This window comes from Cimex lectularius, unplaced genomic scaffold, assembly GCF_000648675.2.
Source record: "Cimex lectularius strain Harlan isolate CLEC.00 unplaced genomic scaffold, Clec_2.1 scaffold98, whole genome shotgun sequence".
Classification (NCBI taxonomy): Eukaryota; Metazoa; Arthropoda; class Insecta; order Hemiptera; family Cimicidae; genus Cimex; species Cimex lectularius.
Window position 1 is genome coordinate 939,760 of NW_019392897.1, and position 72,089 is coordinate 1,011,848.

Below are 72,089 nucleotides of genomic sequence, written 5' to 3' on the forward strand. Positions count from 1 at the left end.
AATAAAATAAAATAATAATCTAAAATATATTCTTGCTTAAAAAGATAAATTTTCAGTATTTAAAAGAAGAGTGAAAATTCTTCCTTTTACATAAAGAAAATTCTTATTTTTCCTTCGGTTGTTCAATAACAGCACAAATGAATCTTTTGAGCTATGTGATCTGGAAGTTTTTGGAACAATTTTTTTTAAGCTGTCTTTTTAGGTTGCATTAATTAATTTTAACTAGTACAATAAGTATTTTATATTATAATATGGATAATGGAAGTGGTCATCACCTGTTGAGGAAGGTGAAGAAGAGGACTGCCCAGAGGCAGAAGGTTGCCACAAGAAGGTAGAAGACTCTCAACTTGAGCTTGTAGTCTGGGTCGAAGGCGATCCTCAGATCTTGCAATTCGTCCTGTCCAGAGTCTTCGCCGACTATAAACTTGATTTCTTGGGTTTCGTCCGCGTTGGACGACTCGCTGGAGCTTTTCTTCGTCTCCATTTTGATCTCGTTCCCGCCGTCAACTGGCATTGGGTCCGGTTGGTCTCGCTGGTGCGACGGAACTGGCCCGATGTGCGCCTCTTGGCCTGCTTCCGAGGCAATGCGAACCGGCCGAGTTGAGACCACGAGAATCAATTGTGATAACATATCGCCCAGAAGTTTTCCAACCTGCAGAGCGCTCTGAACTTCTAAGAGCCAAATTTCAAAATCACTAAGCTCAACTTGCCATTATTCGGCTAGATTTTTGTAAGACTCATACTTTTTTCCTTCTTCGAGCTCACTGGTGACCATAGTTCTTCCACTGCGACCTAAAAGATACCTCGAAGAGTATCGACCCTTAAGGCAGCACTTTATGGATTCCTCTTTACTTATTTCTCTAGGTGTTAGCATTACTTTTCCAAAGAAGCTGTCCTCTCTCCAGACCAATGCATTGCGATCAAAAAGTACTTGCTGAGATATTTCTGCCTCTTCTTGAATGTTGGCCTGTTTGTCTTGGTTGTTTGAATTTAAGCAATATTCTTCAAAGTTCTAACGGCCAAAAACAATGGGAAAGACCTCTTGAGAAATGATACGCTGATCTAGAAAGCAAGAAAGTTCAAGGCAGGAGTGTCTGGTCCTGGAACCAAATACTCAGAACCCATCGAAAAATTCACCAGTATCTTCCAGACTAAAGTGCCTGCAATTGAGAGATGTACTAAGTTCAATTTGAACTATGGTAAAAAAAAAACATGAATTCAGAAAGTCAAGCAGCCTTCAAAGTACTAAGCTCAAACATTATTAATTCCAAAATGGTGCTGAATTGCAGAATAACAACAAATTAGGTATGCAAAATCAGGTTGTTAGATTGTCAGGACTTTCAGGGGAATACATGCTGGTCTTTGTAGACAGCAATTTGTTTTGTGTTTCCTTGTTCGATGTTTTTTGGCCACCTTACTACACCTCTTTGTGAAAGGTCGGGCATATATGACCAGTTTTTGCTGCACAATCTCAAACCAGTGCTTAACAGTGCACCAGAATACTGATATAAATATGGTATCAGATTAATATGGTATTTCTGGTTAGGTGTAGGAGTAGTTGGAGTAGGATAGAGTGCCCTCACTACTGGAATAAGAAACAATTGATGAAAAATTCTGATGATGGTAAATTTAAGATAAGAAATCATAGTAACAATACTTATTAGTTATCTTAACCAATTTTTAGTATAACATAAAGAAGGTTGGGATGAAAAATTAGTGTCACGAGTGGGACACTTGAACTCACGTCATCCAGAGGGATTCAAGTCCCGCTCTTCACACTAATTTTTCATCTCAACCTTCTTTGCTCTGTATTAAAAACAGTAATATTCACTCATAAAAAAATCAGTAGTGATGTTTCAGTAATTTTTAAAAGCATATTTATCAGATATTCCAGTGCAATCTTAGATGAGAAGCAAAAAAAAAAAAAAAAAAAAAAAAATTACATGCATGCTTGTGGAATCTGAGGACAAAAACTGACCTTCTTTAAGTTGTTCAGAGCCAATTAAACTGATTTTCATAGGCACTTCAACTTATTGCTATATTGTTTGATATTAGTCATAATGAGAGGCTTGACTGTTTGGCCAGTTGTTTACTTGCCATGCTTCATGTTAAATACTTAGTTTACTCCACTACTTGCATTTTGCCTTCTATGGTGTTGTATGATGGTCGAAGTATAATTTCTGTTTCTATCTATTCTATTTTCTATCTTTCTATTTTTTGTTTGTTTTTCTGACCTTACTTTATGCATTGGCCAAAGAAATAACTATATGAAACTCGATGAGGCGGAGATGACCAAAGGGGCCAGGAGGAGGACCAAAGCTGCCCAAGACAAACCAGCGGGGACAAAAGGGCCTTATAAAAATCAAGCGCCCGACAATGATCCCCACCCTCCGCCCAACCACAACCGCCTCACCCAACCTAGCCTAATCCTCTAATTTAAATTTCAATGCTACTTGACACCAGAAAATCAAATATATGATTAGTACCAATTAAAGTGTCCAAATTGAAAGGTCGTTCAACACTTTTACACCCAGCAATATTCCGTAATAAGTTCGCTCTCTGAACTTCGTACTTGTTACAGATCAAAATTATGTGTTTGAGATCCTCGACCTCATTGCATAGCACAATTAGGGGTGAGTTTTAAATTTATTTTATACAAATATGCTCCACATATACCGTGCCCTGTCCTAAGGCGAGATATAGTAGAGTAGAACGCCTTACTCTTACCCCCAACTGTAAACCAGGGTTGCTTTTGAATGTTGGAAAATATAGCTCGATAATGTTTCCCAGCTTCCGTAGAATTGTACAAAATTTGCCATTTTTCTGAACATATTTTTTTAATGTGATTTTTAAGATCTCCTTTAGTGTAGCACATGTCAAGAGCAGTGCCACTTTCTTAGCTTATCCACTGCCTCGTTGTGGCAAACCCCTGAATGCCCTTTGATCCAGCATAACGTAATCTTTTTATTATATATTTGGAACAATTCCTGTAGTTTCTTAAGAATCTCGATAATGAGATATTCACATTTAGAGTTTAGACTGAAATTTTTAATTTTTTGAATGAAGCTTAGACTATCCGTAAAGATGCAGATTTTGTCTGACCGTTTATAGCAACAATTTCGGCTGAATAAATAGAAAAATTTTTTGGGAGAGAAACTTGTTCATGATGCTTATTTAGGGGATCGAAAAAAGCGCATCCTGTATTACCATCTATTAGAGAACCATCCATAAAAATTAGTTGAAAATCAGGAAATAACATACTCACATCAGCTAAAAAATCCTTCTGCGCTTGTAGAGGAGAAAACTCGGAATAATCCCTGAACGTGTAACCGTCGATTTCTCTTACAATTGTCTCGTATTCTAGGGTAAAAATTGGAGGTATAATGCTTTTGTATAGAGAGAATATAAGGGGAGTTAAAGAGAGAACAGAGGGGAGAACAGAGAACCAACAGAGGGGATTTCTTTTTTTGCCAAAACAAATTTGTGTGGTCATTGACTACCAACTGATTGATTTTAGAAAAGATGGGACTAACTTCTGAATATAGCTTAATTGCAAAATTACCCAACAACTTTTCTCTTCTGATCTCTAATGGAGGTTCACATACTTCTACAGATAATGCTGAAATGGGTATACTTGGTGAACAACCTAAAATTCTCCTAAGAAATTTATTGCAAACCGTATCCAATCGTTTCAGAGAGGTGTTAGAAGCCTGTGCGTACAAAATTGATCCAAAATCCAAAATCGCTCTAACAGTCGATCTATAAAAAAACATACCTATATGTGGTCCACTCCCCACTTTTTATTACTTATACACCGCAAAATATTGTACAGCTTCTCACATTTCATTACTACATAAGAGATATGTGTTCCACATTAATTTCCTATCAAGCTGTAAACGCAAAAATTTGACCTGAGAAACTACAGGAAAGTTATACCCTCCTAGATTTTCTCTACCGCGGAAATCAATGTTTCTTTTCCTAGTAAAAGGGCATAAGAGAGATTTACCTTCTGAGATTTTTGTCATTTTCAATCATGCTTTACTTTACTGTTTACACTGTGCCAAATTGTACTAGTCTCTTTAAGTAGGATGTAGGTAAGTCAACCTTTTCATGAACCGTAATGGACTGTCTGAAGAATGACCCAAAAATATGTGTTATATACATTAATCTTTATATCTTGATAGACATTTTCCCAGTTCTTTTCTCAAAAGAAAAAGTCACAGAATTGAATGAGGTGAAAACCAGCATCAACACAATTTTACTTTTGAAATTTCACCTGATTAAGAATAGGCCATGCGAGGTTGACCAAGGGACGCTTAACTTTGGGCCAAAGCCCATGTATGTGTCCGGCATGCAGAGAAAGGTTGTTCGATTTGTCCCACCTAATTGTAGGTGCAATTCCTTGGCTTCATACAGATAATGCAAGAATGCCACCCGATTTGATAATTGTGCTTGAGTATGGCAGCGACTATTTAGGAACAAACAGGGTTGTTCTATTGTATATCGTAATAATAGTTGTGTATACCTATTGTTGTTGAGAGTGAATGTATTTATTAGCATGAATGTGTGATGTGAGAGGTTTGATGGCGGAATACCAAATACCCCATCGACCCTCAATTAAGTTAGTTTTATGATATCTGTAAAGGGTGATGGAGGAATTTTGAATACTCACCCTAATTGATTGAATGGTACGTAAATAGCATTGAATGTATTTAAGAATGAATGTGAGTATGAATGGGTTTGGAACTGGCTGTGTTGGGTGCTGAATTGAGACCTGGCTGTTGACCCCCCCCCCAGGAGAACCTCGGTGGTTGGACGGATAAGACTAAGGTCTGCCCCCAGACTGCCAACACCCAGGGTAGATGATTCACGAGTCTGCCAGCCATTTTACTATAAATAGCAAAAGCTGAAATTGCCGGTGGAAGCCAATAGGCTCAACTTGGCACATGTTTGTATCTATGTACATAATACATGTGCAGATTTGAGCCTATACAAATCCAAATCCAATCCACTTTTAAAATCTGCTATATTTTTAAAAATTTGTAGAATTTGTTAAAATAAATAAATAAAAATTCAGGAAAACAATACAAAAACACACTATTTTTACACACATCAATTTAATGCAAAAATATTAAAATTATACTTATTTTTAACAACAGTATTAGTCAATTTATAAATAATATATACAAAAAAATAAAATTGACAATTAACATGCGCTTCTATAGGCCTGATAAGAGAGAGAAAAAATATATCTGACAATAAATTAATACATAAAGCTTTAACAATAATAACAATTGTGCTTTTACATTATTTAGCATTAGCTTTAATAGCATATATAAGAATAATAAATACAATTAGAGCCTAACTTTACCCACCTTCATGGGGTACCAGTAGAGTACCAACAATTATGATATAACACACGAGTGAATAACAATATTTAATATAATACTCTTAAAAATTAAATTTACTATATATTTATTTAATAAAAAGAAAATACTTAAAATTAATCGAAACAAAATACATTTAAATTGTACAAAAGCGCTAGAAAGTATACTTTCCAGGTAGTATCTGAAGCAATAAAATTACAAAATAATTATTTATTCAGTAATAATAATTAAAATGAGTAATTTAAATAATAATTTTTTTATGATGATAATCAATCCATAAAAACATTGAGTGTTAGTTCAAAACTTAAGATTTTTCATTTTATGTTAAAAAAGAGGTGTTTATAAATATATATATATTTTTTTAAATATACATTTGTTAAAATAAATTTTAACAGCAGTACTGTTTTTTTATATATGAACACATAAATTTTAAAAATTGAAATTGACAAGAGTAATGTAAGTATAAGCACACTTAAGGCATGTTTTATCCAAAAGGGCACCGTTTACAATCCTCTGTAATTACGATATGCAAAAACAGTGCTGACCAAGTAGAGCACTCCTAATATTAAACCCAGGATCTAAAACAAAAAAAATTTAACATCATAATTTATGTTACGTTAAAGAATAAAAAAATTACATATTTATGGGAAAAAAGTACTTACAGCGCATGTCATATATTGATTGTGGTAGTAATAGTTTTTGGAATGGTTCTCCACTTCGACGAAGAAGAGTATGGAGGAAATTAAAACGAGAACGCATAACACGACATGGTAGACCAATTCCTAAGAATAGAAAGTAGTCAATACAGGAAAAAAATAAATAAAGCATGTATTTAATCTATTCACTCACATAAATAGTCTTTGCGATTATTGATGCCGTAGAAAGGGATATAAGGCAGGCTAGTAAAAGGCAACTACTGGCCACAAATGCTGTAGTTACGATGCTAAAGAAAAACAGGTATGGGGTGCGCCTCAGGTAAACATCATACCAAGATACCAAGAACAGGCAAACTCCAGCAATTATCTTTAAAAAAAAATGGAAAACAAAATAATTAAAGCACATTTAAGTAGTATCAAAGTTTTAAAGAGAAGAAAATTTCTTAAAATTAAGTTCTTGAAAACAGTTTTCTATAAAAATTACAACTATGTAGGAGATAATTTATAAATGTACATATATGAAAACCTGACCAAGTTCTGGTAACTGTTTTCCTGGTTCCAGTTTCTTTAATAATTTACGAACACTGGATCAAGGTATGGTCTTGAAGAAGAAAGCAAATTTGGTCTCTATGATAGTCGTGAATATCGGCCAATCAGTTTAATGAGCCACGTCCTAAAAATAATCTTAAGGGTTTTGCATAGATGAATCAGTATTAAACTAGAAGATCAAATAAGGAAATCATAATTTGGATTTTGCAATGAACTAAGAACCAGAGAAGCATTTTGCACCAAAGTCCTAATACTGAAATGTAGGGATGAGGGGTGTCAACCATCCGGTCTGTATTTTATTGATTTTGAAAAGGGTTTTGATAAGATACCAACATAGGAAAATGATAGAAATTCTTAAAAACAACCAAATAGATGATAAAGATATCCGCACTATAGCACACCTTTACTGGAACCTAAAAGCAAATGTCAGGATAGAAGGATGTACATCGGATGACATCGAAATCAAGAGAAGTGTGATGCAAGGGTGCATCCTATTACTGCTACTATTCAGCATATACTCCAAAAACATTGAGGCTCTCATAAATTGAAGCTACCTCATGGGGAAGAGGTCCAAGCTTTTGACCTATTGTAAGGGCATCATCAGGGCAAAACAATTTTAAATGTGTCTACTGATTGACATATTTAAATTTTTTACAGGCGATCTCAAATTTCCTTGAAGACCGATTCAGTCCCAATATTGCCAAGATACCAGACCAGGCCTTGATCCAGTGTTCGTAAGTGAAAAAGTGGTCGGTAGTTCTAATAATGAAAACAGAAACTTCTTTAATAATGGTAGTTAACCATCCCTAAATAATGGTAGTTGCAGATAGTGAAAGACTTTTCTAGGTAGCCGAACCCAAAGTTATGTTGTTTTTTGTAATCTTTAACAATTAAATAAACAGATCTATCAGGAGTTTCAGTGTTTAAAACTTTATGTTTTTGCGATTTGTATGAAACTCACGTTTTGACATGTGCCACAATACAAGCCGTCGCGTTTTAGGCCAAGCTCCAGTCAACAATGGTTTATTTACAGCTTGGGATGGATGCTCTATAAAACGTCGTCAAAATATTTCCATTTCAAATAAACAAAACTGTCCCAAGTGGGTTAACAAACATTTTTGTTAAAAAATATTTCACAAGTGATGAAAAAATATATTTCGAACGCGAACGAGTTAAAATGTCGCCTTGCATGAGCCAGGATGGTTAGTGCCCTGGAAAAAAGTTCCACATTGACAGCAACACGTAAACAAACATAGCTATTTAAAGTGATTTTTATTTAGTCTGACCTAAATTAGCCATAGTAAATGTTCTTGTTGGATATTTTCAATTTATTCGGATTTTAAAAGGAAAAGATTTTGCATAAAATTCGGGATTTTCGATGAGAATCCGACGGAATAGAAATATCGCCCGTGGCAAGAAAGAAAAGGGATCGCACTATTGATCGGCGAACGACGCCAGAAACGCAGTCGGGACAATGTTAACACTACTTACATAGCATGCAATGCTGAAAACATCCCTTACATCAATTATAAAAAATTAACACATACATCAATTAAACCATAAGAAATGCCATATTGTTTAAGAATTTGGACTTTAAAACAAACATAATAATAATAATGTAAGTTTGCGATTAAAGATACAAAATACACGTTCGTGATTTCTTTCTTTTGAGATATTCAACGAGAATGCCCAAACAAAAATTTCACTAGTTACAACTAAGACGAACGTGTGTGGTGATTAGTGACCGTTAATCGATATTTATTTAGAAATCGTGAGATGCGGTCTGGTGTGATGTAGGTTTCAGAAAAACATTTTTTTTATCGTGCCAACGTTTCGATCTTTATTGAGATCATCTTCAGAGCCTGGGATTTACAAACATTGTTTACATATTACAATTACATTTTGGATGTGGAAAAGTGGCACTCTCGACACGACACGCAAGAATGACACAATTACACAGAAGACAAACACTTTGAGTGAGTAGAAATACTTTGATTGAATATATAAAATATATTTTGCATTGTATAAATTCACTTTTCCACATCCAAAATGTAATTGTAATATGTAAACAATGTTTGTAAATCCCAGGCCCTGAAGATGATCTCAATAAAGATCGAAACGTATCACGATAAAGAAAATGTTTTTCTGAAACCTACATCACACCAGCCCGCATCCCACGATTTCTAAATAAATAAAAAACTAAGACGAACGTTTTTCTCGACTTGGCGTACCCCAGATTCAATTTTAAAAAATCCCATACCAAGATTATAAAATATTGTTGAAAATATCTTGTGAAACCTTTAGAAACTTCATGCTACGTTTAACTTCCCACAGTGGCATTAAGAAAACTTCAAGAATTGTTTCCTTAAAAACTAAAAATATCAATTTTGTCAATTGAGGGCATTGATTTCTGAACAGTCTGAGTGTCTACCATTATAAACTTACTAACCTACTAACTAATAAGAGGAGGCTCAGGACGTGGGATCACTGATTTCAATAAATTCGATTCATAACTTTTTTAAACTTGAAATTAACCGTTTTTAAACTTAAAATTATCGCTTTAAAACTCAAAATTAACCTTTTTTAACTCCAAATTAACCTTATTTAATTTTCAATTAACCCTTCTGAAATTCATATAACCCTGTATTAATCCAAAGTAACTTTTTTAAATTTAAAATGAATCTTTCTAAACTTCAAATTAAACATTTTTTAAACTTAACATTAACCTTTTTTAACTCTAAATTAACGTTTTTAAATTCAAATGAACCCGTTAACTTGAAATTAACCCTTTGTAAGTCCAAATTAACCTTTTCTACTTAACATTAAACTTTTTAAACTCTAAATTAACTTTTTAAATTCAAATGAACCCGTTAACTTGAAATTAACACTTTGTAAGCCCAAATTAACCTTTTCTAAAGTTAATTAACCATTTTCAACTTCAAATTAATGCTTTATAACTCCAAATTAACCTTATTTAATTTTCAATTAAAACTTCTGAACTTCAAATTAATCCTGTATTAATCCAAAGCGACTTTTTAAATTTTAAATTAACCCTTTCTAATTCCAAACTTCAATTGAACTTTTTCAAATAAAAATTAACCACCGTTTTTAAATTCAAATTAAGCTTTTTTATACTTCAAATTAACCTTTTTCTAACTCCAAATTAACGCTTCATAACTTCAAATTAACTTTTTTTAAACTGCAAATTAACGCTTTATAACTTCAAATTAACCTTTTTTTATCTCTAAATTAACTTTTTTAATTTCAAATGAACACCAAATTAGCCTTTTATACTCCAAATTAACCTTACTTAATTTTCAATTAACACTTCTGTACTTCAAATTTACCCATTATTACAAAGCGACTTTTTAAATTTTATATTAACCCTTTATAACTCCAAATTAAATTTTTTCAATTGAAAATTGAATCTTTTTAATTTCAAATTAACTTTTTCTAACTCCAAATTAAACTTTTTCAATTGAAAATAACTCTTTTTAACTTCAAACCATTTTTAAAATTAACTCTTTTTAATTTAAAATGATCTCTTTTTGTTATCAAATTAAATCTTTTTTTAAGCATTACAAAAATTTAGAATTATTTTTACATAATCATTAATTAATGGTCACTAAATACTACACTTTAAATTTTAATTGTAATTAATTATCATATGGTATTGTAAGTTATATTTAAAAAATCGCTTTATACGGTTATTTTACTTTTCATGCTTATATTTCATACCATCTTATTTTTTAAAAATATTTTAAGAAATGATTAATTTGACATTTCCTCGCTGAGTTGGTCTGTCGATGCGTTTCAGCATTTACCCTTCTTCTAAGATATGTACATGGGTGTTTCGTTGCCTCAACCTGCTTATAACCCTGACCCACTACTGCCATTGAAATACAATTTATATTTTTTTATTGTAATTTTCTTCACAAAGGAAAATATAGTTAGATAAATATTGTATTAATGTTTAAACATCGTGAGTTCAACACTCACTGAAGATAGTTAAATGCCGAAACGCAACGAATTTTTTTGGCAATTTATGCAAAGAAAATCTAACTGAATTAGGACGAGTGTCAAAACGGATGAAATAGTCAGGCGGGATGTGGATAAAAGACTGTTGAAAAAGGAGAGGCCTTTGGGAGTCTTGCATCATCGTTGAGCAACGTTAGCCCTCGACCTTTTTCATTTCTAATTTTTGTCGGGCGCAGGTGTTGTGGAATTTCGACTCCTCGAACGACGCGGCGGTCTGTTTACTTTTCATCCATCCGATAGGAAAAAAGTCGAGGTCGGTGGTCACTTCCGTCCATTTTAGTATGTCTATTGTTCTTTTGGTATGTCTGTCAGACGCTTTTAGACTTATAGTGTAAATGGTGTGTGTAATGAGTTTTTTCGTGTTCAATGTATATTTTAAGGTTTTAGGTATGTCTATTTCGTATAGGTTGCTTAGCTTTAGTAACCACTTACCACTTCTAAAAGTTTGAGGATCCCTGGGACGGTTTTGAGGTAGCCGGTGTTGATGATGATGGCCGAGGTTGTCGACGTCGTCGTCGTTCTCGTCACTGTTACTGTGTGGGACATTCTGTCTACGTTGTTTCCTAAAATAAAAATTATTTAAAGAAACTCTTTTACTATTTCATGTAAATTCATTTGATACGTGCAAATCTATTTTCAAGAAATCAGTACGAAGGTCGATGTAATCTCAACGTCTTCGACTTATTCTTTGTGTAGTGGTTTAATCAGGCAAATGGGTCGACAAATGAAAAATTGAGTGGAGAGTCTTTGTCGGAACGGACATTTCCGGTGGAACTTGGTCTAAACATGCTATGCCAGTCATAATTTCCCAAGGTTTGACACCATTCCAAAAGCTTTTAAGCTAAAGCTTTTAATATTTATAATAGGTTTAAACTTTTTTAGTAGATTGCCTTCTTATAAAACTCCCAATAAAAAATAACTGTTATTTCTTTTAAATAATAATTGAGTATTTATTTAAAATCCTAACGGTCAAATTTGGCGCACAATTTAATTAATATGCTAATTACTACTAACTACACATTAAAAAATAAATTAGGTTTGGGTCGTACTAATATTTTTATTTGCAATACGGTCACACAATATTTAATGTTTTTTTTTAACAGATATACATGGTCGATAAGATATACGTAATTGTTATTTACACATGTACATAAATTATGAGATAGCCTTTTGAGGTCAGAGCATGTTGATGATCAGGAAATACACAATGGACGAGAAAGTAAAGACCGCAAATATAATAATATGTAATTTGATCGTTATATATCATTTTTGGTCGGTCTATCGTCGGCTGTTTCGGTCTGTCAAACGATTTTCGGCTTTTCATCATATTCACCAATTTGTCTGGGTTGTAAGCATTGTGAGGCAACATTCCGACTTCATCCAATTAGGATAACTTTGGACTTTGTCCGTTACTATATAATCTGCGCCTGCATTTCGGCTGTTCACCATAATCAGTATTTTTGTCAGGGATATAAGTAGGGTGGATCAAGATACCGACTTTTTCAACATTTGTTTCTGAAAGCTGACCTATAGTGAAAATATAGGTGGATTTCATCGGTAAGATAAATCCTATCTTCATGAGAATGTATACTACTTATATGAAATCTATATCTTGCTCTCACCATGCTTATAACTTATTATTTTTCCTTCTTGAAGGTGAGATAATAGGTCATCTCAAAAAAACCACAATCCGTTTTTATACACCCGTTTCGGATTTATTTTAATCCTTCCTCAGGTGAGTTAACCCAATGGTTAAAACAGTGGTCGTCAGTCATTAATATTTTATATCAGTTTACTTTAAAAAAGAACCAATGTGGTACATATTCAGACTCCGAACAAACGTTTTAATATTTTTGATACATATATATATTTTTTTAAAAATATATTTATTAAAATATTAAAAATTAGGCGCGCGTTTGCCATTACTAGGTTGTTACAGAGTTCTTTTACACGAAAACATATTTCTAAACCACAAATTATACTCTTCCTCAATGAGAATTTAAAAAAATTAAGTTGTAAAAGGTGATATTTATATTGCCCGTCTGGGTTATAAGCAGGGAGAGGTGTGACGTTCTCCGTCTGGTTGTGTTGCCCCTTCGGAACGACATGCAAAAGCATCTTTAATCTAAGTTTATTATTTTACTTTATTAACTCAAAATACTCAAGCCCATCTGTTTTCTATTAAACTAAGTGTCCGTTATATTTCAAAAAAATAAACTACGTATTTACTCTGTTGTTACTTCCATCTACAATGAGGATTAAAACTATCTTTCTGCTGATGAACACGAGGTCGTGTCGAAAGAAAAAAGTGAAATGCAATAGTCGTATTGTGCGACATGCGACATGCGACAAAAGGGTTATAAATAGGGAGAGGCAAATCACCAAACTCAGAATCCATGTCATTTACAAAAAAATCCAAATTTTACTCTTTAAACAGAATTTCATGCTTTCATTTCAGACTTATATTTTTCCTTCTTGAAGGTGGGATAATAGGTCATCTAAAAAAAAAAAGCAAAAAAAAAGTTTTTATCCGCTATGTTTCGGATTTATTTTAATCCTTCCTCAGAGAATTAACGCAATGGTTAAAACAGTGGTCGTCATTCATTAATATTTTATAGAGACTACCTAGTAGTCTGAATATCTACCATACTGGCTCTTTTTTAAAATAAACTGTTATAAAATATTAATGACAGACGACCACTGTTTTAACCATTAGGTTAACCCAGCTGAGGAAGGATTAAAATAAATCCGAAACGTTGTGGGTACAAACTGATTGTGGTTTTTTTGAGATGACCTATTATTCCACCTTCAAGAAGGAAAAATCCTAAGTTAAACTGTTGAGGTCGAAATATAAGAAAACATCATGTTTATAACCCTAACGAAATGGTGGATGTGGTGAAAAGCTGAAATTCGTCTGACAATACAAGGAAAATGTTAGGAAATGGCCCAACTACTTAATTATATTAATTGGATGGATTCCGTATCTTGACTCTCCCTGCTTATAACCCTGAGAAAATACTGAATATGGCCAAAAGCCGAAAATCGTCCGACAGGTCTTTACTTTCTTGTCCATTGTGGTCAAGGGTACTACTTAAATTATTACAGCTAATGCTTAAAGGAATGTCGAATGAGATAAAGCCCGTTGGGCAAAATATGCTGAATAGCACAAGATAAATCTAAAAATATGCTTCTTCATGATTAAATATACTATTAATTAAGGTTTTTAGTTGAGATAAAAAAGTCAATGGCACGAGCGGGATTCGAACCCACGATCTTCGGCTTAATACGCCGTTGCTCTACCACTTGAGCTATCTTGACTTTGATCCACTCGGACACCAACTTCCCATCTCAACCGTACCTTTTGAATTTTCCCTCCTTTTTGCCATTTTTCAAATGTCGTGTAATCGGATTTTTATCTCAACTAAAAACCTTAATTAATTGTAATATATTAATTGGTCAAGCGGACCACGAAATTAGTGAATTTAATGAATTAAATGAAGTACACTTCACTAAAGCTCTCCGTCATTTCATTTGTCGTCGAGAATCCAATGCACGACATTTGAAAAATGGCAAAAAGGAGGGAAAATTCAAAAGGTGGGGTTGAGATGGGAAGTTGGTGTCCGAGTGGATCGAAGTCAAGATAGCTCAAGTGGTAGAGCAGCGGCGTATCAAGCCGAAGATCGTGGGTTCGAATCCCGCTCGTACCATTGACTTTTTTATCTCAACTAAAAACCTTAATTAATTGTAATATATTAATTGGTCAAGCGGACCACGAAATTAGGGAATTAAATATACTAATCGTAGAAGTTGTGAGCAGTTCTTTGTTCTAACTTACCCATGTATGACAAATTACTCAGCCAATTTTGCACTTGCGAAAGATTTAGAAAAAAACGAATTTGGCGGAAAAAGAGAGGACAAGCGGACCAAAATGATTATCGAACAAACACAGACAAATCTTACTGATTTTAGTACATTGCACGACGCAAGGTCCCTCTATTTAGAATGACCACGATAAACAATTCTAGGTTGGTTTTTCAGGTTTATCGATTTGTTCAACAACTCGTAGACCAAAATTGACAACTGGACGGATTAAACCGCGAACCGCTAAAAATTGCTAATAATAATTTAGTGATGATTTCTGCACCCTTGGTCCTTTCCATCTTTGCTTTTTTATGTATCAAATTGCCAGCTATTGTTTAAATTTGACAAGTTATTTCGATTTTTGATCGATCGGAGTTTCTCATATGAAGTCCAGCTCTCAATATGTCATTGGACAATTTTGAAACAAAGGGTACAATTTTACTGACGAAGAAAATCAGAAAAAACTGGAAAAGTTCGAAAGTTGGTTGAAATCGAGAGAGAGAAAAAAAACTACTGGCCTGTTGGCTATTTAATATTGAATCTTTTGATGGCCTAATTTTTATTTGCGTATTATTTTAAATGTAATAATTTGTTCCTAGTTGTCTGCCAAGGGCTAAATGTACCCTATGCAACCTGCCAAAATGATTAATTTGACCTCTCATTTTTATACTGCCTAGCCAAAAATTAGAGATTTTATTTTTTATTTGACAAATTTTTTCACCAATAAGCACGAATTCTACGGTGTTAGGGATAATAAATCTGTTTTTCATTTAAAAAAATTAGGCCAAATAAATTTTACGATTAGTGCTGCTATTTTTATTTTATTCATAATATTTTGGCTACGTACGAGAGTTATTGCTTGTGATAGTTTCGATTTGTTCTTACTTTGTCTATGTATTTATTTGATAACACTATCTTTAGAATTAAACGCGGGGACATTCATGTTGTACCTGTTTTGCTGACTGTCGTCACTTTTTTCGTGTCACTATTGACATTTTTCATGCTTCTGCCGGTTTAGAGGCCGGTTCGGGACTGTTCGTCTGCTCAGGGCGATAACGCGACGCGGTGACGTCGTCCGCGTCCTTCTCGCGAAGAATCACACTTTTAGTCGACGGGCGCCTTTGTTTGTTTAAAACAAAACACTTGTTTCAGTCACAAATTCTACTTAGTTTAAAGTACTTTTGAACATTAGTGTTGGAGAACAAGTCTGTACAAACGTGCGAATTTAACTGAAGACGTAGTATATTCAGGGGCGAGTATACTCATGACCCTGAAGTGATTCTCCATTCTTTAAACGTTACGTAATTCATTGCTGTTATTTCACTACAAAAGATGTATTTAAGGCTATTTTTGCTATCACTATGATAATCGTATGCTTAAGGTAATCGATTTGATACTTAAAACCGGCCGACTTGCATCTTTTTAAACCTATACAAAGCAAGAAGATATTTAAAAGTTTGGCAAGTCAAAACTGTATGTCATTGACTATGGTCACCATAGTTTTCAACAGGGAGGTAAAAACATTGTACATCAAAAATCACTGACAAATGATAAAAACTGAATAATCAAAAACGAGATCTGTATACATTTACATATTAATTTTCAGTAGCTTGTCGAGACCACTAAAACTATATTATCTTAATTGGATAGTCTGGTATCTTTTCAAGCTCTCCTTATAACCTGACCAATACTGGATGTGTCCAAAGCCTCTGACAGGTCTATCCATAAAGCGAGCATAACCTGACGAAAATGAGAGGAAATGCCCAACTACAAAATTACCTTAATAGGAAATTATCGATATCTTGCTTCGCCCTACTTATACCCCTGACAAAATACTGAATATGGCGAAAAGACGAAACGGATCTGACAGAACAAAACCGTGTAACGGACAGACAAAAAATGATCTATAACGACCAAATTACAATATTATCTTAATAGGAAGTTTTCGATATCTTGCCTTACCCTGCTTATGTTCCTGACAAAGTGTGAATATGGCGAAAAGCCGAAATGCGAATGGCATGCCCATAAAGCGAGATAAGTTGACTAAAGCGATAGGAAATTGCCCAACTACAAAATTATCTTAATACGAAGTTGTCGGTATTTGCCTCACCCTGTTTATAACCCTGACAAAATACTGAATATGGCGAAAAGACGAAACGCCTCTGACAGAACAAAACCGCAAGTACGGACAGGCAAAAAACGATATATAACGACCAAATAACGAAATTATTTTAAAAGGAAGTTGTCGATATCTTGCCTTACCCCGCTTACTGATGGGTACGCATAACCTTGACAAAATACTGAACACGGCGAACAGCTGAAACGCCACTGACATGTCATAAAGTGAGCATAATCTGACGAAAATGACCGGATATGGCACAACTATAAAATTATCTTAATAGGAAATTGTCGATATCTTGCTTCACCCTGCTTATATCCCTGACAAAATAACGAATAGCAAAGACAAAACGCGTCTGACTGAACAAAACCGCGAGGATGGACAGACAACAACGATATACATATAACGACCAAATTACAAAATTATCTTTCTAGGAAATTGTCATATCTTGCCTCCCCCTGCTTACAAAATTATCTTAATACGAAGTTGTCGATATCTTGCCTCACCCTGCTTATAACCCTGACAAAATACTGAATATCGCGAAAAGGCGAAACGCGATTGACATCCCCTTAAAGTGAGCAAAAGCTGACTAAAATGATAATTAAGGGCCAAACTACAAAATTATTTTAAATAGATCGAGTTTGTGTCCATACGATACCTGCTCCAATCGGTTAAGATAATTACGTAGTTTAGACTTTTCGCCCATTTTGGTATATTCTCACTGTTTTCGCCTGTCAGACATCTTTTGGCTGACAGACATTTCAGTGGAGTTCGACAGAGATATAAGGAGGGCGAGGCAGCTAAGCACTGACTACATCTGATAACTTTATAGTTTGGTCGTTTCCGATCATTTTAAATATTAAAGCAAATTACATAACTTTTAAAACTAAAAAGACTAAAAATTGATAAGGCAACGATCGTGCAGTTTTCTTATACATAGGCAAAGCCAAATTAGCCAGCGTTTTACCACTCCCTGCTTATAACCCTAATGCTGGGAAATGTAAATATAACCTTACGTTGTTTAGCTTTTCTCGACCATTATGGTCTCACTGTTCAGTTCTGGCAGACGCGTTTCGGCTAACGTAAGGGATATAAGCAGGGTGAGGCAAGATGTCTCAGACTCATCCGCTTTGTAAATTCCGTCCCTGTCGAAGTCCGCCTTCAGAATTGGTCAATGTTCATTTGGCCCTCCTAATGATCATTGCCGAACCTTATTGTTACCGGATCCATTTATCTTCCCTCATCATTAATCAACATTTTAAATTACTCTTCAAAGTAATTAGCAAGATGGCAATTAATAGAAAAGTAGGGGGGAAAACTGATTACATAGAAGAAAACACATAAAATGCTGATATTTAAGAAATTATCGATGAATAATTAAAATTTAATCAATTAAACGTCTTTTCTTCTATTGAAAAATTACAACGGACAAACAATAAGCTGGTGAGAAATTTTTATTTAAAAAACATGTTGATTAAAATAGATACTGTACGACTGAGAAGACCAGTGGTAAAGGGAGCATCCAAAAATATTTGAAACGGTATTTCCAGCTAAGCATTGCACAAGATTTATTTTTAACCCTATTCCACCCAAGACGATATTTCGATTAAGAAAGACAAAAAATAAATTAGTATTTATTTTGATACAGTTTTTCTAAAGTTCAATAACCATTGATATTTATTGAACAATAAATCTGGCCAGATTGTATGTCAGAAAATGACGAAACGTCATACTCGCCTGACAAAACAAAGCACTGAGCTTCGCAACGTTAAGTTCTATTTTTAGATTTTAATATGTTCTTTTATTTTGCTGCCGACTGATTTAGATGGGCTTTCCCTATTTCGCAATAGGAAAACAATTTGCAAATAGTAACGCGTGTCGTCAAGAATTTAAAACTTGTAGTCCAGTGTCAAATTTAAAATGGAAAAAAATATACAAAATCAATTTAGAATTTCTTGAAAAAACTGCTACTAAATAAACGATAAAATTTCAAGAAGTTTCATACAAAAGGCTCGATTGAGTTTCATTGATTCATTTAGGAACCAATTGTAAACTTCTTGACATCAATAATTCATCTTTAATCGAAACCTCTTGTTTATATATTTTTTATATGAGATAAAGAGTAATGAACTTTGATGACAAACTGACTTTGTGTTTCATTTCTATAGCTACACCATCTTAAACGACTCAGTAGTCTAAGATACTAAATAACTCGAAAATGTAAGCTAGGATTTATATCTACCACTGTACTCAATATTGTACATCTTAAAAAGATTAAGAACGCTCCACGAGTTTGTTAAAAATATGAACACAATTATGGAGAAGAAGCCTGAGATAAAAGTAGTTGCTTCACCCTAACCTCGAACAATTAGTGCTTTGAGTATGCTCAACAGCTCAAATAGAGTTATCGTATTAAAGCAAATTGCACAACTTTGACTACAAATTGATAAGGCAACGATCGTGCAGTATTCTTATAGACAGCAAAGCCAGAAGGAGCCAGCGTTTCGCCACTCCCTGATGCTGGCCAATGAAAATATAACCTTATAGGCCAATGAAATTATAGTCAAATTCAACGCTAAAAAGAGTTAGGTAGTAGTTTCAAGAGTAAAATTCGTCTTTTTTGCGATTTGCCTCTCCCTGCTTACAACCCTAACGCCGCACAATATGACTTATGTTTTTACGACCATTCATTTTAAAGAACCTAATGTTCAATATCAGACAATATCAGAAATCTACTTTTAATACTAATTAAATGACATTTAGGAAATATATATATATATATATTTTTTTTTTTGCGAATTGCCTCACCCTGCTTACAACCCTGACGCCGCAGAATTCATTGTTTTTAACGGTCAATGTACCTTAATTTGAAAGGACCTCATGTGCAATATAAGAAAAACTGTTAAAACTCATTAGCTGAAATGTAGGCAAATATACATAGTTTGAATTTTTTGCGATTTGTCTCTCTCTCTCTCTCTCTCTCTCTCTCTCTCTCTCTCTCTCTCTCTCTCTCTCTCTCTCTCTCTCTCTCTCTCTCTGCTTTTATCCTTGACGTCGCACAATATGACTACTTGGCTTCTTCAGCCTATGTACCGTCATATATGGAGGCAAATATAGTTTGAAGACTAAAATTTCGTGGTTTATACTAATTGTTTGAAGATTGGTTCTTAATTTATTATTCAACATTTGGGATAGAGTATTTTGAGTTATTAAGGCAAAATACTAAACTTTGATTAAATAAGACGTGCTGCAAGACAATATTCACAAAGAGGAAACACAGCCAGAAAAAGAGCGTTCTGCCTCTACTCGCCTATCTTTAACCACCTTTTACCTATTTCGACCTCAACAGTTTAACTTATGATTTTTCTTTCTTGATTGTGGGATAGTAGGTCATCTAAAAAAAAATCCGCTACGTTTCGGATTTATTTTAATCCTTCCTCAGCTGAGTTAACCTAATGGTTAAAACAGTGGTCGTCATTCATAAATATTTTATAACAGTTTATTTTAAAAAAGAGCCAGTGTGGTAGATATTCAGATTACTAGGTAGTCTCTATAAAATATTAATGAATGACGACCACTGTTTTAACCATTGCGTTAACTCACCTGAGCAAGGATTAAAATAAATCCGAAACGTAGTGGATAAACTTTTTTTTTTTTTTTTTTGAGATGACCTATTATCCCACCTTCAAGAAGGAAAAATCATAAGTCTGACATGAAAGCATGAAATTCAGTTTGAAGAGTAAAATTTGGGTTTTTTTGTAAATGACATGGATTCTGAGTTTGATGATTTGCCTCTCCCTGTTTATAACCCTGATGTCGCATGTCGCACCACTATTGCATTTGACTTTTTTCTTTCGACACGACCTCGTGTTCATCAGCAGAAAGATAGCTTTAATCCTCATTGGAGATGAAAGTAACAACAGAGTAAATACGTAGTTTATTTTTTTGAAATATAATGGACACTTAGTTTAATAGAAAACAGTTGGGCTTGAGTATTTCGAGTTAATAAAGCAAAATAATAAACTTAGATTAAAGATGCTCTTGCATGTCGTTCCGAAGAGGCAACACAACCAGACGGAGAGCGTCACACCTCTCCCTGCTTATAACCCAGACGGGCAATATATTGGGTTGTCCGGAAAATAATGCAGGATTTTAAGTTTTCATTAAAAAAAATCTATATAAAATATTCTGTTTACGTTTACAGGATTACTCATTTGTATGAATGTCAACACTTATTAATCCTCTTCCAAATGATATTGTTTGTTTACCTCTGTAGCATTCCGCTACTTGGAAATAATTCAGTCATCCTTATAATGTCAAAGCGAGAATTTCGTACGATTTTCTTTTACGAGTTTAAACTCGGCCGAAGCGGAGCCCAAACGGCTAGAAACATTAACCAAGTCTGGGGCGAGGGTTGTGTTAATGAGTGCACTGTGCAAAGGTGGTTTAAAAAATTTCGGGAGGGAGATTTCAGCCTTGAAGATGAAGAAGGTCGTGGAAGGCCTTCCTCTCTTAATGATGATGTTCTGCGATCAGTGGTGGAAGAAAACCCCAAAACAACTGTTCGAGAACTTGCAGAGCAACTCAAAGTCAGTAAAACGACCGTCGCTGACCACCTCAAGGCGATTGGAAAAGTGAAAAAACTCGAAAATTGGGTTCCACACTCATTAAACGATCGCCAAAAAATCAGCGCTTTGATGTTTGTGCATCACTTCTTTGTCGAAACAAAAATGACCCATTTCTGGCCAGAATTGTTACATGTGACGAAAAGTGGATTCTCTACGATAACACTAGACGTTCTGGACAGTGGCTCGACAAAGGAGAAGCTCCAAAGCCCCCAACTCATCAAAAAAAGGTAATGGTTACGGTATGGTGGGCTTCATTTGGTTTAATACACTACAGCTTCTTAAATCCTGGCGAAACCATCAATGCTGAATCATACTGTAACCAAATTAATACCATGCATCAGAAATTGGCAGTAATGAAGCCCTCTTTGGTCAATCGGAAAGGGCCCATTTTGTTGCATGACAACGCTCGACCACATGTGTCACGTGTAACGTCACAAAAATTATTGGAGCTTGGCTATGAAACTTTGCCTCACCCACCCTACTCTCCGGACCTCTCGCCTACTGACTACCATTTTTTTAGACACCTGGACCACTACTTACAACACATAATATTCAAAAATCAAACGGAACTGGAAAATGCATTTATTGACTTTATCAATTCTAAAAATTCTGAATTCTACTCAGACGGAATTAATAAGTTACCAACACGTTGGGAGAAATGTATTGAGAGTATGGGAAATTATTTTGATTAAAGAACATTGCTTTAAAGTAACTAGTTTCTTTTTTTTTGTTTAATACCAAAATCCTGCATTATTTTCCGGACAACCCAATAACTATCACCTTTTACAACTTAATTTTTTTAAATTTTCATTCGGGAAGCGTATAATTTGTCGTTTAGAAAATGTTTTCGTGTAAAAGACTGTTACAGCCTACTAATGGCAAACTCGCGTCTAATTTTTATTTAATGTTTCATTATTATACTTTTAAAGGCATAGGGATAATCTTGCTAACGACAATTATGAAAACACGCGTTTCTTCAAATTCTACTTGGTATTTTATCATTAATGATAATAAGAACAAGCCGTGATGACAATTTCAGATTAATAAAGTTAAACCAAAAAGATTGAAATAAATGCGATTCTCGTATTAATTGTTTAATGATTTGAGCATATTATGGAATTAGCAGGAATTATGATGATTTACATGATAAATGACTATATTAGTATGAATGAATATTGTTTGTATTTAAAAAAAAAGTTTGTAATAAAAATAAGCAAAACCACTCCTTCTGAATAATATATGATTGATATAGATTATTGACTGTTATCGATCGTCTTCATTTCAACAACAAACACAACCAATAAACATTTCCATTTATGGTCGTACTTTGAGAATAAACTCGTAGAAAATCAGAAATATTTCGGTTTCGGGTATCGAATCCGGCCGGCCGTGGAGCTGCTGGCCATGGGCGCTTTGAAGCCATACAAGGTTTTGTTGAGCTAAAGGCCAAGCCAAAGGGGGTCAAAGTATGCCGGGTTGTTGACCTCAAAGGGCTAGGCTTATCTTTTTTTCCACCAGCCTTATCCCAATCAGATTTGTACCTTTCCGGAATTATTTGGTTTTTTTAAAGATTATTTGACTCCATTAGACCGACTGATGTGTGAATTATCGGATGAGACGATTACTTTTTCCGAGTAAGTTATCAATTTTCCTCAGATAGTAAAATAAAATATATTATATTTTTGTTCTAAGGAACTAACTGGAATGATTAATTAACGCAAAATAACACGCTTTATTTATAGCTTTAATAAAAGAAATATTAAGACTGTTTTCTTAACAGTAAGTGTTTATTATTTACTCATATAGATATTTTTTACCAATCAGAGGAGCGTTTAAAGGTCAAAAACTGAATAGTTTTAAAATCTGAATGATCCGCTCATGAGCAAAAATACACCCAAGGTCGATGAATTTCGTCACGTTTTTGAAATAAAACGAGAATAAATATTATGAGATTTCGTTTTAAGATCTGTAGCGTTTGATCGTTTAAGATCATAGCAGTCCGATTTTCAGACGTGATTCGAGTGGATTTGGGCCGTTGCATAACCAAGCTTATCCCTGACGACCTACTGAAGATGTAAAAATGCCGAATCGCGTCTGACAGGACAAACTCCCGTACTCTTTCGTTTGGTAGGTGGTTTGATTGATTCTGCAGTTCGGGCGTTTTCTACCGTCCTGGTCTTCCTCGCTGTTTTATGTCAGACGCATTTCTCGGGTGAAGCACCGACGCAAACAAACACACAGCCGTCCAATTAAGTTACAGATCTAGTTCAGTTTCCGATCTTGGTGTGCCTAACGTCGATTTTTGGTGTGATAGACGGAGTTGGGAGACAGGGTTGTAAGCAGGGTGAGATGTAGTCCAATTAAGTTGACCTCAGCAATGGTAAGGCTAATAGGAAGGAGTCAGTATTTTACCTCTCCCTGTTTATAGCCCTGACCAACCAAAGAAAGAATGTGTGTATGTCTAAAAGCTGACCGACCAATCCAGCTAGACAAATATCGGAAACGACCTTTGTATATTTGGTCATGTTGGTTTATAGGTGATTAGTCACATTCCAATCTTGGTGTGCCTAACTTCGATGTTTGGTGTCAGACGCGTTGTGGCAATTCGCCATATCAAGTAGGTAGACCATGTAAGCATGGTGAGTTGCAGTCTAACCAAGTTAATAACTCAGCTCTTCAGTTTATGCATTTCGCCATGTTCAGTATTGAGTCAGGGATATTAGCGGCACCGACCAAACCCCACCGTCGTTATACGAAGAAACTAGACAACAGACCAAAACAGTTAAAATGTTACAAAATCATCGTAATTGGATTGTTGGTTTCTTGTCTCACCCTGCTTATACCTCTGACCAATTATACTGAAAGGCCTAAACAACCGTCTAACAGACAGAAGCGTACACAACTACTGGTTCATCACAATCGGAAACCTCAAAAAGAAATTCCGCAATATTTATTTTCGTTTTTTCTTGGAAGACGTGATGAGGTTACTCGATTTTCTCGAAAACCGTTCGATTTCTTGTAGAAGTCTCCAGGGAGATGATGATTGTATGATTTGGTCGTTTCCTTCCATACTGGACAGGCAACGGTACAAACTGGCTGGACATGGCGAAAACCGTATGACAGACCAAACCAGGACCATTGATAGTTTCCGATCTTCCGGTAGTTTTAGCCTGTCAGATTCGTTTTTGCGTTTCGCCATCTTTTTCAGTCTGGCATAAGGCACAGACCATACCCACCGCTGAAGCTAGCAAAACGCGTTTTTAATAAGAATAACGTGTGATTTCTCGTAGAAGTCTTCGAGGCCATGATGGATGATGATCATTCGGTCAGTCTGATCACGCTGTTTTAGCCTGTCAGACGCGCATCCTGTATTTCGCCATATTGGTCAAGGATATGAGGAGGGTAAAGTGCAGCAGCACCCTCGTGATGGCGAAACTCGTCTGACATGGAAAAAAGCAAGCTGAATCGACCAAACTACAAAGTTGTGTTAATTGAATGGAGTCCGTATCTTGACTCCCCCTGCTTATAACCCTGACCAGCTAGAAGGCGGAGAAATGTCGGAACGCGTCTGACAGGCTAACTCAGCCGTATTAAGCTGACCAAGATGGCTTGAAACTAAACCACTCACAATTTTATAAGAAAATCGTTTTTTGGTTAAAAACTAGTCTACAACTCTGATGATGACGCTATTATTTAAATTAGTGTAAATAAAACTGTAATAAAAATAAAATACTCGCTCTTCTTGTTTGTATTAGTAACATTTACAAACGAAATTGACGTATTTACAAAAAGGTCCACTTGGTAACATTAACCCTAAAAATTAACACTTCAGATTAAACATGCTAATAACACACTCGTGTCCACTTATATTTATTATAATATTAAAACTAATTAGAAGAACACTTGTTGAAAATTTATACAAAGCATGTCGCTCCATGAACTTTGATATACTTCATTGATTTCACGCCATTATCAGTGCTTGAGAGGGCAGTCATACTCAGAAATAATGGAATGATGTCCCTGGACACAGTCCCATTTTGTAGTTCTTAGTGTTAAATTTCAATTACAGAATAATTTTCTTGAAATTTAACACAATCTGGTGCAGAAAGAACGTTTTCCAGGATATCGTACACAAAAACTATGACGAAATAAGTCCCTTGACCTGGAATAAGTAATTCCATTGTTTTACTTTCACACTCGGTTGGAGAGCGTTCATCGGATGCGGAAAATCCCACTGCGTATGAGTTATGTTGTAAAGTCTCATAAAATATCATTTAAATTTTTTCCTGAATAAAACATCCGGTATTATTTTGATACATAGGTTTATTTAGACGGTTGTACGAGTCCGTATATCCTTGCTAATTTATTCCTTAATGGAAGTCGGGTGGACAAGTTATGAAAATTATTTTTTATTTGGTAAAATGTAATAGAGAAAAAATCTTACATTATTTATCTATATAGGAACAACCTTTTTTGATACCGCCAAACAGATGATCAGTATGGTTGAGTCATTTCGCTAAATACTACAAAGCTTGACCGTTTGTCGCATTTATGCTTTCATAAACGAAACTTCGTCCACCGCCTCTGACTATCGCTTTACAATGCATCAAGATATGAGATTTGAGTGGGCGACGGTGCCTTCTGCCTATGAGTCGCCGCCACGCCCTGGATCCTTCTATGAAGGGTGAGGTCAGATTTTAAAATTAGAAATTATCCGCTCATTGGTGGTTTTCTTCGGGTTGTTTTGACGTTTGCTCGATCACTGACAGGCAAAAAATTCCACCTACCTGTAATATAACTTGATTTGAATATATTTTATATATTAATCAAAGTTTCACGTTTTTTAACTTTAATAATTCAATCTTTGTCTAGAAAAGCAACAAAATAAAAAGTAAAATTGCTAAGGAAAATGAAAAAAAAAGACGGACCGATAAAATTTGTTTTAGATTTTTAATTAATATTTCAATATCGCGTATTTCCCCCTCTTACCATACTTACATCTCGAAGACGCCTTGACATACTTTTTATCAGTCTGGAAATGTCTCTTTGCTGGAGGTTATCCCATTCTTCACGAAGAATCCATTCATGATCGTGGAGTGTGTCAAGAAATGATGGACGGACTCTTATTCGTCTTTTTAGGTTATGCCATAAATGTTCGATGGCGTTCAAGTCTGGAGAACGGGCTGGCCAGGCTAATACTCTGATGTTATGCTGTTGGAGGTATGTTTGTACTATGCGAGCGACGTGTGGACGGGCATTGTCGCGCAATAGAATGGGATTTCATCGAGGATAGGCAACGCGTGATGTTCCAAAATTTCAGCCACATAGCGAGTGGCCGACAAAGACCCTCCACGAACCACAACCACCTCTGTGAGGCTCTCCATCGAAATTCCCGTCCACACCATCACTGAACTACGTTGAAGAGGTTGGCTCTGGGAAAAATTTCAAGCTTCGTACCTTCCATTTCGCCTTCTCCACATTTTTTCATCTCATCTGGAAATCGTAGAGCAAATCTACACTTATCTGTAAAAAGTTCATCAGCCATGAGTCCAATGACCAATGGCTGTGTCTCGAGGAAAATGCGAGCCATTGAACTCTATGTGTTCTGCTCAATACTGATCCTCTTACGGGGCGAAAAGCCATCAGAGCACACTGATGTAATCTTCTTCGAGCGGTGCGTTCAGAAACTTGGACACGTCGGATTTCCTGGAGCTGATGAATCGCTTGAACAAGAGTAAGGTGTCGGTTCCGCAAAATTCTCAAAGTCAAAAAACGGTCATCCTGTGGTTCTGTTACCGTATAGCCACATACCTCATGGAACGTCCATCATCAATAAGTGCCACACCACACGCAACATCATCAGCACAAAGAGGCATTTTTAAGTTTAAAAATTGAAATTAAGAAAACAAAGTTGAAAACTATAGTTTATTGCTTCAGAATTCAAATGAGACTGAATAAACATTTTAAATTCCGTAAAAAGTAAACATTGAAAAATCCTTTATCCTTGTTTTGGATTAAGGATTAAGCGTGTTTACCTCCAATTGATATTCCCAATTTAAAACATAGCATAAACACATACTTATTGGTAAAAACAATGACATAAATTAAGGGCAGAATTTTCTTTTATGAAGAAAATGAAAAAAATCAATTGGGTGGAATTTTTGCCTGTCAGTGTATATTGCTGTTTTTAGTTTTGCCCTCAATCGTAATTACAATATTGGGAAAATAAGAAGTGCGAGCTCGCAATTAAATATTATTATGAAAGTTAAACATTACTTAAACTATGCTATCTAAGAAAAACTCAAGTCTCGCTTCTTTGGAAGACTCAGAGCTTGCCAAGATCAAAATCAAGGGGACTAAGTTTGATATTTTCAATAGTTTTGTATCTGGTCTTATGAAAACTGAAACACATTCTTAAGCATAATTTTTAAAAATAAAAAAATGGCGTTTTCGTTTCTGTTGATTCACCAGCAAGCCACACGTAATACAATTAGGTCAAATCAATTTTATGGGTGTCAGTGTATTAAGGATACAGGATAAATCATATATGAACGCGTGGGGTTCTATACTATTATACCTATAAAAAAATTAATGAAGTATTTTTTTTTAACAAAATCAATGCAGATTAAACCATTAAACCGTTAAAAAAACTTAAAGCACATACTTTTCCCTTATTTGATGAATGTAAAAGTGGAACTTTGAATCCTTAACATGTCCGCTCCTCGATATTAGCCAACCACGAAGATCATTGATTAATATTAATTCAGTCCTATCGGCAATTATGTCTGAGTGCGTACCAAAAGCGATACTATCTAGATTGAGTTAAACGAAAAAGTAAAACCAGTAGCAAAGCGCTGATGTATTTATTTTCTGTCTTATCTGGTATGAGAAAGTCAAAGAAATTCTGTCATTTAAGGTTATCTTGGTGAGACTCATTTCGGCATCATCAGCGGTAGGGTTAAACAAGTATTTATGTATCATTGGCAAAAATGATTCTTCCAATACTAGATAAAGCTAATTAAACCAAATTTGTTTTTGTCTTGACTAGGCGTATTGATCTTGGTGTTTTGGTATGTCAGACGCGTTCAGGCAATTCACCATATTCTGTAGGGTATACACACGGTGAGTTGCATTCCAACCAAATTAAAAACCAGCACTGAAGAGGGCAAGAAGACGAAACGCGTCTGACATGCGAAAACAGCAAAGATAGGCTAACCCGAATCGACCAACCGACAAAATTATCTTGCACGAGAGCGAGCACGGGCAAACAGGAACTGGATGAAAGGGATACAAAATTATTTTAATGAGGTGGACCCAGGTCTTGCCTCACTCTACTTATACCCAGAGAGACTGAATATGTCTGAAAGCCGAAATAAGGTCTATTGTAACAAACAAGTTGGCACAGGCAGACCTAGATTTTCAGAAAGGCCAAAAAATGGCTTCATTTGAAAGAAATCCTTATAATCCCGATAAAACACTACAAATGGCGAAAATCCGAAACGTGCCAAACAGATCAAAACAGCGAGCTCAGGCAGACCAAAATTATGAGAAATGGCCAAACAACAAAATTATCTTAATGGAATCATGCCTCGCCCTGCTTATAACCCTGATAAACCACTGGAGACATCGAAAATCCAAAATACGATTGACATGCAAAACCCAGCTAGGATAGGAAGACCAATTTTAGCAAACGAAAATATAAGGACGTCATTAAAAAAAGTAAGATTTATTGTTGATCTCTTTTGGTTGATTAAGCTGTCATTCGTTGACATTTAACGACCATCGTTAATTGGCTTGTGTCCGTGCCTCGCCCTCCTTATAACCCGACTCTTGAATATCGCAAAAGGCGAAAAAGCGTCCAAAAGACGAAGAACCAGCTGGGATATACCAAAATGTTAGGAATCGGCCGAACTAGAGAACTATCATAATTGAAGGAGTATCTTGGGAGGAGTAAAATAACTTGCCACGCCCTTCTTATATGCCAGACAAACCAGTGAATATGCCTAAATGCTGAAACAGTGACTAATAGTCCCAACTTCCTGGCCCAGACAGACCAAGATTTTCAGAAACGTCCAAACACCGCCTTATTTGCAATAGGTGAGATTTTTTATCTTCTGAGGTAATGAAGTTTAGCCCAGTTGGCATTTCTCGACAATCGGGGGTGGGCTTGAGTTCATCCTTCAACCCGCTTATACACTCTGAAATATGACTAAAAGCCGAGAAACATCTGACATACCAAATTAGCTAGGGCAGACAATCGGTATTTTGCCTCGCCCTACTTATACCCTTGATGAATGAACTACAGTAAATTTCGAAAAGCTGAAACGCGCTTAACAGGTTAAAACACTGAGCACAACAGGAATTGACCAAAATAAAAAATATACTTGATCGAAGGGATTCGGTATCTTGCTACACACTGCTTATAACGCAGACAGCGTAGGAAACCAAGATGATCTGAAATGATCAAACAACAATTTTTTTAATGTGAAGATTTCTTGTTATTCTCTTCTCGGTAATAAAGCTATAGTTTTGTCATTTCGTGATCATTAGTGCTGGGCTTGTCGCTTGTGCCACACCCTGCTTACAACCCTGACTCTTTTGAATATGGCCAAAAAGTGTCGGTAAGACCACAGCGAGGATATATCAAGATGATAAGAAGCGGTCAAACTACAGAACAATCTTAATTGGAGGGAGTCTGTATTTTGCCTTGACCTGCTTATAACCCGGACGAATCAGTAAATATGGCTAGTCCGATCAGGATGGTAACGTTGAAACTGGTGCTTCGTTTTATCTAAATCATCGTCTTATATCGTTTTTAACAAAGGCAATCTCACTAGCATTATACTTAGGTAATAATAAGTATTGCTCTAATCCAATGTTAGCTGTTGGGTCCATTTATTGTCATTAACAATTCTATCCGATAATTAAGTTATTTACTAGATACTTTCTTGTAGGTTTTTCCTTGTGCAACAATCTTAAATTTTTATGCATACAATCATCGTCATTTTTATGCTATTAAGTTGTAAATTTTTATAGCTTGGTTTGAGAATAGTTAAATGGTTTTTGTAAGCATTTTGACCGTCCTTGGTTGCCATTTTCAGCGCAATGGGCGGACGAGGATGATCAGAGGCAATCATACCGTTGGAAAAAACTTAAATTGCCACCTGCAAATTCCATTTTTAGCCGTTCGCCCATATCAACCTCCGGAAGTCTTTATGCTTTCTCTAGCGAGAAAAACTCTATTTTATAATCTTTCCTGCGGACACTACTTTAAAAAATGGTCCAACGCCCGTGTTGGAATAAGGCCAGGTACTTGATGGATTCTCATTCTTCATGCTGTACATCGGTCGTTGATTAAATTTAGAATTGACCCATATTCGATTTTTGAAACGATCCTGGAAAAAAGAACGAAACTCAATTGGAGAAAAATCAAAATTTTAACCCTTTTATAAAGCGCTTTATGTCAAATTTTCGAACCTATTTGTATTTAAGCACCCATATTTTAATTGAACCGTAATTTTAGCTTTGTCGTGTCTGATCATCTGGTTTGCCTATCCTCCCAGTTTTGATTCGACTTAACGCTTTCCAAGAACTCTAGTCTTTGGTCAGGGTTATAAGAAGGGTGGGGCGAAATTACGATCATTTTGATAGATTTCTTCAGAGGGTCTGCAGGAACCTGGAGTTTGTTTCCGATCTGTCTACCCTCCCTGGTTTGGTCTGTAATACGAGTTTAGACAGTCCAAGATCTCCGCTAATAGATCAGGGTTATAAGTGGGATGAGGCATCGACACAAATCACAGCTGTCAACTTAAGCACACTTAAGTTGCAGGGTTGGATAGCGAAGTTAGCGAAAAGAGGAAACGCTTTTAAAAGTCCAGATCAACGATGTTGGATTAAAATGATAGGAAACAAAAGGATCGTGACTAGATGGAGTCTGAATCTTTCCTCGCCATGCTTATATCCCTGCCCAACCATGAACCATAATTCATCCAATGGTGATTATGTTCAAAAGCTAAAATAGGGTCGAATAGACCAAACCACTTAGCACAGGCAGACGAAGATTTTCAGAAAATATTGAATAATGATTTTCTTTAAAACAAAGCCCTACCCCTACTTATAACCTTGATTAACCTCTGGAAATATAGAAAAGCCGCAAATATCTGAAAGGTCAAGGAAAGCGGACACCTGCAGATAAAAATTATATGAAAATGCCAAAAACAATTATCTTGATTGGATAAAGTTGGCAACTTGCCTCACCCTGCTTATAACCCTGATGAACTACTGATATGTCGAAATGCCGCAACCCCTTTGACAGTTAAAAAAAAGTTAAAACAGGCAGACTAAAATGATGTGAAATGACAAAAAAAAATTCTCTTGATTAGCGTCCTTATTGTGCTAGTTTAGGCTTACTAAGTTCTCCAGTCTCTGGTCAAGGTTATAAGCAGGATGAGGATGTTTTTGAACAATAAAACTACAGTTCATCACCCAGAAGAGATCAACGATCGATAAATCTCATATTTTAATAAAATCCCTTTCTTGCGTTTCCGATCATTCGGCTAACCTATCCTTGCTGGTTTTGTCTGTCAGACGAATTGTGTCTTCAGTGGTTGATCATGGTTATAAGGAGGGCGAGACACAATACGGACTCCATCCAATCAAGAAAATTATGTTGTTTAGCCGTTTCAGAACATTTTAATCTGCCTATGCTTTATTAATCTACGTTACAGCACTTCGACATCTCTAGTGGTTTATAAGGGTTATAAGCAAGGCGAGGCAAGATACCAATTGTATCCAATCAAGATAATTATGTTGTTTGGTCGTTTCATATCATTTTTGTCTGCATGTGCTCGGTATGTTTGATAGTTCAGATACCGTGCAACATCTCCGGTGGTTGATCAGGGTTATAAGCAGGGCGAGGCACGATAAATACTTCATTCAAGATGATTTTGTTTCTTGTCCATTTCACACTGAAACACATTTTTTTTTATCGAGACGCGTTTCTGTTTTTCTCCAGTGGTTAATTAGGGATGTAAGCAGAACGAAGCACGGTACGGACTATTCAATTGGAATAATTTTGTTAATTGGCCGTTTCCCATAATTTCAATGTGTGCTCGTCGGTTTGATATGCCAAACGCGTTGCGCTTTTCCACATCTACAGTATTAAGCAGGGATATAAGTACGGTGGGGCATGAATGCGAGTTGTTTCTCAAGAAGAAATCTTATAAACTTAATTTCTTTTTTATTTGTTCAGTTTACTAGTAATTTTATATTAATTATTGCTCGAGTATGATGGATGTTTAGACCTCGTTCCCATTCTGACATCACCAAAGGGCATGTGAAGTACAAAATCGGTCACGGAACTGAACTGACATATAGTTTGACACAATTGTAAAATTATTGGGCCAGATTAAGAAATACTTTTGGCGGAAAATCATTTTAATCGCATCTTGGCCTAGATAACATGGCAAAATTCGATAAAATAGAAAAAAATGCGTCTGTGTAGGTTTGGTCAATTCAATCATCTTGTAATTTCGTCGGCATGCAAAAGATAATGATGTAATTCGCCGTGAGTCACTTAACGCTCATCCCACTTTCGCTTTCGTACTCGAGCTTGTTTTCCTTTGAATTTGTCATGTCCTGCTGTTCATTTCCTATTTTGCCCTATTTCAACGAGTAATTCTAATTTTAAACCCACTCTGAACAAACGAGATAACGTCGGAAATGACGCGGTTCGAAAGAAGAAAAAAATAATCAAACCTCTTCTTTTCTTAAAAAATCAGTTTAATTTACATTAAATCTCAATCAAAATGTCAATAGTTAAAGAATTAATCGTAAGAGAAAAATCTCAAGGCAAATTTGATCTAAGGGCGTTGTCCAGCAGTTTCGCCTCCAGAACATCCATTATATGTCGGTCATAATTGACCCCATATTGATTATTTCAATTAATTATTTCTAGACGAGTTTATTTTGTCATAGCCAATTTGTTTCTGATCATTTATCAAATTTGAAATTTATACTCAAACTTGATGTTAAATTTACATCAGGTCATAAACACGTCTTGAAATTCTGAAGGTGTGCCAAGAGAGCACATTCTCTGTCAATTATGTCAGAATGACGGAATGAAAACAAATTTCTAGTTTTGAGGCGTATTCAATGATGTCAAAAGAAATCTAGCTTGGTGAAATTGTTAAAAGTACAATATATACATATTTGGCGTTTTTTTTAAATTTTTTATGATGTAACAAAAATTATTTGACAAACCGAAAAATTGCCAATTTTCCAAGGGTGAATAGATATTAATTTTTAAACTCAATATTTTTTAAATATTTTATTTTCTTGTATATTCTACCCTTATACTAATTTATGTGTGCTAGTTTTATCATGGAAATTTAAATTCAATTCAACAGTTGGCGTGTAGCCTTGTGTGTGCAACGACCCACTTTCTTTAAGGCACGCGTTCTAAAATGCAAGAGCAAAAACGTAAATTTTTAAACAATATAATAGAAAAACCGAAAATATTTATTTGTCAAGAAAAGAAAAAAAAAATTATATAAGCGATTTCAGTCTGTCACCACGCCCCCATTTCAGTCGCGTGCTTTTTGAACTTTTGACAATTTTGCGTCGCCGCGTCTCGCTTGTACCCCGAGCAGCCGGGATTTCACCCGCTTTTGTTTGACTTTTTATTATAGAATTACGTAAACAAAACTCACCGGTTGTGTTGAACAGGTCGGACGGTCCGCTTGGTATTGCGCTTGAATGTTGTTTGATTCGCCCCCACCAGCCAGTTTTCGGCCCCCTCTCGGTTCACGTTGAATGCAACCCCAGAAGACATAGTACAACCCCGTCTTGTTAACAAACCTTAAAAAATAAAATAAAATAATTAATAATAAAGACTGATTCGAGACAGTAAAAATTCTTATTTAGCCATAAAAGCAGTAATAAAAGCTGAAAAACTGAGTGTTTCTACACATTTCTATCCTATTCCAAAAATTTTGAATTCAAAAACCAAAAATTCAACATAGTTTAAAAAAATCTTTAACTCTTTCATAAAGCGACGGATTTAAAATTATGAACCTTGGCTGTCTCCGAGTTTAGGCTTTCCAAGATCTCTGCCAATAGGCTAGGGGTATTAGCAGGGTGAGGCAAGAAATGAATAATCCAGTTACAATCTCTCCGGGAGAATTATTCAATGATGAACTTGTAGTTTGGTTGTTTCCATACACTCTGGTCTGCTTATAATCCTTGTTCTTGGTGTGTTTGGCCAGTTTAGGCTTTCCAAGAGCTCTGCTAATCACTATTTGCTATTTAGTCATAAAATCAGTAATAAAAGCTGAAAAACTGCAAATTTCTATCCTATTTTTAAAATTTTGAATGAACAAACCAAACAGTTTTAAAAAAAAACTTTAACCCTTTTAAACAGCCCTGGATTTAAAAATTATCTAACCTAGACTAAGTCTAAGATTTTAGGCTTTCCAAGATCTCCCTAACAAGTTAGGGTTAGAAGCAAGAAGCAAGAAGCAAGAAATGAATAATCAAATTACAATCACTTTCAGGAAATTATCCAGGGATGAACCCGTAGTTTGGTTGTTTCCGAACAATCTGGTCTGCCTATTATCCTTGTTTTTTGTCTGTTTGGCCAATTTGGGCTTTCCAAGATCTCTGCTAATGTCAGGGTTATAAGCAGAGAGAGGCAAGAAACGAATAATCCAATTACAATTTTGAATGTAACCGCAGAAGGCATAATAAAACCCTGTCTTGATTAAATCTTAAACCATCCCTAACCATCTCTTACAAAAAGTTAATTAATTAATAATAAAGATTGATTCGAGGCAGGAAAATTTTTATTTAGCCATAAAAGCAGTAATAAAAGCTGAAAAACCAAGCGTTTCTACACATTTCTATCCTATTCCAAAAATTTTGAATTCATAAAATTAACTTAATTAATTAATTAAAATTCATAAATACAATAGTTTAAAAAAATCTTTAACCCTTTCAAATAGCGTTGGATTTAAAATTATGAACCTTGGCTAAGTCTTCGAGTTACTCTGTTATTCTCTGCTAATAGGTCAGGGTTATAAGCAGGATGAGGCAAGATGCACAATTAAATTTCAATTATGAATGCAACCTAAGTAGACATAGTATAACCTCGTCTCGATTAAACTTAAAAAAAAAAGTAATTGCTAATAAAGATTGATTCAAGGCAGTAAATGATTTTTTTAAGTCATAAAATCAGTAATAAAAGCTGACAAACCGAGTGTTTCACCAAATTTTTATCCCATTTTCAAAATTTTGAATGCACAAACCAACATAGTTTTAAAAAAAACTTAAACCCTCTTATGAAAATTATCAAACCTAGACTAAGTCTAAGATTTTAGGCTTTCCAAGATCTCCACTAACAGGTCAGGGTTATAAGCAGGGTGAGGCAAGAAATGAGTAATCCAATTACAACCACTTTGCGAGAATTATTCAGTTATAAAGATTGATTCGAGTCAGTAAAATATTTTATTTAGCAGTAAAATCAATAATAAAAAATGAAAAACCAAGTGTTTCAACAAATTTCTCTCCTATTTTAAAAATTTTAAATGCATAAATCAGAAATAGAACATATGCAGTTTAAAAAGAATCTTTTACCCCCCCTTTTTTTAAGCGCTGGATTTATTTTATTAGATATGTTTGAATGGATTTATGTAAAAATTATTGAACCTAGGATAAGCCTACGAGTTTAGCCTTTCCAAGATCTCCACTAATAGGTTATGGTTATAAGCAGGGTGAGGCAAAAAATGAATAATCCAATTGCAACAATTTAGTGGGAATTTTTCTTATGGTCTGCAGGGTGATGAACCTGTAGTTTGGATTTTTCCGAACATTCAGGTCTGTGTGGCCTTCTTGTTTTGGTTTATAATATGTGTGATGCTTTTCTAGTTTTCCGCTAATAGGTCAGGGTTATAAGCAGGTGAGGCAACAAACGAAAAATCCAATCACGATCGCTTTTGGAGAATTATTCAGTGATGAACCTGTAGTTTGGTTGTTTTGAACAATCTGCCTATTGCCCTTGTTTTTGGTCTATTTGGCCAGTTTAGGCTTTATGTTTTTGGTCCAGTTGAACTCTGCTAATAGGTCAGGGTATAAACAGGGTGAGCAATTTTGAATGCAATCCCAGAAGAAAAACTATAACCCTGTCTTGATTAAACCTTAACAAAAAATAAAAATAATTACTAATAAAGGCTGGCTCACGAGGCAGTGAAATATTTTATTTAGCCATAAAATAATAAAACCTGAAAACCTAAGCATTTAAACAAATTTCTATCATATTTTTCCTATCTAAAAATTTTTGATACATAAACATAGTTTAAAAAAATCATATTCAGTGTTTCTTTTGGACATTTGAAAAAACAAAAAAAGATAGAATAGGTGTTAACCATGTCTGGCCTATTCTTAATAATGCATTCCTTCCTGTATATAATATATAAATAAATGTAAAAAAATTAAACTTCTTGCACCTGGAGTCTAATAATAATCATTATTATTAGTTAATATTAGAAACTTGATCTCATGTATTAGATAATTAATGAGAAACCAATGTGCCATTTTTCCCCCACTATGAATGATAATTTATATTTTGGACACACTTGGCTAATATGATTTTTATTTCTATTCTTCCATTTTTTTAATGTAATAGTTTCATTATTGCAGTTAAAGTTGGTTAATCTTAATGATAAAATTCTTATTACTCATGTCACTCATTCACCATGAGCGAACAGTCAGCGTGATTATCTGTTTTTCCTGGAATTCCATCATTATCATATATGGCATATCTACGATGTCGCATGTAAGAGTTGTAAAAAGAACATTATGAGCTTTAAAATACTCTTATTACCTGAAGCAAAAATGGAATTCTGAATAATGAAAATCTAAATTTTTGCCTTGATACTGTTTTTGACTCCTTGTCTTGTGTAAAAATGTACCAATTAAATATACAAAATTGGAAGGATTGCAATGAAAGAGAGAAAGAGATTTTAAAGATAAGCTTTTGAAAGGATCTGAAGATAAACAGCTAGACAGGAAAATCTATCAAGCTAATTCCGCAGTTCTCCTTTTAGTGATAGAAGAGCCAACTTGGGCTCCAACGGTTGATAGTGAGAAGTGAATAACAATAAAAAAAATCTTATTGTTATACACTAAAAAGAAAAAAAAGAAAAGAAAAAAGACGATCAACTACTTCCTTAGAAATGCCTGCCTAGACAATATCACCACCGCCTCCATACCTTCTCTGGAGTGAAAATATATTGTTCTCCTGTTCCTCTCCAAACCCTCTCTCGGCAGTTAGAAGGCCTCAAACAAAACATTCACTGATCCGAAAACAAGATTTTAATCCAATCTTGCTCACACCAATTGATATGATTTCTTGCGAAACTTAACCGAGCTTTTCTGTGCCTTGTCAAAAGTTTTGGACCAGTGGCAGGTGTTCTAGTATAATCCAGCTTCTGAAAGTGCGTAACTGACATTAACATTTCTAACTTGTCGAAGTGGTTGCTTGATCACAACAGTGGTAGAATGTCAATTACAGAGTAAATGTGAAATAATAAAATGATCATCTCTCTGAGATGTGACACAATGGCGATCTGATCCATGCCGCCGGTTAAGTAACCTCCAATATTTTGGTAGAGATGGAAGACCCTTCGGACAGTTGTTCTGGGAATGTTAAGCACCCTAGCCATATATACTTGACTTCATCCATCTTCCAACAATGCTATGATTCAAGCCGAATCTGTATCAATTAAAACCATCCCTAAAACAAATTTGAAACAATGGTACAGCTTAAAAAAATCAAATCACCGGCACATTAAAAAGAAGCTGCAAGAAAAACCAACCAAGAAGAGATTGACTATTAAAAGATTTATTACATACTATGACAGTATGCCCTGTACTAATTGGAGAAGCAGATACAAGCGCCTGTGCAGGTATTGCCAGGAAGAAACGAAACAATGGTAACATGGTTGGTGAGAAGGCCTATGGAGTGAGTATGTAATTGCGGTAGTGAGTCGAACGTTGGAAATTTATGATGCTTTGCTTGCGCCTGCTACTTTCTAGCGTTTGATGAACTTTGTCATCGAAAAAATTGAGAGCTGGGACAGTTATGTCAATGACATTTTCTTACACTATCACAAACGGTGTGAAAATATGAAAGTCATTAAAATCGTTTTTGATTGCCTGATGGAGGCAAGGCAAATGATCAACTTAGGAAAAAGTTAGTTCGCGTGTGAACTTGTAAGATATTTAGGTCATGTGATAGGAAAAGGATAATAGAAGCTAAACAACTTGACAATCAAAGCAATCTTAGAATTCCACATTCCTGAAAATAAAAAACATCTGGTTATTAAAGGAAATTTTGTAAAAACTTTTCAGCTGTAACAGAACCTCTTACCTGTTTATTAAAGAAAAAAATCAGTTTACAAGTGGTCTGATGATTGCAATAATTCTTATAATCAATTAAAATCCATAATAAGTAGATCACCTGTACTGCTGGCCCCAGATTTTAGGAAGCCTTTTAAACTGACTGTGGATGCTAGGGATGTTGGTGCTGTAGTAATGCAAGAAGATAGTAGTAGTATTGGTCACACAATATGTTATTTTTCAGAGGGATTTGTTGGTTCCCAGAATTATGAATTGAAGAAGGAAGAATCAACTCCTGGGGCTGATAAAGGCTCTTCATAATAGTGAAGATTGCATAATAGACCGACATTGGTCACAGTGTGTAAGGTTGCAAAGGGGTGACTATTTGTAAGCTTAACCTTTGGGTATATTCAGAAAAAGTAATTGAGGAAAGACCGTGAAACTTCATGATATAGATATAATTGTGCCTAAACTAGTCTGGTCAAGAATAAAATGGAAGATTGCACTTGTCAAAGAACCTTATTATCTATATAACAGAAAGAAACAAAAAGACAACCTGTAAAAAAAAGGATGAAGAATGTGGAGGAATATTAGTAAGGGTCCTTTGAGAAGAATGACTGGCTGGATAGGAAAATGAAAAATAATCAGGACGTGAGCCATATCACTCAATATTGAAAAATAAAAATCAGATATGAGCATTTTGACATAGATTAGTTTTACTGCCTTAACCTACTTATAAACCTGATCCATTACTGACATTTATGTTGATATAGTTTACATAAAAGAATGTTTCTCCTCAATGGCAAATATGTATTTTTACATAAAATTGTATTAGTGTTTGAATAACATCCTGGGATCAATTCACTAGTTTCGTGGTCCGCTGACCAATTAATATATTACAATTAATTAAGGTTTTCAGTTGAGATAAAAAAAGTCAATGGCACGAGCGGGATTCGAACCAACCATTTTATCCAACTGAAAACCTTAATTAATTGTAATATATCCTGAGATCAATTAAGCATTTTTTCTTTCATTTAACAAATTCTTTAATATTTGTTTGTTTATGATAAAATTTAGCTTTTATTGTAAGATAAGCTATTGATTTGAGTGGTAGTGTTAATGTACTGTTATTTCTGGAATGACAGCAGTACAAATTGGGTTCTCAAGCTTTAATTTTTAGTTCTAAAAGAATTTTGTATATTGTAAATATAAGGATTTTCCATGTGGGGTAGGTGTGGTGGTAACTTGTATTTGGAGGTTTGTGTTCATTTTGGTCTGGCCTGTAAGATTTGTTTTAGCATTTTGCCACCATAGTGTGTTAGGTTAGTTTCATGTCTTACCTGGTTACATCCCTGACATTTGAGAGCAGTGCCACTACAAAAAGCTGCTCAAGGTTTAACATTAAGCTAAAAACAAAATGTTTACATTCTTTAATATTTTCTCATTGGGTCTACGAGGTGATGAACCAGTAGTGTGGTAACCGATCATCCTGTTCTGCCAATCCTTCCTGTTTAGGACCCAGCATAGAAGATGGTAAAAAATCTAAATGTGTCTAATAGACCAAAACAGCTAGAAAAAGCAGATCAAAATGATCAAAAATGACCAAACTACAAATTTCAATTAATTTATTTAGTTATATTTAAAACAAAATGAAAATAACATGTTCTTTGAAATATAATACTTGGTGGTTATGCTTTTACAGCATTGAAGTAATACAACCAATATCTTCTTCAAACTGTGCATATATTTTGAGGCAGCCTATCTCATCTTCAGCAAATAAATTTTTTTCTCTATAAATTCAGATGTGTCCTGTTTGTATTCATCGTCATAATTTTTCTCTATCAGATTTATAATCTTCTTTTAGCATCACATGCCCTATTACCTGCCCTATTATTCATTATTTATAATTATAAAATTTAACTTTAAACCTATTCCGATGCTTAAAGCATGAAGCTTATTCCTCGGTTATGTCCTTCCTACCATCTAAAGTGTTATCGTCTAATTCAACTTCTAGCTAACACGGGAATGCTAAACACATATAGGCCTGCCTATCCTTTGTATTTTAGTCTGGCAAATGCACATATTCTTTTTGACCATCTTCAAATGAATTTGGCTTATAACTAGACATCCTTTCAGTATCGTATTTTCTATTGTTCTTTTAGGATCAGAGGACCTATTATAAAATTAGATTTTAGGGCTACTTCAGTGCATAAACCAAAACTCAAGAAACTCTTTAAAGCATTATCTATTAAGTCGTCGTTATGCGTCCAGCTCAAGAATACTAAACTTACACATTTATTTATTTATTATCTTCCCATTCATAATTATATTCATTCCTATGTATTTCTTCCAGTTGATTGAGGGAGTACTTGATATTCCTCTATCATCTAATATACTTAAGCAACCTAAGTAAGGGTCAGAGTAAAAAAATTCCTTCTTGAGGTTTATCGGGCGATGAATTTAAGATTAGTATTTTCCAATCTTGCTGTTTCAGACTGCCAGATATGGTAATGCTTTTCATCATAAGTGGTGGGTTTTCAGTGCTTCACCCTGCATAAACCCAATATTGCAATCAAATTTATCTTATAAAATTTAATACTGCTCTTTTGCCATTATATCACTAGTGTATATTATTTATAATTAAATATATAGTTAGACCTAACCTACTGAATACGATGAAAAGCTAAAAAGCATCTGAAAGGTCAATAGAATGAGCATAAACTGATGAAAATAATAGGAAAAGGCCATGCTAAAAAATTATCTTAATTGGATGGAATCGATAAGTTGCCTCACCGTGCTTATATCCCTTACTAAATACTGAATATGGTGAAAAGCTAAAAACCGAATAACAGGTCAATGAGTGAGCATAAACTGATGAAAATAATAGGAAAAGGCCAAACTAAAAAATTGTCTTAATTGGATGGAATCGATAAGTTGCCTCACCCTGCTTATATCCCTTACTAAATACTGAATATGGTGAAAAGCTAAAAACCGAATGACAGGTCAATGAGTGAGCATAAGCTGATGAAAATAATAGGAAAAGGCCTTAATTACATCTCGAAGACGCCTTGGCATCCTTTTTACCAGTCTGGAAATGTCTCTTTGCTGGAGGTTATCCCATTCTTCACGAAGAATCCATTCATGATCGTGGAGTGTGTAAAGAAATGATGGACGGGCTCTTATTCGTCTTTTTAGGTTATGCCATAAATGTTCGATGGCGTTCAAGTCAAATTTCAGCCGTGCAACTCTGTATGTTCTGGTCAATTCTGGTCCTCTTCCGGGACGAAAAGACATCAGAGCACACTGATTTAATCTTCTTCGAACAGTGCATTCAGAAATTTGGACACCTCGGACTTCCTGGAGCTGATGAATCGCTTGAACAACAGTAAGGTGCCGGTTTCGCAAAATTCTCAAAGTCAAAAAACGGTCATCCTGTGGTTCTGTTACCCTAGGGCGTCCAGAACCGGGCCTTCTATGGTAGGACCCAGTTTCTCGAAAACGTCTTACGTCGTCTCGCAGTTTCGTATGAAACTCCGATGGCAATAGACGCATGATGGAACGTCCATCATCAATAAGTGCCACACCACGCGCAACGTCCTCAGCATTAAGTGGCATTGTTAAGTTTAAAAATTGAAATTAAGAAAACGAAGATGAAAACTAAACAGTTTATTGCTTCAGAATTCAAATGAGTCTGAATAAACATTTTAAATTCCGTAAAAAGTAAACATTGAAAAATCCTTTATCCTTATTTTGGACAAAGGGTTAAATGTGTTTACCTCTAATTGATATTCCCAATTTAAAACATAGCATAAACACATACTTATTGGTAAAAACAATGACATAAATTAAGGGCAGAATTTTATTTTATGAAGAAAATGAAAAAAATCAATTGAGTGGAACTTTTGCCTGTCAGTGTATATTGCTGTTTTTAGTTTTGCCCTCAATCGTAATTACAATATTGGGAATATAAGAAGTGCGAGCTCGCAATTAAATAAGATTATGAAAGTTAAACATTACTTAAACTATGCTATCTAAGAAAACCCCGTCAAGTCTCGCTTCTTTGGAATACTCTGAGCTTGCGAAGATCAAAATCAAGGGGACTTCGTTTGATATTTTCAATAGTTTTATATTCTTAAGCATAATTGTTAAAAAAAAAAAAAAATGGCGTTTTCGTTTTCTGTTGATTCACCAGCAAGCCACACGTAACACAATTATGTCAAATATACGTTCGATACTCATTAAAATTGCTTTAAAAAAAACCCAACGCCTGTATTAAATTTTGAGTAATTGCGGGCAATTAGGTTTGAATAATAATTAGATATATTTATTTTGACAGGCTATTGAGGGAAATTGAAAGGCAGGTAGTCGCCGGGGCAAATTACTGTCATTCGCCGAGTCGGGCACGTATAAATTGTTAACGAGCCACCCCATTCGCCTTCGGCGAGTGATTTGCGCAATAACAGCCGCTAAAGCGTGTTTAATAGGGCTGTACTTTTCTTGAGATGACGGGAGATGATTGAGATGAGAGGCGTGACCTCTGATGGGGCATTCCATCCCGGAAAGGTCTCTGGCACTATTGAAAGAATCTAATCAAACTGACTCGGGGGGTCTAGTTTCAAAAATACTCCTGTAATGCAAAGGGGGAAATATGGAAAAAACCCAGTTAGAATAGGTTTCGTTAACCAAAAATGTGAGTCTTATTCAGCCTCGTTGGAGGAAATTGACAAAGAAAAAGGTATGGATAACGAAATAAATCATTAACCTAATAAAAACGTAAAGACAATACAGAAACAATGACGCGAAAGATATAGACATGTTCAAAAAGAAATCATGTCCGGTCTATAAAAGCGAAAGAAAACTGGTTCAAATCAGAATGTGATGAAATCGAGGGGTACCAAAAGCGATATGATATGTTTTACGTCCATAAAAAGATCTGACATGTCAGGTCTGAACAGGAAAGCAAACAATTCACGAGTATTTGATAAGGGATGGCAATGACGTCATGAGTATAGAGGACAAACTAAATATATGGCAAGACTATTACATTTTTTCAAAGAGAAAAAATTAATAATAATGTGTGGTGATTAGTGACCGTTAGTCGAAGATTATTCGGAAACGTGAGATGCGGTCTGGTGTGATGTAGGTTTTAGAAAAACATTTTCTTTATCGTGCCAATGTTTCGATCGTTATTGAGATCATCTTCAGCGCCTGGGATTTACAAACATTGTTAAAATTTAATAAATACATGTAGGATGTGGAAAAATTGAATTTTTATTATGCAAAAAAAATTATATTCAAAGTATTTCTACTCACTATTATTGATAAAAGATTTTAATTCAAAATTGTAAGCCTTGCCTGTGGTTGCGTGCGGAGGGGACGCGCAAGAAGTATTTTTGTTTTGTTTATTTTTATTTATTTATCTTTTCACTTTTATTTTTTAATCTAATTTAATTCCTCCCCCCCCCCGAATTGGGGCGTAACAAGACTTTGTACAAGAACTGTTCCAAGACAAACGATTCGCACATCGTTCTGATGAACAATTAAGAACTGGTCCAGCTATCACCACCGACGAAGTAAACAAAACTAAAATGCTCAAAAACGAATAGAGATATTTGTAATTTATTCTTACTCTATTACTTTTAATTAAATTAATCGATATATTCTTGTTAGTTGGATAAAACAAAGTAGAAAATACAAACCAAAAACAAACAATGTTACTCCTCATTTTTAATAACATTTAGTTAAGAATAATAATCATTTAAATTTGAAAAGAGTATTCTCAACAGGACACGCAAGAATGACACATCTACACAGAAAACAAACACTTTGAGCTCTGAAGATGATCTCAATAAAGGTTGAAACGTTGGCACGGCGAAGAAAATGTTTTTCTAAAACCTACGCCACACCAGACCGCACCCCCGATCTCCAAATAATCATTGGCTAACTGTCACTAAACACCACACACAAAATAAACATGAAGATTACTCATTTTGTAAACAAACATATTTTCTCGGCTTTTCTACATTTTAATCCAGTTGTATACTCATTAACCATGGATCACCATCATCTTGAACCAGAAGTTCGCAATATTATTGTGGGAATGAGCCATCGAGGACACCGGCAAGTGGTCACCGCGGTCTCCCAGGCTTTAGCCCGATTCAGAGAGACTGGAAGTGCCCATATGACGCCTAGAGGTGGATCTCAGCCCATTACGTCGCTAAGGGAAGACAGAATATTTATTGCCAGTGCAAGACCGAACCCTTTCCAAAGTGCTCGCAAGATCCTAAATGAAGTACAAGATGTTTTATCCTTTATCAACACCACGAAGTTGGCATCACATCGTATGCCCCTTTGAGACGACCTGCAGCCACAGCACGCTACCAGCAACTCAGGAGAATATGGTACAGCGAGCGCCTAGAAGAGAACTCTAATTTGAATGCTGTTATGTTTATTCATGATCGCGTTTCTGTCTGCAAAGTGGTAGCCGGCCGAAGAGTCTACTGAGAACGTGGGATGCATACCCCCTGTCCGTGCTCCCTTCAGTGCAGTTTGGAGGCGGAGTAATGGTCTGGGCTGGGATTTACACTGGAGGACTAACTGGACTCCATATTGTTGAAGACAACCTCACCGCAGTCCGTTATGTCCAAGGAAATCGATTTCTGGATGACAATGCTAGACCTCAAAGAGGCAGAGTTGTTCATCAATGTTCTGAAACTCTGGGAATTTCCAATCTGCCCCTTCCCCGTTGCTTCAAGACCTCAATTTTATTGAGCAAAGTGGGATGTTTTGCAGGGAAGGCTTTTCGATTACCATCCGCAGCCAGTTGACCTGGAATAACTGATGCAGCGTTGCAACATCTTTGGAGTGAATGCCTTATGAAATTAGTGACCATCTTATTAACAGTATGCTTAAAAAGTGCACAGAGGTTTTAGCCAACAGAGGTCCTTATACACGGTATTCATTGTTTAAAAAAATGTGCCCAATAAACAAAATTATGTTTATTTTGTTATTTTTCAAAATCTTTTAATTAAATTTTCCTTCAGTAAGAAACATAATAATTTCTAATAAATTTTAATACAATTTATGATAAAAATAAAATAAAAATGCTAGGGAAAGTAAATATTATAAAATTGGCAATATACCTATTTACTTTTATTATGGGAGCAAAAAATCGTAAAGGCCCCGATGAAATCACAACAGAAGTTTTAAATCTTTTACATCAAACTGTCAGGAGTTACTGACAAAAATGTATAATAAAATATATGACGCAGAAAGGAGTTCATTGGATTGGTTGAAATCGTTTTTTGTTACAATACTCAAGACAACAAATGCAAAAAAATATCGGCCAAACGGTTTAATGAGCCACGTCCAAAAATAATCTTAAGGGTCATCCACAGTTGAATCAATATTAAACTAGAAGACCAAATCAGCAAATCAGGAAATCACAATTTGGATTTCGCAACGGACTAAGAACCAGAGAAGTGTATAGCACCAAATTCCTAGTACTGAGATGTAGGGATGAGGGATATCAACCATCCGGTCTGTGTTTTATTGATTTTGAAATGAAACCAACATAGGAAAACGATAGAAATTCTTAAAAACACCAAGATGATAAAGATATCCTCACTATAGCACAACTTTACCGAAACCAAAAAGCAAATGTTAGGATAGAAGGTTGTACATCGGATGATGTCTAAATCAAGAGAGGTGTGAGGCAACGGTACAGCCTGTTACCGCTACTATTCAGCAATACTCCTAAAACATTGAGGCTCTCATAACCTGAGGCTATCTAATGTGGAGGAGGTAGAAAGGTTACGAAAACTCTGGATCAAGGTATGGTCTTATACAAGAAAGCAAATTTAGTTGCTAATGCCAAGCTTTCTGACTATTTTAAGGTCATGATCAGGGCAAAACAACCTTAAATATGACTACAGGTTGACATATTTAAGTTTTTTACTGGCAATCTCAAATTTCCTTGAAGACCGATTCAATCCCAATATTGCCAAAGACTAACAGTATTCAATAATAATATCCGATGTGTGGACGATGTCGTTTTAATTGAGAACAGCCAAAGAAGAACTACAAAGCCTACCTGATAAGGTGTCAAAAGAAGTAATAAACATGGTTAAAGACTAAATTTATAGTTATCGATAAAACATCTATCACGGAAAAATCAAGATATGTAGATGTCACCTTACAAAGGGTTTTAAAAATTTGACGGCATGACCATTTACCTACCATTTAACGGGCAATGTTAAGCAATTCATGTCCGCCACTAAAGAGATTTTTTTATGCTACATGAATTTACTGTTTCCTTGGATTCCCAAGGCTGCCTGAAACAAACTGCATTTCTTCCGCAGTGATTTCTCGTCGGAAAAAAAAGAAAAACCAAAAACAGCTGATTTTGTGTTTCTATTTTAGAGATAATTGTTTATGGCCTGCCATTTCGTTCGTACCATTACATAAACTTTCATATTTCACCGCGTTCTAGGAATGTTGAGCGAAGAAAGCCTAAGGAAGGCGTGCAAACAGGAGAAAAAGAAATGCAAGAGGGTCATGAAACAGGTAACAAACACACGGAGTAGCAATCAAAAATTCATTAAATCAAACCTTATCAAGGCACACAATTTAAAAAATTAATCTCTTGATTATATAATCGTTTTCATAAATGGTATAGTTTCAAGAAAAGTTTGGAAAATTACTTTTTAACTACATATTGATTCAACATCTGATCAAATTTTCATGCTTTAAATGGGGTTGGTTCTCTTTTAACATTTGATATGTGCTTTTGTATATTTTGTCAAAATGGACGACAATTTGGGTTCTTGTTTCTTTTTAAAATTAAAAGAAAATCTAGTACCAATAATGTATTGTCACTGGAGTCCATTTACTATATATTTATGAACAGCATTGACATTTTGAGCAAAAACCTATCCGCTTTATTTATCTTTGAAAGGATTTTCGGATCTCCCGATTGATTTAATTTATCATAAAACAGTTAATATCTAGGAAGTAAAATGCGTTCGAAATATTTTATGGATCAGCTGATGGATCTGAACAAACGGTCTCTGTCTTTGTACGAACAGTTTGTTCGATCGATTATCCGCTGGTTCATCTCTGGAACTGAAGAATGGAAGTATGTATTATTCTGACTTTAGTTGATTTTTTTTTCAATGAAATTCTATCAAATAAACTATAAATACCTTCGAAAGTTTAATTTTTTTTTAAATTTCATAAAATTTCTTGGTTTAGAAATTTTTTTTCTTGGGGGTTATTCCCAAAGTTAGAAGAAAAAGTTTCCAGGGATCATAAAATTCTAAGAGTAATGACCTGACTTTAAAGTTCATGCAGAATCTATTTCCTTCTTTAGTTTTCATTAAAAATAATAAAAAATCTATACAATAGTAAAATTACAATAAATAAAAAACGAATATTTTTTATTTGTAGAAAAATTAAACCGTACGCCTCTTTTTTTCGCAGCTGGAGAGGGAGATCAACTCTGGGCTGGAGAGCGAAGCGACCATGAGGCAGGCGGTGATCAACATTTCGGTCCTTAAGTTTCTGGAGCTCGTCGGAAGCGCGGACCCGCCTCTGAGGAAACAGCTTTTCGTGACCAATTTGCTCGCCAGTGCCAAAGTTTCGATGGAGTCCATCCTCCCGTCGAATGACAATCGCACCATACGCTACCCTCTGGTGTCCTTAGCTACTGAAGCAGGTAACATGTCACCGTATGAGCACAGCATTCACAGCTGTAATTTTTTAAAATAGTTTTACTTTGTTAATAATATTCAAACGGTCAGCCGATAATGGAGTTTTGTGACTGAGGATAAATTATTTGAAGTCGTACGAACTGATCTGATCTATGATCTAATGCACCATTTCTGCATTTCTATCACTATTTCTATCCTACATGTTGGCTCCTCACTGAATTTGTATGACGCATTTGACGTTTTGCCTTCTTCAGTAGTAAGTTTCTGTGTTGTTTTGTTTTGCTGAGTTTCGTATAGATATACCTGATTGATTAAAGCAGCGAAGACAGACGGGCCAAGCAGACTGTGAACGCCCAAAGTACCAGATTAAGTTGATTTAACTGTCTTTTTCACAATTTTCCATCAGGTATGGTAAACCTGATGAGCCATTATTCTAAAGCTTGATTTCAATCTAATCTAACATGTTTTTCTTAATTTGGCCGTTTCCCATTCTGGTAGCCTATTCTCCAGTCTTGCGCGGGTCGTCGTTTCACACAGTCGTCGGTTTTGTGTGTTATTTGACATAAAATTAGTCGAGACCTGATAGACCAAAGCAGCTGAATAGGCGGACCAGGGCCCTAAACGACATATCCGTCTGTTTTTTTTAATGTTCTATTAATTGAAAACCTTACGCGAAACCCACAGTTGCATTACCTTATGGAGTGCATTTTACACACATCGTCAAACAAGCGAGGCCAGACGGTCCTTGAGTAGGATCGATTAACCAAACCCCAATCACGATCGCTTACAGGCCTTATCTGCTTCTCCACTATCTCCATCCTACAACTCCTCTCCGACCCATTAAGCCGGGAGGCCCGGCTAATCTGTTACCTCTTAGGAACAAGTCTAAAAACTGATGTTTCTCTGAGTGCTCATGGAAAAAATTGAATATGACAATGGCTTTTTATCCATGCCTCATTTTATCGATGTTTGCACAACTTTTTAACTTTAGATATAGTAAATGTAAAAATGTAGAGTTGAATTTGGAAGAAACTTGATTTTCATCGATTCTAACATGTTTTTAGTTAGTAGCTTAGTCTTTAACTGCAATTGTCGAATTAAATTTTTTTGGCGTTTTATGTGTTATGACACACCAAACAAGCTGGGATTGGCGGACCAGGACGATCTTAAACAACAGGTCTATCACCTCAACAGGCAAATCTCAACGTTTTCAGCCGTTTATCTTCATCAACCCAATCGATAATTAACAATAATACCATACATAGATAAAATTCACATTTTTTTAAAGTTTACATATGATTAATGTTATGTTATTAGTCCCAGCAGGAGACCAATGAGCTTTCTGCAGAGGGACCGAGAAATATCGGCCGAAGGAATCTTTTTTCCCGGCATTGAAGGGTGTCGAAGCTCCGTCCAGATCATGCCCACCTTTGGGCATCACTTGTAAAAATTAACTCGCTGCTTTTTGGGGCCATGGAAAACTTTGCAATGATTAAAGTTCTATTTTTTTGATGCATGGCGTTATTTTATAAAGCACGGATAATTTTTTTTTTTGATACTGCAGAGAGTTTTTATTAAAAATATTTGTAAAAGGTTTTATTTTAAATGTTTTTAATTTTTATTTAAAATAATTGAATTTTAGTATCTTCGGCTGTTTTGAACAATAAGTTTATTANTATATATACTTCTTATACAGGGTGCTACAGGGTTAAATATCAATATATTGCCATGGTGGATCCACTGCATAAAATGTAGTTCTGGGCCACCATAACGAGGATTCTATCTTGACTACTTACTGAGATATTAACATTTTTGGTATTTCAGTCTAAAATCCGATTTTTTGTCATAAAATTGTTATTTCTTGCGCCAACTACATTAAATGTTCCACAAGATAACATTTCCGTTGAAAAATTAGCGCTTCCCAATACACAGTAGCCACCAAATTTTAACAAAATGCAAAACCCATGTGTTTTTTAATACTCACTCTCGTGTAATATCTTTTCCATCAAAATTTTTCGGAATTTCACCAATATTGCCTTATTTTGTAAGTATTCCAAGGACATACTACATACTTTTACATTTTCTACAATTTTTCTTAGTGAAATCTCCTTTGGAAGATTGAAAAACGTAATATCGAACCAAAAGAGAGCAGCAACACAAGAACATCGAAAATGTCATATTTTTATAAAAACATTTATTAGTTGGTAACAGTGTACTTCAAGAAAAATGTCTACATAAAATTATGCATTTTTGAAAATTAACTGATGTATTGTTCGAATGCTTTCCTTCGTATTGAATACACAAGCCAATACACCGACGTGACTTCATGGAAAACTTCTTCCCTTCTTTCCCTCATGTCATTGCTCGTGATTTCAATTTTCGCTATGAGCTGTTCCCTCGTTTCGATGGGTATGCTGTACACTTTTCAGAGTTCCCCATATGTGAAAATCTAGTTGGTCAAATCTGGCTCTCACCGCCATGCCACGAGAAGAATGTATCTAATATTTTTACCAACTAATAAATTAAAAATATGGCGGACGTTGTTCTTGTGTTGCTGCTCTTCTTGGGTTCGATATCACGTTTTTCAACCTTGCAAATCAGATTTGTCTAAGAAAAGTTTTAAAAAAATGTAAAAGTGAGTATGTCCTTGGTATACGTATAAATTAAGGCAACTTTGGTGAAATCCCCGAAAAATTTGATGGAAAAGTCATTGCACGAGACCAAATTGAGTATTTAAAAAAAAAAAAAAAATGGTTGTTTGCCATTTGTTATTCTTTGAGCATCTCCTGTGTTTTCGGAAGCGCGAATTTTTCAACGGAAATTCTTGTGGAAAATTTAATGGAGTTAGCGAAATAAAGGTCAGATTTGTAATTCAATGACTGTAAGGTTGAGATAACTTTTTATAGTAAATCCATTATTTTTAGTGGTCTAATTGACCAAATTACTCCTTTTAATTAATTATTGTTTTTATAAAGTTCTTGTTTGAAATTAGAAAGTTAATGTCACGAGCGGGATTCGAACCCAGCTAGCCGAAAGTCGTGGGATCGAATCCCACTCGTGACACTAACTTTTTCATTTCAACCAAGACCTTACATAAAAAGAATAATTTTATAGTAAGTTCGAGATGAGGGATGCGGTCATCGAAACAAGTAAGTTCAATACCAAGGTTTCAACCTTTATTGAGGTCTTCATCAGGGCTCTAAAAAGCAATTAAACGTTTATAATAAATAAATAATAAGTAACACAATAATTCTCAGATAATAACGGTAATCTTATAGTTATACAATTTTAATTACTTGTAAAAGCCCTGATGAAGACCTCAATAAAGGTAAAGAAAAGAAAAAGAAAAGAAAAAGCAAGCTTGTCATAAGTTACAACCTTACTTGTTTTGATGACCGCATCCCTGATCTCGAACTTACTAGTGATATCCTGACGGTCGATTCATCCTTCCTTCATTAACATTTTTGGTTAAAAAAATCTGATTTTAAACTAAAATCACAAAAATATTAATATCTCAAGAAAGAGAAAAGATAGAAACCTCGTTCTGGTGGCACTGAACTACGCTTTAATTATTGAATCCGCCATGGCAGTATTGACATTTAACCCTGTAACACCCTGTATAGATGAGCTTATATTTTCTTTGATCAAATGTTGTTTTTATTATATTTTTTAATAGGGCTTAAAATAATCTCTTTTTACCATTGATATTCAGCAAATTGAGCAAATTAGATGGATTTAGAAATTTTGTTTTATTGATTATTCACAGGATCGTCGTGAAAATTCCGATCCAAACTTCATATCGCCAATAACGTTTCAAAAAAAAAAAAAATTACAGATATCCGTCTTATGCCCGCAGGAGGTGATTTTTCGAGACGGAGAATTTCTGGAGTTAAAGGCGTTATTGGTGATGTGCGAAGCGCAAATTTCACACCGAAGGATTGTGCTTCACCGACCGATCAGAAAAAGCGTTCTCTGTATACTATGACAGACAACCCCACAAGACAACAAACCACGAAGAAATAAATCTTTTCCCAGTCTTCTTCAACATGTGACGCACGCGCGTTTCAAATTCTTCGATTTGTATGTTTAAAAAAAGCATAAATAAAAACTCTGCTCAAAACGTTTAATTGATTATTTGGTGAGAAAAAAAAGAATTTAAATTATAAAACGGGATATATTTCTGATAGAAGTGTCGTTGCTAGGTTTTGAATAGCTTTCAAGCACTCGGGCTTTTGAAGGGGTCATGAGCCAGAGAGGTTTTGTGACAGTACAATGTGTACTTGGAGGTCATTCGCCTCGACGACAATCAACCACACCTCCAACACAGCATGCATCCTGCAAAGCTTAGCAGCTCATTCGATTGGGCTGTCAAACAAGAAATTTCCTTCTTTTTCTGGACAGGAAGTTGATGAGAAAACAGACTGCAAAATTCCTGGCAGGGTAAAATGATAATTTTATCAAATGAACTAATTTAAAAAAGAAATTTTTTAAAATCATGAAAAGCCTTTTGGAAAAATAGCACTTAGTTATTTCGTCAAGCCTTCTAGTCACATCCTTCATCAGGACTTAAATAAAATGAACGGATCATGTTTCATTTTGTTATGTTAATATTGTATAAATAAATATATGTTTTCTTGGTATCTTTTCTTCACTGGCTCCATTTCATCTAAGGACATAGGTGTATTTTAAAGTAGAAAAAAATTAAGTCATCGCCATTTTCATATACGTCAAAGGCGCTTTTGATTCTGTCCAAACATTAAATTAAAGAGCTTAAAAGGAAAAACCGTCTAAGAAACAATTTTAGAATTACTTTAAAGGCAGGAAAGCAGAAATTTAAAGTAAGCAGACACTTCAAGACGAAATATAACTCTTAAGGGTCAGTTTTTAGCCTTTTTTTAATGTCTTCAACAGTGTCCTAGAAAGACGTGAAGAATTGGAAATTAACTGAATTCATCGACGACCTGTAACCCTCCTAAGGGCCGATAACAAAAGGGAGCTTGAGGGAAAGACGGAAAGCGTTATATAAGTGAAATAACAAAATTGTGAAAAGGGTTAAGAAATCTCCCCTGAAGTGCCACACACTAATCGTAAAATGTAAGCTCACAAGTCCACTTGAAGTAAAAATACAGGGCTTAGTAAACCAGGTGAAATGGCGAAATATCTCGGGATAGAGATAGGAGAAAAGTTGAACCCTACTCCACAGGCCATAAAACTAAGAACGAGCACACGGAGTACATTCTTTAAACGGAGTAGAATTGCGAAAATGAAGGGAGGGAGGGAGGGAGAGAGAGAGAGAGAGAGAGAGGGAGAGAGAGAGAGAGTGAGTGAGAGTGTGTGTGTGTGTGAGAGAGATTGAATTTCCATTGGCAATACAAACTTCAGTTTTTAATTTACGTAAATTATAGTATACTACTTCGCGACTTAAATCGTAATCAGCAGGTTGTTTGCTGAGTCCAATTCAAATACATTAGAAGTGATCATTGGGACTGGTAGGTAACTCGAGTCACTAAGCAGTTTATTTTGAGTATCTCCGTGCAGTGGTCTGGTGAAATGATTGTAATGAATTGGCCCAGTCAGCATGAAAATATTGCGAGAAACTGTACAAATATTTTCTCAGCAGGCTACATAGGACTTTAACTTGACAACATAGTAGAACCGGCAAAGAAGTCAAAGTTAGACTTTCAGAGTGAGAGGTTAGGGCAAGACGTGACTTTTAGAGCAAGGCTCAGATTCTACTTTTAGAGAGAGGGAGAGAGAGAGAGAGAGAGAGAGAGAGAGAGAGAGAGAGAGAGAGAGAGAGAGAGAGAGAGAGCGAGGGGGGGAGAGGGGGAGAGAGAGAGACAGTGAGAGAGAGAGAGGGAGGGAGAGAGAGACAGAAAGAGAGGGAGAGAGAGAGAGACAGTGAGAGAGAGAGTGAGAGAGAGAGGGAGGGAGAGAGAGACAGAGAGAGAGACAGAAAGAGAGAGAGGGAGAGAGAAAGAGAGATAAAGAGAGGGAGATACAGAGGGAGGGAGAGAGAATTTACGTAAATGATGGTGCTATTTCGCGACTTGAATTATGCTTATTATTATCAGTTGTAATCTAACAACAATTGTAGGACATGTAACCTTTGCAAATTTTTTAATTTAATAAATTAATATATATTTAATACTTTATCATATAATTTAAATACTTTTTCCAATTTAACCCATTAAAACTTAATTTAAATATACTTAAGTTTTAGAAATATATTTAAATAAATAAAATAATTTAACAATGTATAGGTTGTATGTGTAAATAAATAAATAATATATTTTTTTGTAGTTTTAGGGTCTCAAACTACATTGGTCATTGCCAGCCCGTTCTTCCGTAGTTAAAAACATTTCTTTTCATATCTTTCTGTCGTATTAACTATACTAATTTATTTTTCTCTTTGCCAAGCTGAGTGTCAATATTTTATTGGTTGGTTCAATTGTAACCAACTCACTTTTTTCTATGTACTATTGTTAGCTTCTCTGTATCCCAGGGCCTCATTAATTGGGGATATTATAAGACATATAACAAACATAAATGCACAGAAACAAGATAAAAACATCTTAAAACACCATAAAAACATTCTGGTTAGCATTCACAGAGTACTCGATATTCTTCGGGGTAATTGGGGATAAGCTACCTTTCACGCTAATAAATTACACTCAGACCTACATTCACACTACCCCAGAGTCCGTCGGGGTAATTGGAGATAAACCCCCTTCCATTCTCATTAATAAATTACAATCACACACCAGACTACCTGCCCTGCATTTGAACCTACAATTTACTTGTTTTTTTCAAAAACACCGGCACACCGTGGTTTGATATGATCTCGTCTATTGCGAACCCTGGAAAACCTTTATTAGTACATAATAGCAAAAGTTCTTTTGCTACCAAACCTTCCTTTTCTGAGACTGGGGTTACTATTACCATTTTATAGCCAACGAATGTTTAGTCTCGAGTTGAAGCAAAATCAAAGCTGTATTATCTCAACTAAATATACTAAATAGTACAATTAAAGTTATATATTAAAAAAAGGGGTTAAAACAAAAAGACGATTGGAGGATAACGAGAGATAATTTGAAAAATTTGTCAATTTCACCGTAGAAAACCGGCTCTTCTTTCAAATTTGGTTGCCCCAGATGTCCAGGGAACTGCGTTTTCCCGCAGAGACTCGGAGGACAGAATTTAAACAGCGCGACCTCAATTCGCAATTCATGAGTGCCCGGCCTGGGGGGTCGCATGAATAAAACTTCTCTTGAGTTTAATTTCGCTCAATTCTGTAGGGCACGCGGGGCCGGGAAAACTAAACATCTCCGCCGGTCTGGGTAAATTAAATAATTAATTAATTTCAATCGGGCCGTTTAAAAGTGGAAAAAAGCCATCCTTGAACCGCTATTAAGGCTAACATGTATAAAGTTATCTTTTGACTTAACTACTTAGGCAACTTGTTTCGCAACACTGATTACGCGACAATTTTGAGTACGATTAGGGAAATTGTTTTGTAAAATGTATGGAACTTTTTAAAATCTACTCTATTTATTAATTTAAAAACGTCTCCTGAAAGGCAAATAAGGCTTTTCAATCCATTATTGGTATTACTTATGATAAATTGGCCGCGGTGGGCAAGGTCGTAAAGAGTCTCTTGTTTAGTTATGTTCAGTTACAATTAAAAACACCCCTGGTTTTTGTCCATTTTTGAAAACTGGTTACACCCAAATTTTCAGTTTTTTAGCATATGAGCAAAAACTGCTCCCCCCACAAATAAGAGAGCATAAAAAGAAATATTTTTTTAGTGTTATTCGACGAACAAATGGCAGATACTGTGGTTAGAATCTAAACGGAGAAAAACAAACATTTGCCAGATAATCTCTTCTGGCAGAACACGACGAAGATAACGGTACGGCCAGCGTGACAACCTTTTTACTTTTTGCAAAAACTTAGCTCTACGTAGTGTTGATTCTGTTAGATCATCACCATCATCATTATCTCTTATTATAAAACCATTGATGATGATGAGACGCTAATTCCCTTGTAATCCCCAGCTTTTTGGCTTATTATTCTTTTCATAGTACCTTAATTCGGTTCAATTGACTCGAGTCTTCTTTTCAAAAATAGAGGGTCATTGACTGTCATTGGTTCAATTCCTTTTCTTCGGTCTTCTTAATGTCTTCTTTGAGCAGTTGCGTCGCATTCGAAGTTAATCTGGCACATTCTTCCTTCTCGTTGCATAAAACTGGGTCATTGCTAAACAAGTGTGAATATTGGATTTTCTCAGACCCCAGTGACCGATAGACCCCAGTGAACCTCTCACTCCCCTGCGTTTTACCCTGTCAACCTGTACCAATGTGTTGATCAGTTTGGGCGAAGGTTCTTTATTCTGGTACCTCAAGTGTTTGGACATTTCTTCTTTTATTTTATGTCGACACATTCTGAGATAGAGGAGTCTAGGTGTGAATTTGATATCCCAAAATACGGGTCCTGGGCATATAGCTTGTCTTCTAGATTGTCCTCTGGTCAATTGTCTGTCTGCTTGTTCATTACCCAAAATTCCTTTGTGCTCTGACTCCCAGGTTTTCCTAGATTTTGGATGCATTTCGGATGTGACAACTTGCTAAAGAATTTTGGTCTACTTCGCTATCTAAACCTATGAGAAAGTTTTGCTAGTGTAACCGCTTTTAAGGTTTTCTACTCCCAAGCAGGTATTTACTTATTGGTGATATGATGATGAAGAGAAGATATTGGAAGCGGGTGTTTGTCATTCCACAAGCACAGCAGCCTTTTGATTTACTGGACGTTTCCTGGTTCCTTAGTTTAGTGAAATTTATTCAACCCTTGTTTTTTAGGAAGTAGAAGATCATTGAACCCCATGTTATGTTCCCATTAAGCGGCTGCTTTGCATTTGAAGATGTTTCTTCCTCCTTATTACATAACCTAAACGTTGGATTATCGTTGATTATATATAATGGCTCATGTTGTGCATGTTTTCTCGGAAGCCAATTATCTACGGATATGTCATTGAGTTTTACCCTTCCTAGCTGTATCAATGTGTTTACAGTTTTGGCAAGGGTTAACCACGAACAGGTAGACCAACACGATCTCGAAACGATCGAATTAAAGCCATACTTGATTAAAATTTAAACCAATGGCAGAAGGAAATTATTCAATTACTGGTATAAGCATGGGTAAGTATTTTCCGTTTTTCATTCATAAAAGCTATTTAGCTGATTAACCAAATCATCGTCAGAATATATATTCGAGCAGAATTACAGCCAGCGGTTAAAGATAAATTCTCCGGGAAATGGTTCAGGCGCAAACCACTCCTCGTTGAATTGAGTGCTTCTAATGATCAGTAAACGACTCGGTAGTTCGAGCGCTTATCAATATCCGTTCAATTACTTCATCGTTACTCCTTGATTAATTATATTTCGTGGAAATTGAAAGACATCTCGTGGGGAAAGAATAATAATAAGAACATTTATTGACATTGAAATTCTAAGCCGTATCCGGCGAATGGTTTCTGCGGTATTTTCATAATAATTAAGTCGCTTTCATGCGGCGGATTCAACCAGATGGGACCTAGTTAATCATTTCATGTTCCTTCCTTCTGTCTTTACCCAAAGTCATTCCGCTTAGCATATTACTCCAGTTCTTCAATTTTTATATGATCCAGGAAAAAGAATTTTGGTGAAAAAGCATAAACGGTTAGATCTCTTTTTGTATGTTGCATAAAAACCTTCTAACTATGCAATGGTGGCGCTATCTAAGTTTAAGATTGGCACAAATGAATAATTTTATTAATAAATAAGAACTGATTTAAATAACTGTGCCAAACTTTCTTCCAGTGCGGACGAATGACGTTGTGACGAAAACGTAAAATGCATGTAGATTAATCTTCACCATCAATCATATTTTAAACATTATGAAATGACTAGCTCCCAACAGATTTTATTTTCAAACGTGGCCATGAGCCCAATCTCGTCTGATTCCAGGCCAACTGACGCTAAATAAAACGCAAAAGACAGACCAAATATGAAACTGCATTCTGTCAACATGTTCATTGATACAGATAGCTCCAAAATCAGTGAAAGAATCGGGCCAAGTATATTCTGACCAAGCCCAAAATAACTGCGATCAAACTTATTAATGATGCACACGTTGGACTCACTAAGACCCGCTCATCCCCAATCGACCTTACCCTTCCGCAACATACAACCCATACCTTCGAAAGATCCTTTCTGATCCGAGCCCCTAAACTCTGGAACTCCCTTCCCCTTTCTATTCGTCACGCTGCCTCCTTTTCCTTCTTTAAATCCCACCTGTATAATCACCTCTTCTCCCTCCAAGCAGAGACCTGAGAGTTAACAATTGTTATTTTTGTTTAATATTCTCGTAATTTTCTCTTCTGACCTGCCTTACTGGTATACATTGTGCCAAGATTTCTATCTTTTTTTTACTTTTAACTTAATAGAAGGAACTTCCTTTATTTATTTCTTGTAAATTATTCTTAGGGGACGCCAGTCCCAGATAAAGTTATTTTTCTTCTTCTTCTTGGTCTTTCAAGCTGAAATTATGCTACAATATTGATGCGTGTGTCGTAAAATTTTTACAAGAGGCTAGCTGTCAAAAAATCCTCATGATCAGCCAAGCACGCCTAAAAGCACTAGGCTGTAACAATGTCACATTCAAAATAATCGGTAATGCATCTCCGAAATTTGGAAATACCAAACCACATTCTGAGTGCTAGGACATGTAGAAATTTTGAGTAATGGACTTAGAAGAGAATCTACAAGACCAGCTATATACCCAATACCTACAATTGTGATAAAAAAGGTCAAAAAAACTCCTCCATCTCAGAATGGACAAAATGAAAATGTTCAAATTCTAGAGGAGCCTGGCAAACACATTGCTACTGCTACGGGTATACTCAATCATGACCCTACTTTTAGGTTTGCAATGAGAAGGATGAAACTGCCACCTGCATTATCTTTGAACACGAAGCAACCGCTCGACGGAGACAACGGAATACCTTCTAATTCTTAAAAAAAGGTTGAATCGATCGAACTGAATTAAAGATCTATGAAAAGTACAGTAAGTCAAAAGGCTGCGCAATTAATAACAAACACATTCTTCCTAGTATCCTTCTCATCGTCATTATCATTTCACTATCGCACCAGCCAAAAAATGTACGATAAGAGCATTTTCATCCAGGTGTTTATAATTTATCACATTTTATAACAGTTGTCATTAGCTGCCGAGTATTTCAGAAGGGACGGATAATCCCGTAAGTTGTTTTTAATGCTATGCTCCCCAAAATAATTTACCATTCAACCATAATTAATGAACGGATCAGTACCTAAATCACTGGATTAATTTTACACATTATTTAGCATAATTTTGTACAAAAATCTTTGTTTAAATATACGTGTTGGCGAGAAACAAAGTATCACAACTCAAATCATCATTATCCATCAAGAATCAGATTTCTTTTGGGTTTGGATGAGATAATTAATGATAAATATACTTTTTTAATCTTTAAATAATATTTAAGTGGTTATGATAACGGAGGTTGGCAACATCAGAGGCCATATCAACCCCGGGGTATCGGTGTTTTGGAAAAAAATATTTTTTTGTGTGCATATGTTGGGTTCCAATGCAGAACTGCTTGGTCCCTTGAACAAAACTACTCTGTATACAGTGGTGAGCTAGTTTGGTTTTCCATTAAAGGAACAAGCAATAAACTAATAAACAAAAGACAAAATAATAAAATGACAGCTCAAACACAGACATAAAATGGATACGTTCACACACTAGGAAAATAGAAATGCAAACTAATTTATTTAACAAATTATACATGAGAATGTATAATTAAAAATGAACACAATTGTAACAATCACCCATTATACAAAAAAAAAGTTTTATATTCAATAGCACTGGTGAAGAAAATATATCGGACAAGCAGGAAGAAAGATAAAAGACAGGTACAGAGAAACATATAAGGTTATGTGGGCACACAAAACCATAGCGAAACATCAACAGTACAGACAAGCCTTACATTACTACATGGAATGGAAAAGTTAGAAGTACATAAACGCAACATATCTAACACGAAATTCTCACGAATACACAAATCGGCCACACCCACGAATTATGGGACCTCCTAATTGGAAGCCATACTAAAAATTTTTTTTTTAGAACATCAAAGCTCGCCAGATTTAGTCTGCACCTATAACTAACTACAAACTTACCCAGGTGGGCGGAAAAAATGATGTATACCTGAAACGTTTCAACCTCAAGGAGAATGACACCTGTTCCTGTAGTGGTGCGTACCCCAAACTTGGGAACACTTTGTGCTTGACTGCGATCTACAGAAGCAAATGAGGGCAAAGCTGATACGAAAGGTAGTTTTAGCAGGAAAAAAGTGGCCAGTTTCATTAAAGACAATATTCAAAGAATTTCATCAAAATGCGATAATCTTTATTAACTCTATCAACTTTGACCTAACATAATTGTTAATAAAAAAAATTAAAGTAAAATGTGTATATGTGTACGTCTGCATCAAGATGCGGTAATCTTTATTAATTCAATGAACTTTGACCTAATGCAATTGTTAAAAAATGGTAAAATGTGTGTATGTGTACATATGTATCAAGATGCGATAATCTTTATTAATTCAATGAACTTTGACCTAATATAAGTGTTAATAAAAAAAAAAGTAAAATGTGTATATGTGTATGAATGTAAGTGTGTCAAAATATCTAATTATCAAGATCAACAACGTCAAATATAAATATTATTGAATCTGATATTTGTAAAAAACTTAATGGACGATGTAATCTTTAAATACCTGTAATCTTAATCGGGGGAAAATGGAAATATATTCCTCTGACAAGGGTTTCTTGTGAGAGGAAAATAATTGCAAACAAGATCGGCAACACAATTTAAAACATAGAAATTCAACAAATGAGATGTTTCGATCCACGGATATTTTCGAAATGCCTTTGATCTTTTTGTCTCCTTGTTATTTTGTTTATAAGCCCACATTTTTGAACGTATTCTTGCAAATTCTAAAATAGGTATTCTTCCTCCTTCGTCTTTAAATTGCCCTAAAAGTTTCATGTTTTCTGTAGGATAACATACATGGATGAGGTCCGAAGTATCAAAATTATATTGGATTTTTTATCATTTTTTAAAAACAAATCTTTACTCTGTATTTCTTAAAAGAACGAATCAGTGTATATATACAGTTAACAACGACCCTTTGGAAATCAATCTGGAAATTCAATCAGTCAAAAGCCTGGTTAACTGTTTAAACACGATTTAATTTATACGTGTTTTTAAGAAATAAATTTATTTTAATTGAAATCGAACTTAATGATGGATAAGCTGATGGAACAAATCGTCACTAGGTCGTTTGGTTTCGCTGTTAAGTCATGAGCAACGTATTTTAATTAATTTATTTTATTTTTTACTTTTTTACGAGGGTATATCAACTACGAGGTTATTTGAACCCTCGGGGTGCCGGTGTTTTTGAAAAAAACCCATTTGGAAGTATGTCGGGTTCCAATGCAGGACCGCTGGATTCGAACCCGGTACCTTGCCTTACAGTGATGAGCGCCGTGTCAACGCCTAAACCATTGCGTCCACCGACGCCCCCAAATTCTATCTTTAAGCATAGGCACCATTTATTTGTAGAGGAAATCAAAAGTAGATATAGGAGAAAATAGGAAAGTTAGAGTTTTTAATAAATCGAGAATCGCCATTTTCACAAATATTGGTTTATTTGAAAGGGTTAGGGATGGTTAGGTTTACTTAAAAGTATAAATTCTCGATCCAAGGGAACGATAAACAAGTGTTCAGAAAAAATTCTGACTGTAAAAGTTGACTTTGCTTTTAATTTTCTAACTATTTATTCCTTAAACTTAATTTTCATTTGATTGCTGATATTTTCCAGGGATTTTGCGAAAATTGCATTTATCGTCAATATAAAAAAATGACATTTCAAAATTATTGTTAGCCATCTTTTTTTTCTACATTCAACTCAATATAACCTGTTAACCATTTTTTGTATGAATCTAGTAGTACGGTGGGTCTTACTAATTTTTAAACCAAAACGCATGGCTTGTTTTAAATTTTTTATAATGAACAAAGTAATTTTATTTATATTCTACGTTTGTTAGCAAATTTTATGACGCCTTTATGATTATAGGTTTTATGTTGTGTAGTGTATTGTTGTGTTGTTGATTTGTGTATTCATAAGGTTTTTGATTTGGTTGTGTTGCGTTTGTATATTTCTCCTGTTTTCTTGCATGAGTTTCTTACTACAAATTTTGAGACATCCCTTATCACTGAATCCTGTTTATGCCATTTTTGAATTTCGTATGCATACTTATAAATTTCGGGATTATATTTTCTTTTATTTTGGTGAATATTTTCCCTTGATTTTTCCATTTTTGCGAAATACGTCTTGCTTTTTGAGTTCCCTGGCTGCTTTATAAATCTTATATATAAGGGGTGATAAAACTTCATCAACTTATAACAAACATAAATTTAAGGTAGACGAAAAAAATCATCACAACGAATTAAAAACTTCGTAAAAAACAAATTCAAATAAAAATCTCAGCAAAAATTCAAAAAATTTGCAACGTACGAGAGTGTTTTTAAAGTTATAAATTAAGCAATTACCGCAATATTGTTAATAGAATCTCTCGAAATTGTTGAATGCAAGATGGAAAAGATATTAGTATAACAAAAACTTGGACAGGGTGAAAAGGTTAAAACTTTATGAAAGGAACCGTGATTACATTCTTCTTAGGGCAAAATGATCCTGAGAAAAAAGAACAGGTCAAAAGTATTAAATCTCACAATCAAGCAAACCTGAAGACTTACGTCCAATTCGAAACTACAAGGGACAGCCTGGAAAGGACCACGGCCGGGAAACACAATGTGGTTTCTCTAATGGAAATGTTCAAAAGGAAATGAAAAAGTCGTATATACCCAGGCCATTTTCTGGATAAACTTTTAAAAGTTTCTTGGCGAAGTTGCACAGCGGAAAAGAAGGAAAACCTTCGATACACAAGGCTTAAGGCAAGGTAAGAGGTTTAGTACTTGCACATTCTCGGAGGCAAGCCAAATGGCATCCCTAGTAAAACAGGATTTATTAATTTAACAGTATTTGACTTCAGGAACTGAGCAAGACGAATTACATATAAAAGATAGAAAATTGTACCATTGTCTGGTGTTTAGTGACCGTTAGTTAATTATTATTTGGAAATCGTGAGATGCCAACGTTTCGATCTTTATTGAGATCATCTTCAGGGCTCAAAAGTTTTGTTTTCTGTGTAGTGTCATTATTGTGTGTCGTGTTGAGAGTGCCAGTGAGATATTGATGTTTTATGTCTATATGAAAAGTTGGCACGAAGAAAATGTTTTTCTAAAACCTACGTCACACCAGACCGCATCTCATGATCTCCAAATAATAATTTTACCATTTTTGAAGAATCTGTTACAAATTTATTATAATTTTCCTTCTAACCGTCTTTGGTTCATGAGCTACGTCCGTTTTGCCTGTTAGTGATATTATTTATTGAATTTTTTTATAATATATGATAAAAATACATATTTCAACTCGTAAAATATGAATCAACTCGTGATCTCATTAAATTAAAAATGTTTTTAAAAAATTCACTAACGAGGATCAATTTGTATTTATATGTAATTTGTGACATGGCTCTTCAGGGGGCGTCTCAAGAGAATTCAATCGGTCAGGAACGTCGTCTTTTTCCAACCAATAAATTCCTGCCTGAAAGAGTATAAACCCTCCAACTATCAGCTGGAAATTAGTAATAGAAATTTAGAAATTAGTAATCTGATAATGAGCGCTGAACTTGGTCATCATGCCACCCAAGGATGCCACTAAGAATCATTGCTAATAGAAGAGTTGTTATTAGGTTAACAATTTTCCGAAATATTTTCCATCACAATGTACATATATATCTGCAAACGTGTAATAAGCGCTTCTATTCCTCTGACATAAAAAATCTTTATTCCGACTCGCAACAAAGTCTTGGAAGGTTTTCGGCTTCTGCAAGTATCGCACATTGCGACATGTGGCCTGGCGTTATCGTGAAGAAGAAATCGGCCCCTTACGGTTTACCAATGCTGGACAAGCTGCAGTTTCCCATGCATTTTGTCAATTTCTTGGTAATATTTTTCTGCTGTGATAGTTTCACAATAACTCAGGAAATTATAGTGAACATCCCCAACAGTACACCACCAAACAGTCACCATAATCTTTTTTGGATGAAGATTTGGATTCGGGAAGTATTTTGGCGCTTCATCCATGTCCAACTGACCTGTACGCCTCCTGTTATCATACAGAATTCATTTCTCATCGCAAGTGATGATTCGATTGAGAAATGGACCATTTTGGTGGTGTAACAGAAGAGACGTGCAAATTTCAAAGCGACCATTTCTTTGGGTTTCGGTTAGTTCGTGCGGTACCCACTTCGAACTTCATTTCTTTACCAGTTTGCTGCAGATAGCAAACTACGGTTGAGTGGTCAACATTAAGCTCTTCCGTAATTACCCGTGTTGTTTTACGTGAATTATCTTCAATCAACGTTTCGAATTGGTCGTCCACAACGGAAGGCCTTCCGACACTTTCCCTCTCTTCGAGATCGAAATTTCTGAAACCATCGCTGCTCCGTGCTTCGCTAATGCTTTCCTACCCCCAAACACTATTGACGTTACGAGCGATTTGGATCGCACTTCGCCCAAGTGTAAACTCGTACAAATAAATTCAACGAAAATCTAGTTTGGACATATTTAATTTCGCAGGTCCTCACTCCTATATAATTCAATATAAACTAAAATTAAAGGGGGTTGAGATGGGGAGTTGATGTCCGAATGAATCGAGGTCACGATAGCTCAGGTGGTAGAGTAGCGGCGTATCTAGCCGAAGGTCGTGGGTTCGAATCCCTCTCGTGCCATTAACTTTTTTTCATCTCAACTAAAAACCTTAATTAATTGTCTTGTATTAATTGGTCAAGCGGACCACGAAAATAGTGAACTAAAATTAAAGATGAGATGATGGATCGACCTGCTGTTGAACAACGTGGAAAAAGTATCTTCGGTGAGGTCACAACAGAAGTTAGCACTGCAATTTAAATTAACTATAAATAGTACTTTTTATAAAAAGCTAAATTAATCAAAACTGAGTGATATCCAAATGTACCTGAAAAAAGTAAGAAAAGAGGCATGCACTTATATTTATATTTTAACCGAGGTTACCTACACTACCACGTTCTTTTTTTTTAATTTTATATTATGATGTTTTTATTGTTTTTAATTAAGTCTATATTTTATCTTGTTGTCATGTAGATGCAGAGCTTATTAATTTAAAAACCTAATTTAAACAATCTTAATATAAATGCAATTTTTTTCTCATGACTTATTTTAACATTCATCGAGCTAAAGTAAGATAATATTGTTTTAACTTTAATTTATTTTAATTTTCTGAATTGTACAATAAGTTTCTAACTGCTATATTTTCCTGTGATAAATGGGCCCTAATGATGACGATATATATAATCGTCGAAAACTCGGCAAAAACCTAAATTGTCGTTCTGTTGTGAGCTCACCGAAGATCCTGTTTACACGTTATAAACTAAAATATTTGTATTAAAGATAACAGTTAAAGGTATTTATTATTATCCATAAATTAGATTTGAGGATTTAGCTTTCAACACATGACAAGCACTTGCGAAAATAAAACAAATTTTCAAAAGATGCATTAATTTTGCACCAACTCAGTACATAATGCCAAGGAACTGCTAAATATTGAACTGAGATTTTACAGCAACATCAAAAATACAAAAATCACTTTTAATTATAAAAATACGCTTCGTATCGTAAACGTTTTTTAAGCTCCGTTTAAATCAATTTTAATTTTAAGATCAAAGGCGCGTCTCAGAGCTGGCAAGGTGTGTGTAGAGCGGCAGGGAAGGGTGAGGCGGTCCCAGAACCGGCATTTTTCTTCTATTATAGCCAATAGAGTTGAATTTTTGGCCAAGAAAATGGAATGGTGAAAATGATTAATCCGAAGGAATGAGGTCTAGATAAAGTACGATAAAGCAGGTCCACATAGATAAGATATTTCGTTGAAAACAACGCACGATAATTGTCACATAAGATACACCTGTAAAATAAGAGCATCAAAAGACGAGTATTCTTTCCATCAGCCAGGAGTATACATCAGTACGGAGTTAATTAATATGGGGAATAAAAATGGGCTGAGTAATTCTCCTTGATTGAAACCTGGTTTAAGGAAACTAGGAAAATCATGACTTCTAACATCCTTACATCACTCATGTCCAACGAATGAGCCAGTAGTGTTTTTATTGCGTTCACGACCAATATTGTGCAACTTAGAAGTTTTTGCTCTAACTTAATTTTTACCGCATTTGAAGAAGAGTGTTACTTATTTATGTAGAAATCGTGAGATGCGGTCTGGTGAGATGTAGGTTTCAGAAAAACATTTTCTTTATCGTGCCAACGTTTCGATCTTTATTGAGATCATCTTCAGGGCTCAAAGTGTTTGTCTTCAGTGTAATTGTGCCATTCTTGCGTGTCGTGTCGAGAGTGTTACTTATATTGCTATAGCCTGGGCGGATTTCCTAATGTAATTTATCTATATAGTTATTTTCTCTTGGTTGGCTTGGGTGCAAAGCTATTTGAAGTCGTGACGTCAAAACTGTAATGGCACTGGGTCTAGAGACTTAAGGGGGAATTTATTTTCATTTCGCTTTTAATTTTAACTACGATAAGCCTAATTAAAGATAAGCGATGAGGACATATGTGGTTATGAAGTACAGAATAAAAAGTTTGAAGCAAAAATCTATTTTGGTCGTGGTTTTCGTAATGCCAATAGTACCCTATTTCATGGCATTTCAGAACCTTACTTTTGTTTTTTAACGCTCTTTCCAACCTGAAATTTCCACCCCCTGACCGGTAGGTCGTTGATGAAGGCCCGGACTGACAGGGCCGGTTTGAAAGGGGTGGTTTTGACGATGGTGTCGGGGGTGAGATTGTCGAACAGGGGGGTAGGTTGAAGGGGATTAGTGAGATTAGTGACGTGGCCGCCCGTGCTGCACTCTCCCCAACAACTTTATCGATCTAGGCCTCCAAGGCCGGGCACCATACATATGCTCCGGCCTGTATTATTTATTCAAATTCATACAGCCTCCTGCTCTAGGCCCCTCCCAAAAAAAGTCCTGAGTAGGTCAGGAGCAAGAGGTTTTTTTGCAAGCACCCAAATTAGTACTGATCTATCAGAAATAGCTATAATTACAAAATGTACTTATCCAACAGTACATAATCAAATGAATTGTATAATATTTTGCAATGCGACCTTAAATAAATTGGAGGTAAAGTTCTATGTAAATATAAATCACAAATTTATTTGTTTTGTACCTATAGAGACTTCAAAACTCCTCTGACTTTTTTTATATTGAAATAGTTTAAAAAATAAGAGGTCCAATTAATTTCTCTACTACCTACTACATACAGTCAACTTTATACACAGCTTTTATCTGTCACATTAAACTTTTTTAAATTCAAATCAACCCTTTTTAACTTCAAATAATAACCTTTTTTTCATTTCAACGCAATTCTGTTTTTAGCTTCAAATAACTTTTTTTACACTTCACGTCACTCCTGTTTTTAACATTAAATTAACATTTTTTAAACAAACAATTAACCTTTTCTAATTTAGAACTAATATTGGCTAAAAAAAATTTTGATATAAAATAATTGATATCTTAAAAGACCATATGAAAATGAATACAACTTTGATGATCAAGTAATGAAAATTAAGTTATAATTACAATTAATTAATTAAGAAATTATATATAAAAATAACGGATTTTTATTTTAACTTATACTAAATACATTCAACTTTATACATATCTTTTACGATTAATTTCAAATAACCTTTTTTTTAAATTTCAAATCAATCCTTTTTTAACATCAAATTAACCTTTTTTTAAATTTCGAAATCAACACTTTTGAAATAAAAAAATAAACCTCTTTTTATTTCTAACTGATCTTGCATATCTGCTAGACCATATTAAAATTAATTAAAACTATAATGGCTAATCTAGTAATTCATTTAACAATTAAAATTAATTAATTAACTTATTTAAAATTAAATCACATTTATTTTAATTTGATAATAAAAACAATGAAAAAATGAAATGGGTTCTCATTCAAAATAACACTTAGAAATTAATGATAATTAAAACTGATTATTATATAATATTAGTTAAATAAATAAACCAATCTTCTTTTAATTGGAAAATTTAATGATCGTAATTAACTTAAAATTAAATTTTAATTTGATAAGAAAAAATAAATAAAATGGGTAAAAAATGGTAAAATACTACATTGAAGTTAATTACAGTAAAACTTCAATTCTAATATTAAATATAAATAAAATGTGTAATAAAATTAATTGGAGAATAAATATAATTAATTTCTATCGCGTGATGATGTTAATAATCGGAGCTTTTTTAAATTATAAAATAATTATTTAATCTTAAAAATGTATAATTAATAGAAAATCATTTGTTTTTATATTTAATTCTATATCACTTTTAAATTAAAAAAGAATCCTTTATTTTTAAATTTAATTTTTTATTTGTTTATGTTTATGTTATTTGTTTATATGTTTTTATTCATTTTCATACTTTCTTTTAAGAAATAAATTATTTTTTATACACAAAAATTTGAAATTAAAAGGGCTCATTTAAAGTAACAAAGAATTAATTTGAAGTTAAAAAGGGCTAATTTTCCGAAAAAAGACAAAAAAGAAACAGTTGCTTTATAGAAATAGTAGTTGAACGTAGTAATAAAAATACAGACAGAAAAATTCGATGTATTACTCCGAGGAGTTTTCACCGTTAATAACGTTCCTCTGATACTTTCCTTTAATCAATCCCAGGAGTAGATCAATCAAAGTTAGACTTTCACCAACAGCGGCAGTGTATTAATTAGAAAGGATAAATGAATAAATCATCACATCAATAAACCAATCGGTTATGAATTTTTCAACGCGGAGGAGGCGAAAAAATTTGAATGAGCATGTGAACTTCGTTACGATTTATACTCGACGAGGGAGAGAATGATAAATTTAGCTTATAGGAAGATTAATGCAGTCGTAATTAGTGAAGAGTCATTTCAACATCAAGTCTATAAAGTCAATAAAAAGTTTGAATGCGAGAAATTTTCTATAAAAATGTTCAGTTGAATGTAAAAATCATTTCCATACTGCCTGCCAGAGCCTAAATGAAGTACAAGATGTTTTGGTCTAGGAAGTTCAGCCTCACAACGTAGCTCCTTTAGGACTTGAGACGATCTGCAGGTACAGCCCGCCACCCGAAACTGGGAGAATATGGTGCATCGAGTGTGTAGAGCACACCAATTACAATTCTGTTATGTTTAGTGTTCTGCGTTTCTATCTGTATAGTGATAGCAGGCGACGAAGAATACCGAGAACAGGGGATGAGAACAATGTCCCAGTTCGAGCTGCCTTCAGTGCAGTTTAGAAGAGGTGTGTGCTGCTTATATACTCGATATTATATATATACTTATATTATATTTAAAAAAAATGTTTTTAGAACTTATTATTTAGAGATTGTGAGATGCGGTCTGGTGTGTCGTAGGTTTCAGAAAAACATTTTCTTTATCGTGCCAACGTTTTGATCTTTATTGAGATCATCTTCAGGGCTTAAAGTTTTCTGTGTAGGTGTGTCATTACTGTGTGTCGTGTGACACATCTACACAGAAAGCAAACACTTGAGCTCTGAAGATGATCTCAATAAAGATCGAAACGTTGGCATAAAGAAAAATTTTGTTTAAACTACGTCACACCAGACCGCATCTCACGATCACCAAATAATCATTAACTAACGCTCATTAAACACCACACATGTTTTTAAAAAAATTTTTAACTTTTCAGACAACTGTGCAAGTTTATATAATCATCTTAGTCTGTCAAGTTTCGTTTCAAACCTCTAACTTTATGCAACTATTTATTACATTACATTTTCTTTTCTAAAAAAGTGTAAGCGTTTTTTTGTTCATTCGTTTGAATTTCGAATTACCTATAGTAAAACAATGTTATGCGAAAATTTGTTTTAACTTTTTTGGATGTGGCACGGTGCTAAACCATTAGTCTGGGCGTTTCTTGTTGCCTATTTGAGTGATTTGGTTGTAAGGGGTATTAAATCAGGGATATAAGCGAAGAGAGGCACCTACATCGTCCAATCAACGAATATGTAGAAAATCGGAAACGCTTCTGACAGACCAATACATCGAGGATTGGTAGAAACGCTCAAACTTGACATTATAGAATGTACATTAATTAGCTGTAATTAGAAACGTCATAAATACTTTATTAAATTGCGCAGGGTGCATTTTTGTCAACAAAACGACCCCACGAATTAACAAATTGGGACAAAGCTGTTATTGTCGAATGAATTTTACAGAACAATTGGCGTCGACGAAGTGGAACGAATGCTTTCAATCCGCATAACTTCGCTATCCCGGCTTATACAATACACGTCCATGCTTCGCGTATCATAACCATGACTGTCATTAAAAGAGAGTCCAATTTAAAAAAATGCATCGCACAATGGGAATTCATTTGCAGTCCTATCGGGCCAGCTTCTCCTTTTATGTAACGCGGATTTTCATGAATATTGAAAATGTCGGTTTTTGTAACGAAATCAGATGATAAATTTATAAAGTCGTTTCAAGAGGGCAACATAACATTTATTTTTGAAACGAATATTTGGGCATTAACATAATACAAAACTCAACTTAAAAGAATCAACCTATTGATTAATGCTCGTATCGTGCTTTAATGAAAATGTATTAAACAATAAAACGGCGTCTCCGGGCGGCCGTTAGGATTTTAATGTGCAAAAACCCATCGCTGAGTATCGACCCGGCTTCCTCCACGTCGGGGAAATGGGTCCATAAAATTGTTATTGGGCAGTAACCGTTGAAAAGCAGTGAGATTGTGATACTTTATGGAAGGCGAGCTTTAAGTGAAACGTCGTCTCTAAATCCAAATCGCCAGCTAGTACGGAAAACCCACAAGCTTAAAGTAATTTATACACAATACGAAGATAAGTAACAAATCAATTTCCATAAATTAGAGATAATTTTTATTGTCTCATTAGACCAGATTTCGTATCATTTCTGGGTGGATTTTTTTAAAATGGAAAATTAAATAAAAACACTAGGCACTAGGCTTTAATGTCTCTCTCTCCTTCTTTCCCTTCTCCCTCTCTCTCTTTCTATCTATCTCTCATTCATTCTCTCTCACTCTCCCTACCTCTCTCTCTCTCTCTCTCTCTCTCTCTCTCTCTCTCTCTCTCTCTCTCTCTCTCTCTCTCTCTCTCTCTCTCTCTCTNAATTTTATGCAATTTAAAATGGGAATTTTGTATGCATTTGGCCTTCCGAATTAAGAATTTTAAAAAGAAAAATTAAAGCTTGGATGGCAATAGGATAAATAAGATTACGAGTGAATGTTTGGAGTCAGAGCTTTATAGCACTCAGAAGAGATATAGCTAACCTAAGATAGAAGGTTTGGATGTTAGGGCGTGAAATGACCTTATCCGTTAAAACGCCCTTAAAAATTAATAATAATAATAATAATAATAATAATA

At 34.9% G+C, this 72,089-nt stretch overlaps 2 protein-coding genes across 6 annotated transcripts; one reads left to right on the forward strand and one right to left on the reverse strand.

Moving 5' to 3' along the window:
- Positions 1–5,107: 5,107 nt before the first annotated feature.
- LOC106664233 lies at positions 5,108–34,048 on the reverse strand. 2 transcript variants are annotated; one of them, XM_014389743.2, is made up of 5 exons: positions 33,949–34,048; positions 11,063–11,193; positions 6,237–6,410; positions 6,050–6,169; positions 5,108–5,965 (listed from the first exon to the last, which is right to left on the reverse strand). In XM_014389743.2, exons 2-5 carry the CDS (start codon positions 11,174–11,176, stop codon positions 5,891–5,893), a joined length of 483 nt encoding a protein of 160 aa, XP_014245229.1. In that variant the 5' UTR covers positions 11,177–11,193; positions 33,949–34,048; the 3' UTR covers positions 5,108–5,890. The 2 variants fall into 2 exon arrangements, with proteins under 2 accessions (XP_014245229.1, XP_014245228.1); XM_014389742.2 differs by lacking the exon at positions 33,949–34,048 and adding an exon at positions 15,442–15,695.
- Positions 34,049–47,017: 12,969 nt separating this feature from the next.
- On the forward strand, positions 47,018–52,462 carry LOC106664234. 4 transcript variants are annotated; one of them, XM_014389744.2, is made up of 3 exons: positions 47,018–47,197; positions 48,113–48,347; positions 52,199–52,462. In XM_014389744.2, the coding sequence occupies exons 1-3, from the start codon at positions 47,126–47,128 to the stop codon at positions 52,363–52,365; spliced, it is 474 nt and encodes a 157-aa protein (XP_014245230.1). In that variant the 5' UTR covers positions 47,018–47,125; the 3' UTR covers positions 52,366–52,462. The 4 variants fall into 4 exon arrangements, with proteins under 4 accessions (XP_014245230.1, XP_014245232.1, XP_014245233.1 ...); XM_014389746.1 differs by lacking the exon at positions 52,199–52,462 and adding an exon at positions 49,660–49,858; XM_014389747.1 differs by lacking the exons at positions 47,018–47,197; positions 52,199–52,462 and adding exons at positions 47,360–47,768; positions 49,660–49,858.
- The last annotated feature ends 19,627 nt before the right edge of the window (positions 52,463–72,089 follow it).

Excerpts from the sequence above, each read along its gene's own strand:
- LOC106664233 (XM_014389742.2), bottom strand. The coding sequence starts at position 15,493 with ATGAAAAATGTCAATAGTGACACGAAAAAAGTGACGACAGTCAGCAAA. Across the intron at positions 11,194-15,441 it reads GACGACAGTCAGCAAAACAG|GAAACAACGTAGACAGAATG; the intron begins GTACAACATGAA and ends TTTTTATTTTAG. Across the intron at positions 6,170-6,236 it reads TAATCGCAAAGACTATTTAT|GAATTGGTCTACCATGTCGT; the intron begins GTGAGTGAATAG and ends TTCTATTCTTAG.
- LOC106664234 (XM_014389744.2), top strand. The coding sequence starts at position 47,126 with ATGTTGAGCGAAGAAAGCCTAAGGAAGGCGTGCAAACAGGAGAAAAAG. Across the intron at positions 47,198-48,112 it reads GCAAGAGGGTCATGAAACAG|CTGGAGAGGGAGATCAACTC; the intron begins GTAACAAACACA and ends TTTTTTTCGCAG. Across the intron at positions 48,348-52,198 it reads GTCCTTAGCTACTGAAGCAG|GAGGTGATTTTTCGAGACGG; the intron begins GTAACATGTCAC and ends TTATGCCCGCAG.